This window comes from Panthera tigris, chromosome A1, assembly GCF_018350195.1.
Source record: "Panthera tigris isolate Pti1 chromosome A1, P.tigris_Pti1_mat1.1, whole genome shotgun sequence".
Lineage (NCBI taxonomy): Eukaryota > Metazoa > Chordata > Mammalia > Carnivora > Felidae > Panthera > Panthera tigris.
The window spans coordinates 50,053,291-50,125,379 of NC_056660.1; positions in this window are offsets into that span (position 1 = coordinate 50,053,291).

The window sequence follows — 72,089 nt, forward strand, 5'->3', positions numbered from 1 at the left end:
TTGAACTTAGTTTTGTAAAAATCACAATATTATAAAAGAATCTTACTACAGTTAATAAAGAGGTTTCTCTTTTGTTATTTACAAGTCAAAACTTTAGCCTTCTTTTTTTTTTCTGTACATAACCATGGAAATTTTATGTTAAAAAATGCATTGCATTAATCTGGCTTCTGGAAATCTGTATCTCTCACACAAGTGATCCTTTTCATGTATTGTTTAAAGAAATTTAATCTCCTCCCTGGTTTTAGTGAATTGACTGCGTGGTATCTGCTTGTGCACCCAGATGCCCATAAGCTTCTCACTGCCAGCAGCATCATGTTCAGCTTCTTGCTGCATCTTCCATAATGATATTTCATGATTAATAAGAAAACTAAGTAAAAGTAACAGGAAATTGGCATTGCAAATGGGCTAAGATACAGAGAAGAAATCATGTGATATTTTCTTGCTTGGAAATTCCTAGACAGGTTTTAGGAACAGTAAACAACAACAGAATTAAGAAACTTGTCACATTTGAGGACCATGGTAAAGGTGGCCCAAATTTTGTTCCCACAATTTTTTTTTGATTAAATGATTTAGAGGCACTTAGTAAAATGAATAAGGCAATGTCTTAAATACCAAAAGAAGATGAGAGAAGGATACTCAGAGCCCCTGGATGTTGGCCAGCATACCAGGCCAAACCATGGTGTCAGGCTGGCTCTTTTGCTCTGTGTTCCTTCCACAAAATGTAACTCCTACATAATAGATGCTGGGAACTAATTAAGAAATCAAGGGTAAACATGTGGGAGTTGATGCTTACCAACATGAGCATCAAAAAAACATAACCCTCTGCTTAAGTTTTTTGGGGAAAATTAATATAGAAAAAATGTATTTTGAAAAATATCCATAGCAAAAAGAGAACTGTGAAATGACTCTCTGAATAAATGTCCATTTATTAATATCTTAGTAGGCTTCCTATTGAAATACTCTACAGATTCATTTTAGCTGTAGTTTACTACTTCTTCATAAAAGAAAAAGAAAAAGAAGCAGAGCAGTCTTAATATGTGTATCAAGTAAGTAAAATGATTAAGCTTATTTGTACCAGAAAAGTTCTTATCCAGGGGGTGTCTGGTGTTTAGGAAGAATTTTGAGGAGAATCCTTTGTATTAAAAATATAGTTGGAAACAACTTTACTGACTAAAAAGTCTGTTCTTAAAGGAGAGTCTCATATTTCTGATCATATTTTCTTTCTAATGAGGGATTTATATGCTTTTTTTGGCAAGAGGTACTTATATGTCTTTCTTCTACAAAGATTCAATGTATTTTCTCTGTAGATAAAAAATTACGTAAGATACTTTTTAAAATAAGAGTGATGTTTATATGTCTGTGTACATTTATTTTTGTGTTAGCTATTAAAAATATTTGTGAAACATTGTCCTTTATATCACCTGGATCTCTCTCCATAATTTCCAGTGAGAGAGATCTAGCTTTTTGAGTTTAAAGAAATATTTGTATTCACTGTTATTTTATAAGGTTTGAGTAACTTTTTATATTTCTATACTTTTTATGTCTCCTGAAAACTCAAAGCTAAATTTTATGGTCAAATATGATAGCTGGTTTTTTTCCTTCTATTTGTCATCGTAGCTTTTATTTCTTTTCCAAACCTGATATTTCCCTTGTTCTCCTTCCCTCCTCCCCCGCTTCATTTTTTTAACTTAATTTTATTTTCCTGATTTTATAAGATGTTTTAAATCTTTTTTCCCTGTTAAAAAAAGTTGATGAGTACTGGACCCAGACAAGCATCAATCAAATACCCTATGTATGCTATTTAAAAAAAAATTACTGTTTTCCATTCTGTGACACCCTTCCCCTTATGAGCCAAATGAATTCCTGCTCATCCTTCAAGGCTGGGCTTAAGTGTCTCTCCTACTGTGTCTCCTGATCTCATCCAAAAAGCAGAGTGGATCCATTTGCAGCAACAGTTTATCTGCCTTTGTGGCCTCACTCATCACACAACACCCTTCTGTTTGCATCTGTCTCTATTCACAGACTGTTAGGCTTTTTAGAGCAGCAGTTGCACTTTTCATGTTTCTATACCTAATACCTAGTCTCCATGCCTGGCTTGCAGCCCAATACCAGGCAAAGAGTTGATATTAACCATTGTGTGTAGATGAGACAAATGAATTAATGAATTTGAAAATTATGAAAAAATACAGTATTTTGAAAGTGTTTATGAAGATAGTCAATGTATTGATTGCCAAGCTCCCATTGTGTTCCCTCTAAGTAACTAATACCAAGCTATGCACTATTAGGGGGTAGGGGGAGACCTATGAGGGAGATAAAACTCCAATATGTTATACCTTTAGGGAATTAACTCCAATATGTTATACCTTCAGGGGTTTGAGAAGTGGATAAAATTTAAGACTTGAAATGGTCTTAATGTTTAGTTAATTCTTTCAATCTGGGTAGTGTGTCAGAACAATGAACATGGCTTATTCAGGAAGGCCTGTATGAAGGACTTGAAGGGTAGGGGATAAAGATTAATAGACAATATGCTTACATAAGTAGTTGTGTGGGAGGATGGAGAGTAGGAGTCAGATTCTATGACAGTCTTAGAATTCTCAAAAAGCCATTGATATTTGATATGAATAAAAGCTGTAGTTCACTTTAGAACAAGAGGATGACAATGAAAAGTATTTGCAACAGTATAAATAATAAATTAGAGCAGTGTAAACCAGAGGCAGGATGATTATATAGGTGGCAGAAGTCCAGGCATGGGAAGGGGAGGACCGAGATGTTTGTAATATTAATAGAAGCAAAAGTTTCTATAGGAAAATGTTTCAAGGCAGGAATCAGGAGCCTTATTACATGATACTGGGTGAGTGAAAAATGAGCCACAGGTTTTTAATTAGAATTAAAAATCTTACCACACAAATATTCAAAATGAACAAATTTTATATATGCTGTACTAGTGTTGCACTTTAAAATTATGAATCACTAGAAAGGATGTAATTCTCATGTAATGGAATCTATGATGATATTAGACATTCATCTTGGATAGGTAGTTCACCATGGATAATTCACATGCATTCTAATTTTAATGTTGATTATTTGTAAAGCTGTAGTTTATAAACTTTGCAAGTGACTGTAACAGAATTATTAATCTGTGCATGACATTGCCACCCAGGAAAGCATTTGTATTAGCTTGGTAGGACTGACATAAGAAAATAACACAGACTGAGTGGCTTAAACAGAAATTTATTTTCTCACAGTTCTGGAGGCTAGAAAGCCAAGATTCGGGTGTTGGCAGATTTAATTTCTCCTGAGACCTCTCTCTTTGGCTTGCAGATGGCCTCCTTCTCACCCCTCACCCCTGGTGTCTCTTTCTTGTAAAGACACCCATCCTGTCGTGTTAGGGCCCCACTTTAATGGCCTCATTTTAACTTATTCACCTCTTTAAAGATCTTATCTACAAATGTGGTTAAATTCTAAAGTACTGAGTGTTGGGACTTCAACATGAATTTGGGGGGAACACAATTCATCTGTAATAGGATTTTTGGCAGACATTTTCAACACAATAGTCTATGTTTCATTTCTTCTTTGATGGCTCTAATACTTATTAAATGCTTCTTCATATGACATAAAATTGTTTTCAGAAACCCAAAAAACCTCAAAAATATGCTTATGTTACTTATCAGGAAAAAGAATTTTGCTCTTTTTCCTCCACTATGGGAACTAAATTCAGTTTGTTGAATTTACAAATTTTGACCTCTAAATTGATACATACTTATCCTCTCCTTTATAGTAACTAAAAAAAATAAGTAGTTTCATATTAATTAATGTTTTAGATTTTAATCATTTTCCCTCAAACTTTTTTTAACTTTATAAAATCATTAAAAAATTTTTTTCAATGTTTATTTATTTTTGAGAGAGAGACAGAGCACAAGCTGGGGAGGGGCAGAGAGAGAGGAAAACACAGAATCCGAAGCAGGCTCCAGGCACTGAGCTGTCAGCACAGACCCCGATGTTGGGCTTGAATCCATGAACTGTGAGATCATGACCTGAGCCGAAGTCGGACACTTAACCAACTGAGCCACCCAGGAGCCCCTATAAAATCATTTTTGATTTTAAAAAAAGACTTCACAAAAGTCAGACTGGCCTCTCTGGATGTGTACATTTGGGCATCCTACTTAGTTTCTCTGTACCTCAGTTTTGTACTCTGTGAGATAGAGTAAAAATATTTACCTCTTAGGATTGTTGTGAAGCTAAGATATAGTGTGTGAATGTATATGCACAGGGTTTAACTCCTTTCTCATGTCATGTCCCAACCCACTCTTATTAAACCTAAGAACAAGAAACAAGACCTTTTCTCAAAAAATCAAAGTCTCAAGATCCCTGCTGAGAGCACTGATTATTTTACTGTATTATAATAGTGATTCCTCATGCCTTTTGAGGTTTGTAGGGCTGTTTGTAGGACTGTTTGTTGCATAGAAATGTCCCAGGTTTCTATGCAATGTTTTCAATTTTATATTTGTTTTTAATTTTTCTCGTATTGCTTCCTGCACATCAGTTTACCAGCTGTCACTTTTTATCAAAATCAATGCAACTTCTTCTATCAGCCTCCCACGATTTAATTCGCTGTTTCAGATAACTTGTGAGGTGGAAAATCAGATGATCAAGCCTATTGGAATTGGGGGACATGTAGGAGAGTAGTAATTATCGAATCCCAACTCTGGACTCAGTTTTATGGTGGGTAATTGCTTGGTGCTGGCCTCAGCCTTTTGATAGTAATCCTATTGGCTAGAAATGCCTGGGGCACTCACCTGGGCCTTGGTGAGCTTGCCACAGACAACTCCCCTTTCCAATCCAGTATTATGACTGCACTGACCTTTGTGTATCTTACTATGATTGTAAGGCACCCTTCAGCAACATTATCAAAATCTTTGATAAAATAAAGTTTTATTACTTCCAAGACCTGGAAATTACACAGCACACAATGGGAATGTGGGTACAGAGGTAGAGACAAAGAGAGAGTGCGCATGTGTTGCAGGGTTTTTACCTCAGTATCCAGGGTTCTTCGTTTCACGGCTTCAAAGAATGAAGAGGTGGACACAAAATGAGCAGCAGACGAAAGTTTATTAGAGTATAAGATTAGAAAGTAAGAATAGTAGGAAAGCTCTCTTTACAGAGAGGGGACATTCGAAAGTGAGTGCCCAAGAACTATAGACAAGGGTCCTTGTTTTAAAAGGTTCCAGTCACCTCTCCTTCTCCCTCCCCCTCCTTCCTTCTCAGGTCCTACCCTCATTGACTTGATAGATCTAGGTGCTGGGTTGACCATTCCTGATTGGTTTGTTTCCATTGTATGAGGGGTGATCTATGACCATATCATTCTAGTGAGTTATACATTTTATGGTCTAGTACTTATTTTTAGTTAGTCTTTTGTCAAATTTCTGAGGGAAACCTGAGGAGGAATGGGGGGGGGTCTGTTACATTCTTAAGAAGAACCTTACACCTGAGGGGGTTTGTCTTGGTCAAACACTCCCAACATTGTTCCAAAATTTGTCTTTCCTCACCCAGGGACCTCAGGTCCTAATCCTTCCCTCTCTGCCTATTTTATCCTATCTTTTCCTATCTTACATAGGGCCTGGAGTTCTCCTTTTACTGGGTCAAGGGTCAGGGCTTAGTGTTTGGGAGCTCACTCTTTATTGTTGAATTTAAAGCATAAGGGGGGGGGCAGTGGGTGCCTCGGTCCCTTGGGAATAGGACTTCAGCTGGGCCATGATCTCACGGTTTGTAGGTTTGGGCGCTGCATTGGGCTCTGTGCTGACAGCTCAGAGCCTGGAACCTTCTTCGGATTCCATGTTTACCTATGTCTTTGCCCTTCCCCACCCACCTCATGTTCTGTCTCTCTCTCCTTCAGAAATAAACATTAAAAAATTTTAAAAAAATTAACAATTTTTTTATTTTTGAGAGACAGAGGGAAACAGAGCATGAGTGGGGTGGGGCAGAGAGAGAGAAGGAGACACAGAATCTGAAGCAGGCTGCAGGCTCTGAGCAAGCTATCAGCACAGAGCCTGATGCAGGGCTCGAACCCACAAACTGTGAGATCATGACCTGAGCCAAAGTCGGATGCTCAACCGACTGAGCCACCCAGGAGCCCCCCAAAAATTTTAAACAAATAAAAAATTAAAACATAAGAGCAGAGGAGTGTCAGTTGAGCATCTGATTATTTCTGCTCAGGTCATGATCCCAGGGTTGTGGGATGGAGTCTTGCATCTGGCTCCACACTGAGCATGGAGCCTGCTTAACATTCTTTCTCTTTCTCACTGCCCCTCTTCCCATCCTCTCTCTCTCTAAGATCAAAAAATAAAAAATTAAAAAAATTAAAAAAAAAATAAGAGCGGGAATTTAAAGTAAGGGAAGAGAAAAGACAAGTGGCCCAAATGGTCAGTTATGAAAATCAACCAAGACCTCTAAAACAAAGGAGCTTCAGTAGGGGGATGGCCTGGCTCTTTCTCTAGTCCCATGGCCTGCAGTATGTTTATTGAGGTAGCTGTCTTTGAAGCGGATCCCCGTTTGAAATGGATGCCACAGCAATCAAAACTTTAGCCAGGGGTGCCTGGGTGGCTCAGTGGGTTAAGTGTCTGACTTGGGCTCAGGTCATGATTTTTGTGGTTCGTGAGTTCGAACCCCATGTGGGGCTCTGTGCTGACAGCTCAGAGCCTGGACCCTGCTTCGGGTTCTGTGTCTCCTTCTCTCTGCCCCTCGCCAGCTGACACTCTGTCTCTCTTTCAAAAGTAAATATACATTATAAACAACAACAACTTCAGTTAGGCGCTTGCATTACAAAAAAGAAAAGAAAAAACAAGTCAGGGCTTCCACTACCATGATTTGCTAAATTGTAATATTTAATCCTTAGAATAACCCAGGAGGGAGGGGAAGTACTATTATTACTTTTCTTTTGTAGATGAGGAAACAAGACTGCAGGAAGTAATTTGTTCAAGGACAAATGTGTAGGAAGGAGTAGAGTCAACACCTGAAATCAGATCTTCCAACTCCAGCTTCAGTACATTCACATCTCATGCCCGCAAGTGAGATAATTCTATAAGGGATTACTAAGGGCCCAGATCTTGTTGCACTGTATTGATTTAGTTATGATTCTGTTTTATAGCACTTTTCGCAGTGGTCATAGGGACTTTTATGATATTTAATTAAACCCCATAGCACTTTAGCTCTACGCCAGTTTACATATGATAAAATTTAATCATGAGGTAAATCTTGGAAAATGAAGTCTTACTCAAGGAAATCTCTTATTCAACAATAATAACAATAAAGCAGCTAATGTTTATTGAGTGACTCCTACATGTGCATCTTCACGCTACGTTTTTTGTATGTACTTTACCTGGATTATCACATTTAACTTTCAAAAATACTCTGTGAGGTGAATACTATTATTATACCTATTTTGTAGGTGTGACACTGGTTTCAAGGATTTAAGTAATTGGCGACCCAGCCAGTAACCATTAGAGCTAGGATTCAAATTCAGGCAGCTGAGACCAGTAAGAGAACCAAAACCAGAGATGGTGCTTTAGCACAGTGCTGAAGAAACAGAAGAGGGTTCCAATAGCGTTACTAAATATTCGTTGATGTGGTTCAGATTCACTGAGCAGAAACATCTTACCTTGATGAAGTTCAGTCTTAGAAAACCAGGAGTAACCATTTAGGCTATGGGTAGAACTAGAAGACTGGCAAATGGAACTTACCTATTTTGTCGGTTTCATTAGGAAGTAACCCGGATGTACAGCTTCCTATGCTAACCTCCAAGTTGTGTGTTGGCCCTAAATTTCTTTTCCCATGCTTTCCCTATCGAAGGGGTCTGGGGCTCATTGTATTTTGTGCACTCTGGATACTTCATCACTAATTTACTTTTTGTTTTGGTAAGTGGCTTTCCAACCATCTCCATAGCTACTCCCTTTCTTACTTTTGCCTTTTGCTTTCAAGGTATCACATCTTTGGCACCTTGGTCCCAGTCATCTTCTTTTTCCCACTTTCCGTCTACATCCTTCAGGACTCAACTTCTCAACTGAAGTTTTTAGCCATCCTCCACTAAACCTTGAGTTATATACAACTTTCTTAATTCCAAATCTGCAACCATAGTTCATTACCTTTCCCACTTTGTTATTACCTAATCCCCACTATATTGGATATCTGGAGTACATCTAAATTTTCTGCTTATTCTTTTTCTTTTAACCCCAAGGCCTATTTTAAACTAATGGCCAAACCCTTGAGTCCAGAGATCTCATTTGCATTAGAAGTAAATAAAACAGTAAAATTGCCATCAAGAAATGGGTCCTAAATGTGTAGAACATTAAACAGATAAATCGACCCAATAATTTTGCTTCCAATTATATGTGTAAAAAACTTAATGCATCCTTTAAATGGTATGCTTTTCTAAATTAAAGTCTAAAAGTCATCAACATATCTTTTCATGTTTTGTTTTTGATCATAAAATGCATCTATAAAGTAGATACATAAAATTCTACTATATTATAAAATATCAGAGGGATGAAAGGATAATAGTAAAAGAAATTGGTTATGTATTACTGTCAATAAACTCACTGTTAGGCATATAATTTTTACTGAAATAAATGTACTAACAGCAATAGGGAATATACATAGTATGAAAAAGAATTCCCTGTAAAATATTTAAGAGTTTAAAATTTGTTGTATTAAACTCACTGTAACCTTGTAACCAGAAAAAGAAGTTGGCGTTTTCTTTCACAGCCATGGGAATGGTGATTCTCAGAAAAAAATCCATAATGGAGAACTTCAAGTAATTAATCATTAAAAAAACTATGAAGACAATTCTTTTGTAAAAAATTTTTAATGTTTTTATTTATTTATGAGACAGAGAGAGACAGAACATGAGCAGAGGAGGGGCAGAGAGAGAGAGGGAGACACAGAATGTGAGGCAGGTTCCAGGCTCTGAGCTGTCAGCACAGAGCCCGATGTGGGGCTCAAACTCATGGACTGTGAGATCATGACCTGAGCTGAAGTCGGATGCTTCACCGACTGAGTCATCCAGGTGCCCCTGAAGACAATTCTTTCCGAAGTAAAACACCTGAAAAAAGATAAGTTTTAGTCTTTGGCAACCACAAAGAGCAGTAATTCCTGGTTTAAGAACAAAACAGAAACAGGAGGGAATTATTGTTTGGTTTCTTTCATGTGAAACTGAACATAAAGTATAATCGCTATGAGCATCACCAAAAGGAAGAGGAACAGATACTAAGTGGCAAAAGCATTATTTCCACATCAATAAAGCAGGGAATTTGGAGTGATAAAATAAGAGAAGTATGTGGATATGTATGTGGGATATGCAGGACAGCAAAGGACGATGGTGCTTCCTTTGATAAGAATACTCCAGAATCATATAATAGGCAACTTTCTAGCCTTGAGGTCCCAAAAGACCTCCATACTGAGAAGCAACAAGCAGGGTATTGCCCTGTATATGTAGTAGAAGGAAAACTATGGCGTGGCCCATGAGAAAATCGCAAGTCAGCTCAGTTTCCTGTCACTTGCAAAACAGTTACCTCCATCTATTTGCTTTCCACCCCAAATCCCAAATGGATTCTCCATTTCACTAGGAAATCTGAAAATTACTTGTATTGAGGAGGGAATGGAAAGTTCAGGGAGAATTAGCTACTAAACTTAGAGAATGTTTTGAAGCATAGACAAGAGGATCTCCTCATGGGACAGGGAGTCTAGAAATTCAGACTAGATCCATTGAGGACTACCCCATCCCCTTGCCAGATGCACCTATGGTACCAGGGAGGAGGTAATGGAGCACACACAGTTGTGTGAATGAGTGGAGAGGCAGGGAGACAATGTGCCAGTATGGTAAAGTATGCCCTGGCCATTTCATCAAATCACATTTGCAAATGCCATAACCTCTCCTCTCTTGAATCTGTTGGAAGAAAAAGAAATACTATACCCCCTTCCCCCCAAATGAAATTGAGAGAATGATTGATAATGTGTTTTTCATGCTTGCAACTCAATTCTGAGAAAGTTTCCATATAAATAGAATTTATGATTATTATAATACTGGTTGCCCAGGTTTCTTAATAAAGTTCGGAAGTTCTGCTAGGAGCAAAACTGGGGTAAGGCAGTTATGAAAAGCATTGTGAATACTTCAGACTACCCATGGAGCAGGCTTTGGGAAATATTTTTATTTCCTCCTGTACTTTATTCATTTCCTTGACACTAAAATGAACTTTAAAAATGACAGCATTTGTTGTCCGCCCATGAAAAGACCAGACCTCAGATAATCTGTGAGACTTTTTGCTAAAATGAGATTTTGTTTGAAAACGTCTTCCTAAATGTAAAAAAAAAAAAATCCCCTGGAAAGGTAAAAACCATAGTGAGGGACATCCTGGTGGCTAAAATTAGACCTGTTCCTATTAGCAAAGGCCAGGGCTCACAATGGGGAAATGTGGAGGCACCTTTGTTGAGAACATCTGAACCTTTTCATCATTGCTGGATTCCTAGGGAGCGACAGGCATTATATATCCTGCTTTCAATTATACTTTCTCATCTTCTGTGCTATCTTAATTTGATAGTTGGTAAGGCCATGAGAAAAAAACACTAACTGAGGTTTCTCTTTTAAGTATATCCTTCTAATGGGATTTTGAGATGAAAAATATAAATCCTGGTAATATTTTCTGTTAGTGTTTTTGTTTTTTTTTTTTTCTCTATCACAGCTAGAAATAAAAGTTTGGTGGTTTCCCTCAGCCATTCTCTCTCACAAAACTGAAAATCTGAGGAAAAGAATTTCTATGCTTTCTCATCTTCTCAAGGTTCAGGAAGCTGCAAAATCAGGAAAACAGAGATTTTAGAATTAAACCACTTACGTATAAAAAAAAGAATCACTTTTAAAAAAAAGTAATCCTTTTTTTTAGTAGAGTATCCAGACAGGGCTGAATAAAACCAATTTCTAACTTTCCCTCGATTTTTCCATGTCTTCAAAATAGAGAAAAATAAATAAAAATAACAGAAATGGCGTCACATGAAAACAAAGTTGGTAAAATGAACACAGTGGCCTTTAATGAAAGGCTTCCAGCTTTCTCCTTAAAGATGTGGAAGTCTTTTTTCCCCAGCTTTATGAAGGTATGATCGATAAATACAAATTGTATGTATTTAAGGTGTACAATGTGATGATTTGGTATACATATACATTGTGAAGTGATTACCACACTCAAGCTAATTAACATATCCATCACCTCATGTAGTTACCAGTTTTTGACATCCGTTTGTGGTGAGAACACTTGAGATCTACTCTCTTACCAAGTTTCAAGTGTCTGCAGTCACCATGCTATACATCAGGCCTTGAGAAATTACACATAATTGAAAGTTTACCCCTTGATCAATATCCCCCCATTTTCCCCAGGTGTGGTAGTGTTTCATGGGAAATAATTTTTGTCATACTGTAGTAAGAAGAGAAAAAATAAGCATACCTGTAGCATATTTCTAAAAGCAGAAAATATCTCCAGGGAAGCAATCAATCTGCAGCCCTGCTATGGGAGGAAAGCCAATGGTATTTATTTCATCAAGGCATCTTTATGAAGATGGAGAAATTCGGTTTGTGAATCATGGCAGCCTTTCCCAAATAATGAGAGTATTCTGTGAGGCTCTGAGTTACCCAGAGAGGGTTGCTAATCAAACATCTATTCCATTTGCAAATTCTAAATTGGAAATTTTAATAAGATTCAGCCACCTGAATTGCTTTTCTTGGCAGTGTTTTCTTTTTTTGGAACCTAGGAATTGTGATTGCTACCATAGCCTCTTTACAGTACTAAAATCAGCCTTGGTTTGATTAACCCTGTGATAATCATATTAAATACTTTAATTTTAGTTTTATTTCAGTTATTTTATAGATGTTGACTTGGAAAATGTTTAGCAAAAGAGGGTATTTTGTTTTTTTAAGTGGCAGACCCCTGTCCCTTTCTGCTTCTGTTCTCTAACAAAAGGAACAGGAAACAGAAGCCAAACTAATAAATTGGAGATATTGGTAACCAGAACTACGTTATATGTAGAAAGACTGTCAAATGCAGTGAAGGTCAGATAGAGATGAGGGAAGATGCTGAGAAAGCATGCCTAAAGCTAGAATTTCAAGCAATGGGGCAGAACATAGTTCTGCAAAGTAGGTTTTATGAATTTAACCAAGTGAGCAGAGTTAATCCTAACAATAATGGCAAAAATGGACATCGTGGGCCTCTTGAGAAAAGCACACCACTATTCCTGCTCTCCCTTCCAAAAATTGCAGCCTGAAATTAATCATGAGGAAATAACCATACAGTGTAGACTGAGAGTATTATGGGCATCCAACAGAAATAACATGGACACCCACCCAGAATTTGGTACCCATACTGAGATTGATAATCTCTCTTTCTCTCTCTCTCTCTCTCTCTCTCTCTCTCTCTCTCTCTCTCACACACACACACACACACACACACACACACACACACCGATGGTATGGAAAGGTTTATTACTTACATAATGAACTTTCTGGGTAAAGTGGGTGGCTCCCAAGCACATCAAAAAATAGAAAGGAACAAGAGACTGGCTTGGGGTTTTTATTGTGATTAGGAGTGTGGCAGAGGCAGGGTTCCTGCATAAGGGTAGGAATTTACATTGTGTAAACCTCCAAATGCACCCAAAAATGGACTATCTGGGTTTTCTTATCAGCTGCCTACATGTGGGACAGAAGGGGGAGAAGAGAGACTTAAAAGTTGTTAACAAAAATTAAAAAAAAAATTGTAAGACTCTGTTGCAAAGTGATGCTTTGCAAAAGAATTGGCTTAAGCTCTTATAAAATGTCAATATAAAGTGTAAAAGCATACAGAACTGTTCCACATTAAAGAACATTAAAAAGACATGACAACTAAATTCAATGTGTGATCTTGGATTGGAACCTGAATTAGAAAATAATGCTGTAAAATGCATTATTGTGGCAATTGGTGAATTTTGAATATAAATGATATATTGTAGTTACGTGGTAGCAAAGTCAAATTTCTTCAATTATACTGTGATTTTCTGAAAGTATGTTTTTGTTTTAGGATATACATAAAGTATTTATGGGTAAAGAATCATGAAGTCTGCAACTGATTCAGTAAATTATATTTATATACATACATTACAGGTATGTGTATACTTATACAGATAGAGAAAGCAAATGTATCAAATGTCATCAAATAATGAACCTAGTTAAGAAGTGTATATATACAAGTTTACCTTCTTGCAAATTTTCTGTAGTTTCAAATTTTTCCAAAATAAAAAAGATGAAATAAAGGTAGGGTGAAATCTTTTCACAGGAAATACAAAATGGGATTCACAGACTGACAGAAGGAAGTTTGTTGAGCCTTTTGAGTCACTAAGGAGAATATGAAGGGATCAGATGAATAAGGACACACACAGAGACTACTTTTGAAAGGTGAGAAGAGAGAATACTTTCAGAGCTACTACTTTTTGTTCAATGTAGACAAGAAAAAAAAACTCATACGCTCACACACACCCTGGATCATATCAAAGAACTTCACTTCATACCAGGAAGAAAATCTACTAACCCAGATAATTTTCTTGCCCAATTTGAACATAATCTCGTGCCAACAGTAAGTTCACTTCCTGTGATCAACATAGAGAAACTGACACTTTTTAGCCATGCAAATACACAATAACCAGTGTTTTTGAAGAGTCTCAGAGCTGTGGACGCAAATCTGAGCCTTCAGTCACTGTCTTCTTCAATCACTGCCTTCAGCTTTGCTGTGTCAAATTCCCTTTCCGGTTCCTTAAGGACACCTTGGGGAGATTCCATAAATTTTCAGTTATATTTAGCTATTAACACTTTAATCCCTTCTTACTATTTCAACCAGACATTCAAATTAAAATTCTCCTGCTTGTCAACACTTGTTCCTTCTTGTCTTCTTGATTTTAGCCATTCTGACAGGTGTTAAGGTTATAACTCATTGTGGTTTTGATTTGCATTTCCCTGACAGTTAGTAATGTGCAGCATCTTTTCATGTGTCTATTGGCCACCTAAATGTCTTCTTTGGAGAAATGTCTATTCAGGTCTTCTACCCTTTGTTTAATTGGATTGTTTGTTTGTTGGTGTTGAACTGTTTAAAATATTTATACGTTTTGGATATGAACTCCTTATTGCATATACTATCTGCAAATATCTTCTCCCATTCAGTAGGCTGCAGTTTATTTCATTGATGGTTTCCTTTGCTGTGTAGACACTTTTTATTTTGATGTAGTTCCAACCATTTATTTTTGCTTTTGTTTCCCTTGCCTCAGGAGACATATCTAGAAAAATGTCACTACAGCCAATGTCAGAGAAATTACTGCCTATGTTCTCTCCTCGATTTTTATGGTTTCAAATCTCACATTTAAGTATTTAATTCACTTTGAGTTTGTTTTTGTGTATGGTATAAGAAAGTCTTCCAGTTTCATTCCTTTGCATGTAGTTATTAAACTTTCCTGGGGCACCTGGGTGGCTCAGTCGGTTAGGCATCTGACTTGAGCTTAGGTCATGATCTCGTAGTTTGTGAGTTCAAGCCCTGCATTGGGCTCTGTGCTGACAGCTCAGAACCTGGAGTCTGCTTCAGATTCTGTGTCTCCTCCTCTCTCTACCCCTCCCATGCTCATGCTCTCTCTCTCTCTGTCTCTCAATAATAAATAAATGCTAAAAAAAAATTAAAAAAAAAACTTCCTTGGAACCATTTACTGAAGAGATTATCTTTTCTTCATTGTAAATTCTTGCTTCCTTTGTCATAAATTAATTAACCATATAAGCACAGATTTATTTCTGAGCTCTCTGTTCCGTTTGGTGTGTCTATTTTTGTGCCAGTACCATACTATTTTGATTACTGTAGCTTTGTAGTATATCTGGGAATCTGGGAGTTGCAATAACCCAGCTTTGTTTTTTTCAAGACTGCTTTGGCTATTCAGGGACTTTTGTGGTTCCATACAAATTTTAGGATTATTCTAGTTCTGTGAAAATTACTATTGGTATTTTGATAGGAATTGCATCAAATCTATGGATGCTTTTAGTATGGACATTTTAACAATATTAAGTTTTCTAATCCATGTGCATGGAATGTCTTTCCATTTATTTGTATCATCTTCCATGTTTTTCAGCAATGTTTCAGTTTTCAGAGCACAGATCTTTCACCTCTTTGGTTAAGTTTATTCCTAGGTATTGTATTCTTTTGGTGCAATTGTAAATGGAATTATTTTCTTAATTTCTCTTTCCACTACTTCATTATTAGTGTATAGAAATGCTACCAATTTCTGGGTGTTAATGTTGCATCTTTCAACATTACTGAATTCATTTATTACTTCTAATAAGTTTTTTGTAGAGTCTTTAGGGTTTTCTATGTTATGTATCATGTCATCTGCAAATAGTGATAGTTTAACTTCTTTACCAATGTGGATGCCTCTTATTTCTTTTTCTTGTCTGATTGCTGTGGCTAGGATTTATAGTACCATGTTGAATAAGGGTGACAAGAGTAGACATCCATGTGTTGTTCCTAATCTTAGAGGGAAAGCTCTCAGGTCTTCACTATTGACTATGATGTTAGCTGTGGGTTTTTCACATATGGTCTTTATGATGTTAGGCATTTTCACGTAAACCCACTTTGTTGAGAGTTTTTATCATGAGTGGATGTTGAATTTTGTCAAATGTTTTTTCTCCATCTATTGAGATGATCATATGATTTTTGTGTGTCATTTTGTTCGTGTGAATTGGTACAGCCATTGTGGAAAACTGTATGGAGGCTCCTCAAAAGTTAAAAATTCCACTACTGGGTATTTCCCCAAAGAAAATGAAAACATTAATTCAAAAAGATATATGCACCTCTATGTGTACTGCAGTGTTATTTACAATAGCCAAGATATGGAAGCAACCTAAATGCCATCAATAGACTAATGGATGAGAAACATGTGGTATATACACACAGTGAAATATTATACAGCCATAAAATGGATGACATCTCATCATTTACAACAACATGGATGGACCTAGAGAGTAAAAGGCAGACTAAGAAAGACAAACACCATATGATTGCACTCATATGTGGAATCTAAAACCAAAGTAAATGAGTAAACAAAAAGCAGAATCAGGCCTATAAATACAGGGAACAAGCTGATGGTTGCCAAAAAGAAGGTAAGTGCGGGATGGGCAAAATGGGTCAAGAGAAGTGGGGGATAAAGGTTCCCAGTTATGTAATGAATAATTCAGGAGAATAAAAGACACAGCATAGGGAATATAGTCAATGATACTGTAATTGTTTTGTATGGTGACTGATAGTAGCTACACTTGTGGTGAGCATAGCATAACGTGTAGAGAAGTTGAATCACTATGTTGTACACATGAAACTAATGTAACATGGTGTGTCAACTACACTCAAATTAAAAAAAATAAAAATAAAAGTAAAATAAAGTATTATCTAATAAAGCATCAAAAAATACAACAAAACAAACTAAAAAAAAAAAAAAAAAAGAAAGAAACAAAGCTCTCCTTCCCTTCTATCCAAAGTAGACCAGACTTCAAATGGAGGAACCTGAAGTGAGGAAGGTAAGGAAAAAAGACACTCTTCCACTTCTCCTTCTCTCTCTTTTCTAGATCTAACTAATCCAGCACTAAGGGTAGAAAGAAGGGAAAGGGGGAAAAAGCACTTGCCATTTATTTATTGGGAGACAGAGGTAATCCTCACTATGTGTGTGCATGTGTGTGTGTGTGTGTGTGTGTGTGTGTGTGTGTGTGTGGTGAGTCATTTCTGGCTAATACTGAGTGGTTATAGGTATCTTTGGTGTCTCAGGAGTCTGTATGCTAGCTCATACATAAGCTCAAATCTGACTTTGGTTCAACTTCTACCACATCCTCTCGATAACATGGTATACTGAGCAGCTGTTGCTATTGGGTCCCCCTCAACCCGAAGACAGATATCTTAGAGGGGTGATACTAGGCAAACACTGAAACCCAGCTACCTTCCAAGTACCCTGAACACACTGGACATCTTGCCTTCTTGTCACATCTAGTAGACCAGCCTACTCTCCCATGAATCCCTCTTTCTACTCCACCGTCTTCCTCTGCTGCCTAAGCAAGTGGCCAACTAGGAAAGACAATGTCAATCTTCCCTATCATGTGATTCTCTGCTAGCATTGCTTAAAACGTGGCTTTAAATTGGGTTAGGAAATAGCTTCCCACCACCAGTATAAGCTGGTGACTCTGTGGTGATTTTTTTTTCCTTCTCTCTGGTCAGATAGAAAATGGCATGAACTGTGTATAACAAAAATCGAGAAAGAAAGAGGAAAATAATGTAGATGACAGTGTAAGTATTGTGTCTTTCATGTAAAGAACCAGGGAATAAAAGAAAAGATTTCAAGTTATTAATCAAGAATAGAGATGTTGGGGCACGTAGGTGGCCTGTTAGACATCTGACTCCTGATATAGGCTTAGATTGTGATCTCTCAGTCATGAGATCAAGTTCTGCTTCAGGGCTGAGCATGGAGCCTCCTCGGGGTTCTGTCTCCCTCTCTCTCTGCCCCTCTCCCACTCATGCTGCGCCCCTATATATGTATATGTATATATCTTTCTCAAAATAAATAAACATGAAAGAAGAATACAGATGCAAGTATATATAAAGATAAAAATGATAAATATCAAGAAAATGACAAAAATGTAATATGAATAAAATATTAACTAGTGGAAGGAGGACGGAGAACACAATAAAAATCATTTTGTCAATGTTCATAGTGGCTTTAGAAATAGAAGTTTAAATACATAAAATTATAGCTATAAAGTAATAAAGTACAATAAAAATAGAAACATCCTGAATTAAAAACAGAAACATAACAGGTTAAGAAACTATATCATGTAATAAAACATGAAAAATAAAAGAAGCATTAAAAAATTTAACATAATATATGAAGACTATGTAAATGGGCTAAAACTCTTCCTTTTGAATAATAAAAGCCAAACCAAATATTTCCAAATATAGAATATTACTAGCTCCTAAATCAGAAGGAGTCCAGAAAAGTTGAAAATGAAAAGATGAGCAAAAACAGACAAACAAAACAGGCAAATATAAACACAAATAAGAACTGAGATCTTAATGCCGGATGAAATTGACAAAGAAAGTAATTTTATAATGATAAAGGGTACAGTTTATGGTAAAAGTCAGATAATTATATCACTGTCTTTTCCAAATAAAATGAACATAAAAATGAAATCAGCTACAGTTATAGAAATACAATGTGAAAATACTAATGATAGTAAAATCTAATTCACCTTTCTTGATTTATAAAAGTTTAAATGATGAGAGACTTAAATAACAAATATTTTCTGATAATTATGTAACTCTATACTCTAAAAACAAAAAAACATCTTTTCAAGTATCCATGGAACATTTATAAAAATTGATTATGTATATAACAACAGTGCAAACAAACATCATTAAATTTTAATACTCAGTGATCACAAAGCAGGAGAAAGAACCCTCACAAAATTGAACGTAAAAATAAAGTATAAGTTAGGGTGCCTCGGTGGCTCAGTCGGTTAAGCATCCAACTCCTGATTTTAGCTCAGGTCATGATCTCATGGTCATAAGATCAATCCCCATGTCAGGCTCCATGCTCAGCATGGAGCCTGCTTAAGATTCTCTCTCTCCCTCTCCCACTGACTCTTGTCTGGTCTCACTCTGTCTTCCTGTAAAAAATAAATAAATAAAAATAAATAAAGTATAAGTAAAAATAACTATAATAAAAAATCTCCCTATCAAAATATTTGAGAACAATTAAAAGCACTGGTCAAAAAAAACATAGAAAAATCCACACATCAATTCATAGAATGAAAATCCATTAATTGTTGAACTAAAGAAATTAAGAAAATAACATAGCAAAGTATAAAAAAGCCTACAAAGAGGAGGAAAAGTAACAGGGATAACTAGCAGAAGTTTATCAACTATCATACAGAAAGATGGCAAAACCACTGAATAAATCAGATGTGGATAGTAGGAGAAAATATAATAAAAAAATAAAGAATTACCAAACTTTCTCAGGAAAAGGGTGAGAGGGCATGCATAATAAATAAGAAATAAGAATGAGGAAATAACCTCATGTGGCTAGAACATTAAAATATTCCTACAAGATCATGTTGTTCAACTCTGCACAAATGCATTTGAAAATATACGTGAAATGGATAATTTTCCAGGAAATTATAACTTTCCAAGCTTGCACAAGATGATAAAGAAAATCTAAAAGAACAACACTGTATGAGATGGAGAGATGCCGCGGTCTTCTCATAGTGATGGGCTTACTATTTTAACTCTTCTGGAGTGTATAAGAAGAAAGCTTTCTAATTATTATTTAATGAAATGATCATGAAAGTAATATTAAAACCCGAGAGAGATAGCCCCCAAAGAAAACTGTAGACAACTCTTAATAATAAACAAAGAATTTAGCAACAAATATCAATTAATTGAAAGACATCAATTAATGAAAGAAGTTGCACCATGACCAGATGTGGTTTAGGAAATAAAATGCAAGGTTATTTGAACACTAGGAAATTTTTTTATCTAATTCACTATGTTTACAATGTAAAAGAGAAAAATAATTTCTTAATATGCTGCTAAGACATTTAGGAACATCCAACATTCAATCTTAAAAACAAGCTGACCAAAAAGCCTCAGTAAAATAGGACTGGCTTGGTACATCCTAAACATGGTGTGTGTGTGTGTGTGTGTGTGTGTGTGTGTGTGTGTGTGTGTGTCCTTTTGTCTCTCTCTCTCTCTCTTTCTAATTATTCCCACAGGGAAACACTGAAAGCTTCTAGAGGGGTTTATAGGTGTGGCCCAAGAAGGGAATGTGGAGGCAGAAAGAAACGAATGGTGGAAAAATGATTTGTGTATGTATGTAACTTCAACACAAATAATACAAGATAGATCAGGTTTATCATGTCATGTACTAGTTGACTATGAATTCCATTATGGAAAATAAGCTAAAATTTATTCCTATTTTGGTATTGAAGTGGTGGGGTTTGTATAAGGAGAGACTTAATTAGATGAGGTGCTTGATGGGAGCACCTACATCATTTAGAAGAAAATGATGAGATAAATACAAAAGGTTACTAATTACTGGCAGAGCTCTCTCTCCTATAATGCAGATTCAAAGAAATGATACAGCATGAAATTGCTTTACACATCTGTCAAAAGCAAGCTAAAATGATTATATCCTATTTCATGCTGTTTTGAACATTGAGGTTATTTTTTAAATTCTAGAATCGTAATCTGATTGCCATGACAGCATGATACCAAGTTCCACTTTAATGTAATGGGGAAAATAAAGAATAATATAAATGAGTTATCAAAAAAGAGAATTTTGTTCAGGTAATAAGATGAATTGGACAGGGATGAAAAGAACTAAATAATAAAAATACAAGTGATGCCCTCATTCTGGTATCATATATTCACATACTGTCAGTATATGAGAATTCTTAGCATTGTGTGTCTGCTAGAAAGATGTCTCCTAAGTACTATATAAAGCACGTTAACATCATGGTCACAGCTTAACAGTTTCATATGACTGAATACACCTTAGAAATAGTTAATATAACTATATACATGTTAAAAATAGTAAATATATATGAAATATTGTTTCTCCTTTAAAATTTCTATAGCACTAAATAATACTCTCCTAGGAAAAGCTCTGCTCCTAACTTATTTTCATCTAGAATTGGTGAACATAGAACTCTGGGAAATTACTACGGAATGGAAATAAATGAATTTGCTGAATTGTAAGAGATGCAGATTTGGTGCCATATACAGAGTGCTGAAGTGGGAAAGGGAGCCCCCAGAGTATAGAATGGTAGATCTGTATCTCCAAAGAGGGGTCAGTCCTTTTTCAGTGATGGTCAGCAATGCATCAGTCAGAGGGAAACAGAGGGCATTCCAGGCAAAGTGAACAGAAGCATGGAGGGGTGAAATGGGGCTGGCTTCTTGTCATGGGTGCTGCAAGCAGTTCTGTATGACTGCAGTAAAGAGTCCAAGAAATTATATAAAGATAAGACTGAGGAGTAGATATGAATATCAGGGCTTTTGGTGCAATACCAAGAATTATGAACTTTCTCCAGACTAAAATGTGCAATAAAATTTTCAAACAGAAGAAGATGTTGAAGGTCATTTGGTGATGGTATGGAGAGTAGATGGGGACTATGAGAGTAGAGGGAAAATAACTTAGCAGGAAATCATTCTAAGAGATGATGAACCCTTGAACTAAGGCAATAGAAATAAAGATGCTGGGAAGACACAGGTTATTTGTGATGCTGTGGATGTAGAGTCTATAGAACTTGGTAATTGAGGGGCAATTATGAGAGTATCTAAGATATAGATGAATAATCTAGATTTCTGTCTTTGATGATTGGGTGAATGTTGGTCTTTTCACTGAAATAAGGAATGCAAGTAGGTTCTAGGGAAACATGCGTTTGTTTTTTTTTTTTTTTAGAAGTAAGAAGAGAATGTGGGCATCCAGCAAAGCATTTGGAGCTCAATAAGAGATCAGGCTGAGAGAGAGAGATTCATGGGGTTGTTTTGTTTTGTTTTCCAGCATGTGGTTGGGAGTTAACACAGAATTTATTAATAAGTCTTTTAATGATAGATGCTGGTGAACAGCATTATTACTCTGGACTCACAGAGTACCAAGATCATACTGGTCTAAATGCAAACTCTTTACTGTATCTAGGATACCCTGATTAATATGCCCCATCTGTGTCTCTAACTTCATTTCTCCCAATTTTTCGTTTCTCACTCTGCTCCAGCAACAATAATATTTCTCCAGGTTTTCAAACAATGTTTTTGGTAACAAAAATTTGTCCATTCTTTCTGCCTGAAATTTCCTGTCTTCCTACCCTCCTATCACCAACAAACAAACAAACTTAACCCTTTCTCATCCTCTCAGATATTTTATTTGATATCACAATCTAATATAGTTTCCTCCACACTATTATTTCAGTCCCTTATTTTTTCATAATTTTATTACTTTATAAATACCTTTAAAATCTTTTTCCCACCTACCCAACCAGACAATAAACTGATGTCTTGTGTACTGTTTTATCTTGAAGTCCTCTAGCAGTGCTGGGCACATAAAAGGAATTCAATACATATTGTAGACTAGAAAAATGAAAAAACAGTCATGAATCTAATCATTATTGAGGGAAAAATAGTCCTCACAGATTATGAAATTATCTTGGCAAGATTTAGGTGTCTCTTTAGCAAGTATCTAAACTCCTCATTGATACACCTCTGTGCATACAGGCTGAACATGCAGCCATCGGCAAGACTGGGAAAAAGCCACACTCTTTCCTAGGTTCAGATACTGGAATTGAGATTATGTAACCTTGAACTAACTGCTTAACTTCTATAAGCCACAACCTCCTCATAATCACATATGGAAAATAATATCTATCCCATGGTTCTGTGCTACAGATTAAATGATAAAAGAATCCAATCCCTGTTGCAGAGATTTCCTCAGAGTACGCACTCAGGCAAAAGGACAGTTATCATACTGCTCACACTCTTGAAGCCAAAACACCTGTCAAAACAGGTGACGGGGACTTTTATTTTTAACTACAAAAAAATTTCCAATTTAGGCAAAATCAGAGAAAATATGTGATAAATCACATGTACCTATCAAGACTTCAACAAATATATCCGCTCATGATCAAGGTTATTTCATCTATAACTCACCTCCTTTACCTCTTTTACATTATTTGAAGTACCTCTCAAATATCAGATTATTTTATCCATGTTTCTATATATATGTTTAAAAATGTTTCATACTGGGGCACCTGGGTGGCTCAGTGGGTTGAGCGGCCGACTTCGGCTCAGGTCATGATCTCGCGGTCCGTGGGTTCGAGCCCTGCGTCGGGCTCTGTGCTGACGGCTCAGAGCCTGGAGCCTGTTTTGGATTCTGTGTCTCCCTCTCTCTGACCCTTCCCCGTTCATGCTCTGTCTTTCTCTGTCTCAAAAATAAATAAACGTTAAAAAAATTAACAAAAAAATATTTCATACTTTTGGGGCACCTAGGTGGCTCAGTTGGTTAAGTGTCCGACATCGGCTCAGGTCATGATCTCATGATTTGTGGGTTCAAGCCCAGCATCAGGCTCTGTGCTGACAGCTTGGAGCCTGGAGCCTATCTCAGATTCTGTGTCTCCCTCTCTGCCCTCCCCCACTTGTGCACTCTCTCTCTCTCACAAAAATATTTTTAAACAAATTTTTAAAAAATAATAATAACTTTTTAAGGTCTTAAATGTTTTACTTATTTATTTTTGTGAGGGAGACAGCATGAGCAGGGGTGGGAGGGCAGAGAGAGAGGGGGACAGAGGATCTGAAGTGGGCTCAGCACTGACAGCAGAGAGCCCATGTGGTGCTCAAACTCAGGAGCCATGAGATCCTGATCTGAGCTGAAGTCAGACGCTCAGCCAACTGAGCCACCCAGGTGCCCCAACAATAATTTTTAACATTATCAAGTATTCAGTCAATATGGTCACTATTCAAATGTTCCCAGTGATGATACACATGCACTGCTAGTTGCTTCTGGGTGGAGAGCAAGCTTTCTTGAGAGGAGCAGTGGCCTTCAACTGAAGCACAAGTCCCCCTGATACAACCTTACAAGGAAGGAACCTGGGCTTTATGTAAATAATAGGGTAACCGTCCAACGACCCTCTGATCTCCTGTGACAATTCCTCATTGGCTGAACCCAACTGGAGGCCAGAGGGCATGGAGACCTTGTTAATATAGTCAATGCAGGTCAACCACTCAAAGCTGAAAGGGGTGAAAAGTAGATCTGGAATGGTAAACAACAATTGCAGTATGTCAGTGATCCATGCGATCTTTCCAGAATTTACACCACACACACACACACACGCACGCACACACACACACACAATTATTTTACTAAATAATTTTTACTAAAGTATTTACTAAAGTATTACTGTTTCATAACAACACTGTTCTGAATCTGTACATTGACATAATGAAGGACTCAAGAGCACATGGATTAAAGCGGGTCAGAGGAAAAATTGGGAAGAAAGACCATGAGAGAGAGTTTGAAAAGTTAGAAAATAAACCATTTGCAATTCAGCTTCATCACCTCATTAACATGTGATTCCTTGCTACAGGCGACTAGATGACTGCTTTTGTTCTCTTTTTCCTTTCTCTGCGGTGAAGTCTGGAAACTGCAAATACTTGCTCATCCAGCTTCTCTTCCAGCTAGGCATGGCCACGTGACACAATTGTAGTCAGTGGGATGGAAGTAGCCGTCACTGGGAAAGAACTTTGGGAAACTTTTTAAACGGAGCAGACAACTCTGGCAGCATATTCTCTGACTTTCCCCCTTTCCTCCTCTATTCCCACTGGCAGCGGGCACAATGCCTGAAGGGATGGCAAACACATCGAAAGCATTAGGGTGAAAACCACCCAGGGATGCTGATAGAGCAGGAAGAACAGAGGAGCCTGTGCTGTGAATGACATCGTGGCAGCTTCACCACACCGAGGCTGCCACAGCTTCTTCCGAGGGAATAAGAGCCCTTATCTACTTAAACTGGTGGTAGATCTGCATTCTGGCATTTGAAATGCAAATCCTTCCCGGATTAGGTGCTTGCCGATTTTCTTACTTTTAACAAGAACTGTCCATCAGAAAGTTAGGCTGTTGGTGGGTAGCCAGAGGACACTGGGATGCCTCCTAGAGTTTTTTTTATTCCTCTGAGATTCTGTTGGTTGTTCATTCTAGCTACCAGAGTTTACTACGATAAGCAGTGTGAGGTAATATGGTTTATTCACTCTGGATTCGTTCACTGAGAGAAAGTTTGGGCTCAGAACCAGATGGTTCTGCCTCTAACAACAAATATAACTATAGTTATAATGATTAAAACAGGTATCTGAGTTTCTTCCCAAAGTCTAGAGAGCTAGGTCATCAAAGAGAACACATCAGTACAATTCTATGCCACTTAGGGAAGTAGAGTTTCATATATGGAAGCAAAAAAAAAAAATCACCTTTTAAGACGAGCTTTCAGATGTCTCTTTTGCCATCCACTTTATGCTCTCCTGATTTTGCTCAGTAATGTTAAAGGTACGCTTCAGCAATCCAAGGCACTCCATGGGCCCAATGAAGAGCAATTACAGATTTTTCTAATTTAGTGCCTCATGCCAAGAGTCATCCTCCATCTGATTAAAGATGGTTCTTAAAGAAGTCGGATGCATTTTATGCTTAATACGTTTTAAAAAAAAAATTAAAATGTTTTAAAGTTGCTCATTTCTTTTTTTTAAATGTTTTTTTTTGTTTTTTTGTTTTTTTGGTTTTTTTTTACTTTTTGAGACAGAGAGAAACAGAGCATGAGCAGGGGAGGGGCACAGAGAGGGGGAGACACAGAATCTGAAGCAGGCTCCAGGCTCTGAGCTGTCAGCCCTGAGCCTGATGCGGGGCTTGAACTCATGGAGTGTGAGATCATGACCTGAGCTGAAGTCGGACACTTAACCGACTGAGCCACCCAGGCGCCCCTAAAGTTGCTCAATTCTTAAGGCTGAAAATTTCATATCATTTTGACACTTTTTTTTGCATTATTTACATTACCATTTTCATCAATTTTCACGTATCTATAACTCCTTTTTCATACCACTGTTTTCTTAAAAATAAAATGGCACAAGAGAAAATCAGTAAATACTTGATTATAGACCCAGCTCTTCAGTGATCACCTTGGCCAAAGTGTAGCTGGCCTTGGCAGGGGATCTTTAGGTATGTTGCTTGTGAGAAGCATAGAAGCAGCAGTCTGGCTGGGAAGCGGAGATGGAAAATTTACTGGCACAATCTCCTCAGTACCTTATGGTGTAGTTATTTTGGAGACTGGAGGAAGTGCTAAAGCCCTCCTCGTCTCCCTTTGCCCACCACTGACCCTCCGCATCTTTATTTCCTCATTTGTAAATTGCAGAGGCTGGCGTAAATATAAGCATTTTAAAATTCCAGTTCTACCTTGGGCTCTCTATTATTTCCTAATTTTCATCACATTCCTACCACTTACATACTTTTGATTCCAACTTTTACTTTCCTCTGGCAAAGTCACTATCAGTCTTTCCCTGACACATATAATCTGTACTATGTCATTACTGTGCCAAAGTCATATGTTCCTCAAAGCTTTTTTTATCTCCTGAGATTACTCTAGGCCAATTATACATATTTTATTTTTCATGATGTTTGATGAGTTCCAGAGAAGCTTGTCACAGAAGTATACTGTGCAATGGCTCTGACATATGAAGGTGGCCTGATTTTCAGAAATGAAAATCTCATTGAAACTTGTAGATCACTAAGTAACAAAAATGAGCATTTTTTAAGCTTTTTTTTAATGGACCAGAGACTGTTCCCAGGTGGTTTTACATATATTATCTAGTTTAATGTTTTCATTACAAGTATTATACTCGGTAGATATTATTCCCTTTTTCACAGGTGAGAAATCGGGGGCTTATTGGTTGCATATCTCATCTCAGTTGATATGCATAGTGAACAGAATCATCCTGATTCAAGCCCAGACCTCCTGGACTCCAATAGCCATCTCTTCCAGTCACAGGATTGCATTGCCTGCTAGGCTCTACCACTTTTTAAATTCATGTAACCATGCCAAATTATGGAAAGAGCCTAAATGTCCATCAACTGATGAATGGATAAAAAAAAATTGTGGTTTATATACACAATAGAGTACTACATGGCAATGAGAAAGAATGAAATCTGGCCCTTTGTAGCAACATGGATGGAACTGGAGAGTGTTATGCTAAGTGAAATAAGCCATACAGAGAAAGACAGATACCATATGGTTTCACTCTTATGTGGATCCTGAGAAACTTAACAGAAACCCATGGGGGAGGCGAAGGAAAAAAAAAAAAAGAGGTTAGAGTGGAAGAGAGCCAAAGCATAAGAGACTCTTAAAAACTGAGAACAAACTGAGGGTTGATGGGGGGTGGGAGGGAGGGGAGGGTGGGTGATGGGTATTGAGGAGGGCACCTTTTGGGATGGGCACTGGGTGTTGTATGGAAACCAATTTGACAATAAACTTCATATATTGAAAAAAAAATAAATTCATGTAACCAGTCTGCTCACTTTTCTCCTTACCAGATCAAAACTCTAAACAGACACAGCATTAACCATCTACTCCTATACTTTATGACTAGCCTACCAGAGAGTATACCATTTTTGAGATCAAGTCTTCACTCCATAGACAAAGTGTTTCCAAAAAAATCAAGGTGATAGTGTCCAAGTTCTCACTCTAACTTTGTGCTGTGATAAAGACCTCATGGCCCAGGGGCAGTGTGGATTGTAGCAGTGCTCACAGAGGCCTTAACAGGGAAAACAGTTTTATTATTGGATAGCTGATACAGAACAACAGACTATATACTCAGCATACTTCCTAGAAGTGATTTAGGGTGACTTCACATGAAAATGAACAGATACAATAAATTGCAAAGAAGAACACAGAGCTAATTCTTAAAATAAGTATAAGAGGTTCCATATACCATAAGGGAAATGGGAACATGGAGAGAAAGTTGTGAGAGAAAAGATTTAGAGAGAAATTGCTGTAAGAGAGAGTAAAGCTTAATCCAAACATCTCTGAAAGCCCAGCTGGACAAGAAAACCTGATGTGATACAGCGACACTTCTCAAACTCGAATGTGCATGTGAATCGTCTGGAGATCTTGTTCAAATGCAGAATCTGATCCAGTAGAACTAGGGTGGGGCCAGAAACTGTGTTTAACAAGTTCCTGGATAATGCAGACTATAAATAGAAAAGAGCTACATTCATAGTCCAATAACCAAAAACCTAACCTAACAAAACAAAAACAAAAACAGAATTTTATTGTTTATCTGAATGGTATGGGTTGAATTATATTATTCCCCTCCCCCACCACATTCATGGTTAAAGTCCTAACCCCAAGTACCTCAGAATGTTACCAAAGGGGCGCCTGGGTGGCTCAGTTGGTTGAGCATCTGAATTCGGCTCAGGTCTTGATCTCGCAGTTAGTGAGTTCGAGCCCCACATGGGGCTCTGTGCTGACAGCTCAGAGCCTGGAGCCTGCTTCAGATTCTGTGTCTCCCTCTGTCTCTCTCTGCCCCTCCCCCACTCGTGTTCTGCCTCTCTCCCTCTCTCTCAAAAAAATAAACATTAAAAATATTTTTAAAAAAAGATTGTTAGCATATTTGAAAATAAGGTCATTGCAGATGTAATTAGTTAAGTTTAGGCTATTAGGGTGGGGAAATTTGGACACAAAGATACACACACAGAGCAAACACCATAGGAAGATGAAGGCAAAGATTGAAGTGATGCCTCGACAAGCTGAGGAATACCAAAAGTATCTAGTAAACCACCAAAAGCTAAGAAAGAGTATGGAATAGATTCCTAGGAGGTGCCAACTCTGCTGACATCTTTTTGTTAACATTTTTTAAAATTTTGATTTCACTATAGTTCACACAAAAGGTTATGTTAGTTTCAGGCATACAACATAGTGATTCTATAGTTTGTATGTTAGGCTCTGCTCACAAGTATAGCTGCTGTCTGTCACCGTACAATGCTATTTCAGTCTCCACTATTACAATATCATTGACTACATTCCCCATTTTGTGCCTTTTCTTCCTGTGACTTATTCATTCCTTAACTGAAAACCTGTATCTCCATTCCTCTTCACCCATTTTGCCCATCCCCCCCAAACCCCTCTCTTCTGGCAACTGTCAGTTTGTTCTCTGTATTTATAGGTCTGGTTCTGCTTTTTGTTTGAAAAAATCCTAGAAGAGATAACACGGACAGTAATTTCTCCGACGTCAGCCATAGCAGCATTTTTCTAGATATGTCTCCCAAGGCGAGTGACATCTTGATCTTCATCTTAGACTTCTAACACCTACAATTGTGTGATAATAAATTTCTGTTGTTTAACCACCCAGTTTGTTGTATTTGTTACAGAAGCCCTAGCAAACTAATACAGAAAGAAAATATATCTTTGTAGAAGGAATATTGCACTACATGTTATCCTTGACTGACTTAATGAGAACATCCTAAAGTGTCCCTGAGCTCTGAATATTTTGTCCTCTCCTCCTCAGGCATAACTTTCTTTTACAATCATTAGCATGCTTTTACTTTTCTGAGCTAGTTTCTGGGATATTCAGTCATCTGGCACCAAGAATGATCAATGAATGGTATTCTGTTCTTTCCTGCCTGAATAGACTACTGTTGTGGTTTTCTGGGACCCAAGAAGAAAATGAGGCTGAAAAAAAAACTTGTCTCCCCACAATTACTTCCCCCAATGATTTCAAACATAAAGAGCTCACCAATTTTGTGTTCTTCAAGATATGTGTATGGATATCTACTTAACAAAGTCTTAGAGCTTGATTTTATACTCTACCCTTTTTTCTTCTCCTATCATCAGAGAAGCAGACTGTAGAACTCATGTGTCCTTACCTGTCACTGCCATTTTCATGGTCCTGTAGTTTCTTTGCCACTCCTATCCAGTTACTTAGTATGATGTCTGACTATGACCGATGGAGCTGATATCCTGTCCATCATCAGATCTACTGTACCATATAGCTAGTATATATTGCTCTAATATGTGATTAGCATACTTGTTTCTCTTTTAGATAGATCACACATATGATTTACTGCCCTTTTAGAAAGAAACACCAATATTAACAGAAGACCTATCCTAATCTGGATTCTTATTTGAAAATAGATGAAATATGGGGCACCTGGGTGGCTGTTGGTTAAGCATCCAACTTCATCTCAGGTCATGATCTTGTGGTTCCGGAGTTTGAGCCCTGCGTTGGACTCTGTGAGGATGGCTCAGAGCCTGGAGCGTACTTCGGATTTGGTCTCTCTCTCTCTCTCTCTCTCTCTCTCTCTCTCTCTCTCAAAAAGAAATACACATTAAAAAAAAGGAAAAAAAGAAAATAGGTGAAATATAATAGAATACCACATGAGTGAATGTTTCTATAAAGTGCCCAGGACCTTGTATCAAAGCAAAAATTGTATTACACAATGTGAACAGTTGAGGAAGATTTTATTCAAGCCTATTGCAATAGAAGAGAAAGAACAGAACTTAGTCTGACCTCAACTCCACAGAAACAAAGAGCTGGAGAATTTTCAAGAACTGCTATGGAGGGATCATAGGATACCTATGTTTAGTAATTGTCCTTTGCAAAGGAAACCTGAACTTTCTCATATCTTCAGAACAAGAGTTAGTTTTACAACTTAGAGCAAGGAACCCTCAGAAATTAGGCTCCTCCCCTCCCACAGAGAATGGGAAAAGGGTACACTATGGTCCTTGATGGTTAATTACAAAGGGATGACTCCCATGTCCGTGAGAAAGACAGTTCAGGGTTGTAAAATTGGCAAAAAGCTTTTTTAAAGATTTACATTTCAAATAGAAAAATAATTTACAATTACATGTTTTCTACCACAAATGCTCTAAGGAAAGGGAGGTCAAGACCTGAAGACAAGAAAAGGCCTCGTCTAAAGTTTGGGCAGGCTGAGGGAAATGTTAACGCTGTCTCGGTCACCTGATACGCATGTGGGTAAGTGAAACATCTAGGAATATCTTGTAACTGCCTTTGCCCTGATGCAATTAACCATGTAATTGAAAGCTCTCCTGTGTGGATCAGTAATTCCCAAAGGAGGTTGATCATCAAAACTATGTGAGGATTTTTCAAAGTACATATTCTCATATCCTGCTCCTGGATATTCTGATTTCATAAACTTGAGGGGGCTCCAAAGAACTTGAGTTGCTATGTAACATCCCAAGTTATGAACAATCCAATATGGTTGGGAACCAATGGTTGAAGTTAACATTGTGGTGACAACATGTCTCATGAGGCAATTGTGAGATCTGATGCAGAATTTGTTCCTATCCATTCCAGTTTCCAGAATGATTTTTTCAAGATTAGTTGAATAAATTGATTTAACTAATTCAGACATGAGATAAAAACAAAAATAGTTTATAGAAAAAAATGTATTGTCTACTATTTACAATTACTCTTACTGGCTTTTGGTTTCACATACTAATATTTCCAAAATAAAATTTATGAAATAAACAAGAAAATTGACCTTTTGAATTTGTTATAAATTTACTAGTATCTTTTTAAGCAGAGAGAATGAGTGACTTTGACCTGTCTGTCCAAACCACCCAGCCTGAGCCCTTTAGTTTGGTGAACAAACCAGAGTGGCCCCTTCAGGGAAGGGCAGTGTTCCCAACTCTTCCCCAGAGCCTGAATACCATTAGTGTGAGACCTAAAACACATCTGTTTTTCCTTATGAAATTCAAACAATTGCCTAACCTCTTGACTCTTAAGTAAAATGTTCAAGGGCTCGCGTGACAATACTTTGTCATATATAACAAATCTGTTGTGTATAATGAATCCGTTGTAATAATATAATCTGTTGTATATAAGGAAACTTAAACTGTTTTGCTAAAGAGGGGAAGAGGGGTATAAATAAATGCCTATAAAACATCTGGTTAGGATCTGCAGAAGGTTGCATTTTTTCCATGTCTCCAAAAGGTTTGTTCTGTCTGTCACCCATTGCTTTGTTTGAGTTCCTACAGGCAACAAAATCATGTAGAAATACAGTGTCTGGAGTCTGCTATGGCTTCCTGTTTGGCTGGAACTGTCATTGGTCCATGGACAGGCAGAAAGCAGCTGTGCAAAAATCTGTATTTAGAATAGTGTCGCTTGATAGAAACCAGTGCAACTCTCAGGTCTCTACAACACATCTCTGCTGCAATACTGTACAGTGTGCAAATCTGGTTTTCCAAGATTCAATTCTAGAAGTTTAGTAGGGTTGTGTAAACAACAGAGGGAAAAGGTAAGGTGAAAAGATTCAGGGAAAAAAATACCAGTGCTTTATCGTTTGCTCAGATGTAACTAATTACGTGCCAGAATGATTTATCTCGCTTGAATTTGATGCATGTGAGTGTGTATGTGTGTGAAGAATTTAAAGGATGGAAACACTTCACCCACTCAAAACTGAAAAACCTACATATTTGGAGCGTGACACATTTTGAATTAATTACATGAAAATAAATTTCAGTTAGTTTCATCTCACAGATACTTTCTATACGTTTATCAGCACATGAAAGTGAATACTAACATATAGGGGAAAATACATAGTCAAGATGGCTTAAAATGATCAATTTTAAGCAAGACCTTAGAGAAGATACTTGAAGAATAATAGTAGTAATAGCTTCATTTCAAAGGTCATAAAAGTTTAGGAATTTAAGTTTTATAAGCCTGTATTTTCTTAACTAATATACATTGAACATTTACTATAAGTCAGGGTGCTTTGTGAGGATCAACTAATTTAAATTTCCCTGCATTGCATTATAATGGGATTATTCTACCCATTTTGTGGGTGAGGAAATCAAGGCTCAGAATGATTAATACCTTGAACAAAGTCAGCTTGTAAGTAACAGAGGATTCACCCTCCAGGCTTTTAACCTCTCTCTGTCCCTAAATTAATTCCAGTGTCTGAATTATGTAAATTCACTTCATTTTAAGTGTTTAAACCCCACCAGGCCACCTGAAAGGCAAAAATATGCTTGTACTTCATGCTCAGCACAAACCAGTACCGCTTTGACCTGTGTTCTCTCTACCCTGTGTCTATTAATATTGGTAGAAAATGAGTGGTGATTTTTAAAAAATCACATATTTTTGTATAACAAAATTTTTCTATGAAAAATTGTCAGGGAATGGATTTAACTATTTACTGAATGATTCAAATGGGAGCTATCTAAGTCATTGCATTCTAAATTAACATGCAAAGTGACGTTGATGCTTAGCGTGCCTAAAATTCAAAAAGAGGAAGGAAAAAATTCTTGATTAGATAGACGTTTCAGGCAGTTATTCGAGTTGGCTGGATTTTTTTCATGAAATTGCTTTGTTGATTTATTATTTGTATTGGTGTGATGTAAACAGAGTATGTAATAATAGCTAAAATTTAATACAGCTTTAAATGTGTTAAACCACAGCAATATAAAGATGGAAGGGTTCTTATCAATCAGTGAACCTCACGCAACACAGGGGCCCCTGTACAATGATTTATAGTCTAATCATTAAATACATGAGGAACCCGAGCCTGAGCTCATTTAAGTGATTCAGGGTCAGAAAAGGGTTAGGCCCCCGTCTTCCCAACTCTCAGTCCACTGTTCTTAATGTAATTGTGTTTCCTCACAGTGGCCTCTGCTTTACTGGATTAATGTCGTATACAGTCAGCTACCAAATGGCACCAAAATATGAAAGGCAAAAATATCTGTATATGAAGTGAGATACAAGGTAGACTCTAAAGGGCATTCCATTTGGTATTCAAAAGTACTTAGTTTGAATCCCGTGTTCTCTATGACTTTACAACAGTATCCTTCTCCTGCCAAGCAGTGTGACACCTCCACATGTGTACAAACATGCAAATCACAAAACTAACCTCCCATCCTGCATTCACCCTGTTTGTAGCTCCCAATCCCCTGATGTAATCCCCATTGCTTTTTCTACAAGCACAGTGGTGGCATTTCCAGGATCTTTAAAACTTTATTTTTGGGGCACCTGGGTGGCTCCGTCAGTTAAACACCAGACTTTGGCTCAGGTCATGATCTCAAGGTTCATGGGTTTGAACCCCACGTGGGGCTCTGTGCTGACAGCTCAGAGCCTGGAGTCTCATGCTTCAGTTTCTGTGTCTCCCTCTCTCTGCCCCTCCCCCCTCCAATAAATAAACATTAAAAAAATGTTTAAACTTTATTTTCATCTCCAGGAAAGAAAGCAATCCTGGTCATAAGGAATAAATAGGTGCTATCAGGGTCAAGACAGTAAGCAGCAGATTCCACAAGACCCATGATCAGAAATAATGGGGTTGACCAGATGCACAGGCAACATAAGCCATGTTCCTAAAGCTGTGCAAATAGCAGGGATGGGCTCCAATACACAATTCAGAACTTCTCACAAATTCTGAGTCCCTCAATACTTACTTCCAAATTCCATCCAGTTGAAGCTGTTACAATTTACTAAAACTCTATTCAATTCTTAAGTAATAAAAGCGATTTAATAAAGAAATATCAGCTCTTACACCCAAGTCCCTATCATTATTAGATTCTCATTCAAGTTAATGGCTTTGATTATTTGTGATGCAAAACAACCCATGTGGGAGTGAAGCTTAAATTGAGCTTGGTGTCATGTAGTTGTTCTTTGCAGTTGGAGATGCTGCTGATACTGGCATTGTTTCCTATGCTAAGCTTCTTACCATTAGCTGTATTTCTCCATGACCTGTTTTTTTAGCTGTAGGTGGATGTATCTTTCAGCACTGTTTGCATTAACTTGTTACATTGGAGATTAATGACAACTTGAGTAAATGTTAGTCTGTAGCCAGAGGCATTTTAAGGTAATCATAGCTTCTTTTTTTTTTTTTTTAATTTTTGTTTTTAACGTTTTATTTATTTTTGAGACAGGGAGAGACAGAGCATGAACAGGGGAGGGTCAGAGAGAGGGAGACACAGAATCCGAAACAGGCTCCAGGCTCTGAGCTGTCAGCGCAGATCCCGACGCGGGGCTGAACTCACGGACCTCGAGATCATGACCTGAGCCGAAGTCAGCCGCTTAACCGGCTGAGCCACCCAGGCGCCCCAGGTAATCATAGCTTCTAAAGCTGTATTTTCCCTAGGGTCTATGTCACAGTGAGGGTGTCATTAAGGGCATCATTCATATTAGCAGTGTTAAGGCTTTAAAGATATTATTGGCTGCCTTCTTGTTCCCTGAGTTCCCTTCTTGTTCCCTTCTGGTTCCCTTCTTGTTCCCAAGGGTCTTCCTTGGGAACCAAGTCCACCATAAAGGGCGTGAGGCTATTAATTTTACTCTTTCCTCAGCTACCGTGAAAGCAAAGTACTGTCTGTTCTAAGGTATTATTTCTATCCTGCATGTGTTCACTTTCTTTAAGGTCATCTTTTAGATGTCAGTATTTTTTTAAGCAGTTTTACACAGGATACTAGAGACAATTTAGTGGTTTCCTACTTCTGATAATTTCTGAAAATCTATGGTTGTAAATTGTTCATCAGGGGGCTCGTTTAGAGTGTTTCAGATGGATTTCCCATACTTCCTTGTGCATCCTACAACTGACATAACTGGGAAATGTGCCAGAGTGGATGGAAGAGGCCTGGGTCTGGAAGCCAGCCAGGATTGCCCAAGCTCTGCAGTGCTGCTCACTAGACCTGTGGCCCTAAGAATTCTATGTACCCATTTGAGCTAAACTCCTCCACCTATTCAACCCATGTATCAAACACCAACTTCATAGGATGGTTGTGGGACTAGAATTGAACAACACAGGTGAAAGTGCCTAGCACAAAGAAAGCATTTAATAATTGTGGCTAAACAAATAATGATATTTAAAATACTTTAATTTGCAGCCCACATTTATAGAGTCATTATATTGGTCCTTCTGCATCATTTGAGGCAGGTGGTTAGCATTATGATTTCAACATTAGCCTGGGGAAAGCAAGTCTAAAAGGAGTTAAAGGATATTAAATTCTTTATTAAATATGAAAGCATAAATATGCTTATGAAATTCATAAGCACTCAAAACCAAGCCTTCTGACTTTCACCTTTACATTTGTTTGAGGTGTGACTCAAGTAAGCAACTAATCAGTGTTGACTGAATAGCCATATCTTTTTAAAAACTCTTTATTATAGAAAAATTCAAACGAACACAAGAGTAGATAGAATAATATAATGAATCTCCAAATACCTTTCACCTAACTTCAACAATTTTCAATATTTTTCCACTTGTTGCTGTGTGTTGCCCTGCTTATTTTTATTTTGGCTCTTTTAAAGAAATTTTCAGACATAATTTCATTTCACTCATAAATACCTTAGTATGCACAATAACTTTTAAGGAATTTTTTATTGTATCCACCATTCCTGGATCTTATCCGATAATTTTTTTTAAAAGCCTTGCTGTTGTTCAAATTTTGCTCATTTATCTCAATGAATTTTCTTTCATTCGGGTGATTTGTTTGAACTGAAATTAAAACAAAATCTACACATTGCATTTATTTTTGTAACTGTTAAAGAGCTTTTATTCTGTGAAAGTTATCTTTCATTTTGATTTCATGTCATTGGTTTATTAGAGATACTTGTTTTTTTTTTATTCCAAGTCATAGAGAATTGTGCACATTCTGAATTTAGCTGATTGCTTCCTAATGGTGCCATTTAACTTGCTCTTCTGTCAACCCAGTGTTCCCACTAACCACTGTTTAGATGCAGATTCTTGATTAGATTCTGATTCAGAGTTTTAGGTGTCAGGGATGATTAACACCTCCTTGTTCTTAAGCTTGGTTTCTAGCCCCTCACTCCCCATATGCATTTCTTGTTGATTTCCGTTGATTCATTTCTTATTTTATCCTGACTTCATCTATTGGTGGCTTTACTCCTTCTCAGAATATGACATTTCTACTTTAGTTCTCTAGTAGTGGCTCTCATGTTGCCAGTCCCTACTGCAGTTTTGCCTTTCTCTGGCTCTAGTTTGTAGCATATGCCATCCCCTTTTCTTCACAAAGCATCTTGGAGGGTCTTCCTAGTATTTTCACCTAGGACCTTAATTATAATGGAACATACACAGGTGTCTGAATATTTAGAATATATTTAGAATCTATCCCTCAGGGGACGTGTTTTATTCTGTTTGTCTCCCACATCTTACCCTCTACAGACTCCAGAAATTTCTCTATATAGTCCTCTCCTATCAACACCTTACCCTGAAAATTCTACCTGCCATGGTCTCCTTTGACACCCACCTCTATCTCCCCCATTCAGTGTGTTCATTGAACTCTGCCTGGATTTCCTCTCCCTGAACCATGGCCTGGAAACTCTCCAGGCAATAAGCTGATAGAATTGTAGAGCTCACTGAAATTGTTTCCCATCTCTAAGGAATTCTTATCCTTCCTTGTCAGTTATATTTAGTGTCTTAACAAGCATTGCATCATTCATTTTGTCCGTATCTTAGTTATCTGGTCTGTGTTACTCCAGATTTAAAGCAGAAGTCTCTAGTCTGTTATTGGAAGACTTTGGGATCAAGCTTTGTCATAATAAGGGGATATTTCACTGGTGATCTAAATCACTGAAGGAAATTCTGTTTTGCTTTATTTTAAACCATGAGAACAAGATGAGAAATGGCAAGGATAAATTGTAAAGCTGGGTAGAGTACTAGAATTTTCTGTTCCTATTTTGATAAGGTTGTGGTTGTTTTTCTTGTGTGCTATATGACTCAGGCTAATGGTAGAATTTAAGTACAGTGTGAGGGACTTGACAGATGTGATAAAACTAACTGACTATTTGGAAACAGACTACACCAATGAGGACCAGGCAGAGACTGGACTGAGGTTCCTAACCTCAAGCCACAGCACACAGGTTCTGGGAGCCCTTATGGGGCGGGGGCGGCTCCGTGCCTCATCTCCAAATGAATGCTGAAATGACATTTAAAATCATAACTGTGTTCTCCTCTGTAGTCCCAACATTTGCTATTTTTCTCCATAGGAAAAAATATGTACATATTAAAAATTCATAGTTATATGAATTGTGAAACATAGCAATGATTTTATTTGTTTTGTAGCAGTGCAAAATAGACAAATACTTATAAAGATAGAAATAAAATCACAAAAACAAACAAAAATGATGAACAATAACACAACTACCAATGATGCTTTAATTGCACCATCACATCCACATAAACCTGTTTATTCATTTCCATACCATACATCTTAGACATACTTTGCTTTTGCATTCCTCTTTTCTTTAATATTTAGACATTTTATCTAGCTTGTTTGTAAATGTGATATACTTTCTAAACAGCTATAATTATTTGGAAACAAACAAAATCAGAAGCTTCTAATAAAAAAGTTCCTAGAAAATTAGGATACATGAATAAGTAATATATATTTGAAACTATTGCTTTTGGAGTCAAAACGAACTTTGTGATGGAACTGTTAGAGATAAATGATATTGCAGGTGCACCTGGGTGGCTCAGTGGGTTAAAGATCCTACTCTTGATTTTGGCTTAGGTCATGATCTCACGGTTCATGGGATCAAGCCCCACCCCAGGCTCTGCACTGACCGCACGGAGCCTGCTTGGGGATTCTCTCTCTCCCCGTCTCTGTCTGTCCCTTCCCCACTTGCTCTCAATCTCTCTCTCTGTCTCTGTCTCTGTCTCTCTCTCTCTCTCTCTCTCTGTCTCTGTCTGTCTGTCTCTCTCTCTCAAAATAAATAAACATTTTTTTTTTTTTAATGATCTTATTTCAGGGTTGCCTGGGTGGCTTAGTCAGTTAAGCATCCAACTTCAGCTCAGGTCATGATCTCACAGTTCGTGAGTTCGAGCCCCATGTCAGGCTCTGTGCTCACAGCTCAGAGCCTGGAGCCTGCTTCAGATTCTGTGTCTCCCTCCCTCTCTGCCCCTCCCCCGCTTGCACTCTGTCTCTCTGTCTCTCTCAAAATTAAATAAAACATTAAAAAAATGATTTAATTGCAAAAAAACATATTGAAGGAGTTGGAAGAAGCCTAAAATTCAGACTTGAAAAATATTTGTTGGGAAATAGTGTTTACTGTTAAAAGAGTATGATGAGTCTATTTCATTTGTAAACAAAAGCATTTTTTTTCATTTGTTGGAAATGAGGGGTAAGAAAAAAATATTTTTATTTACAAGCTCACAGGTTGATTTGAACAATTTTCTAGGCCGAAAAATAATAATATCCAAATAATACAGAATGTGTGAATCATTATTTCCCTTACCTCAGTAGTAGAGTTCATGCAACAAACGATGGGGCAACAGTGGAATGGCTGTCAATTAGTATCAGAGGTTCTCATAAAGCATCGAAGATTATCTTAATCAAAGAGAGCATTTCAATTTTAGTTTTATTGGAAAGATGACTGAGAGCAATCTCAACATAGATACAAAATTTTATCTGCAGTAAATCATAGTTGATTTTAACATAACTGAGCGGGCAGAAATGTAATAGTACTGATAACACGAGTGGAACATTTAATAGTTTCCCCAAAGTTTACGAAGAGAGATAGAAGACCTTTATATATGCATTGCCATGATCATCATTTAATTTGGATGAGATTCTATCACCGAGTAGAACTCCAAAATTCTGTGAATATTGATAATTCTTTCAACAACAGTATTCAGATATCTGCAAAGAGGTTGGCAATATTTCAATACATTATAAGCCAGGCAAACATAATATATTGAAGAACCTATGCAGCTTATAAAAATAGGTTGAACGGCATGTTAACAGACACTGCAGCCCTGTCTCAAAAATTTCAATATATATTGAAATATTGGAAGTGGCATCAATGAATATTTCAGATACACAGGTGGCTGGTGAATTAAATTGTTTGCTGAATTTGCTTTCCAAATGAGAAATTGTTAGATCTCTAAAGAAATTAGCACATGTTAAGTACAAGGGACTTCAAAAATAAAACTATTTTTATTTAAAACTGAAATAATTCTGTACTATTTATCATCTTAGAAAAATGGTGAATATTTCAAAACAATGTGTGACAGCAGATAAGAAACTATACTTTCTGACTTCCTTTGTATTTATTTATTTATTTTTAATATGGAATTTATTGTCATGTTGGTTTCCATACAACACCCCAGTGCTCATCCCAACAGGTGCCTGCCTCAATGCCCATCACCCACCCACACCTCCCTCCCACCCCCAATCAACCCTCAGTTTGTTCTCAGTTTTTAACAGTCTCTTATGGTATGGCTCCCTCCCTCTCTAACTTTTTTCTTTTTTTTTCCTTCCCCTCCCCCATGGTCTTCTGTTAAGTTTCTCAGGATCCACATAAGAGTTAAAACAGATGGTATCTGTCTTTCTCTGTATGATTTATTTCACTTAGCATAACACTCTCCAGTTCCATCCACATTGCAACAAAAGGCCATATTTCATTCTTTCTCATTGCCAAGTAGTATTCCTTTGTGTATATAAACCACAATTTCTTTATCCATTCATCAGTTGATGGACATTTAGGCTCTTTCCATAATTTGGCTATTGTTGAAAGTGCAGCTATAAACATTGGGGTACAAGTGCCCCTATGCATCAGTACTCCTGTATCCCTTGGGTAAATTCTTAGCAGTGTTATTGCTGGGTCATAGGGTAGATCTATTTTTACTTTTTTGAGGAACCTCCACACTGTTTTCCAGAGTGGCTGCACCAGTTTGCATTCCCACCAACAGTGCAAGAGGGTTCCCGTTTCTCCACATCCTCTCCAGCATCTATAGTCTCCTGATTTGTTCATTTTAGCCACTCTGACTGGTGTGAGGTGGTATCTCAGTGTGGTTTTGATTTGTATTTTCCTGATGAGGAGTGACATTGAGCATCTTTTCATGTGCCTGTTGGCCATTTGGATGTCTTCTTGAAAGAAGTGTCTATTCATGTTTTCTGCCCATTTCTTCACTTGATTATTATTATTTTTTTTTTTGCATATGGAGTTTGGTGAATTCTTTATAGATTTTGGATGCTAGCCCTTTGTCCAATATGTCATTTGCAAATATCTTTTCCCATTCTGTCAGTTGTCTTTTAGTTTTGTTGATTGTTTCCTTTGCAGTACAGAAGCTTTGTATCTTCATGAGGTCCCAAAAGTTCATCTGACTTCCTTTTTAAAGTCTTGTTTGAGATTTGAAAAAAAACTTCAAAAGGAATAACATTTCTAAAATATTTCACAATATTTTTCTTACTTCATCAGAATATTATACAATACATATTCATATTTCTGAATGCTCTACATGGGATGAAAATGTAGTTTGAATAATAATCACATGTGTATAAAAACTGTATAGACTTCATGTCTTTTATAGACTTAAAAAAACTTATGTAAGTTTTGGCTTTTTCATGGGACATGATCAATGATGCTCTTTGTTTTTGAGAGCTGTTGCATGTTGTGTTGTCTTGATGAATCTCGACATCTGCACAAAATGTTCATTTTCTACTTTGTGTTGCAGAAAAATACTATTCCCCACTACAAAGACAGAAGAGAGGGTCAGTGGTCTGGAACTGAGGATTCTCGAGTAGAAATTGGCAACCAATTTATCTAGCTTGAATGGCTCTCTCTTCCTGGAGGAAAAAAATTGCAAGATCAGTTTGGACAGGGATAATACAGTATTTTCCAAAACTTAATCATAAACATTTTACACCACATTTACTTCATATACTATCCTATTTAAATTTCCAACTTTTAATGATAAGTTTGAAATCTTCTGCTCCATTTTTGGTTTTATGCAATGTTGGCTTTTTTCAAGACAATGTGCTGGAATTAACATGTTATTTCATGAAAATAATACATTATTATTCAAGATAATCAATTTGAAAAATTTCAACATAAAACTGCTCACAAAGCTACTTGCTTATTAGTGGTTATTCATGGAGAAATTTTTCTCTACCTGTCTGTATAATCTGCAATCTCAATTACCATTTCAATAATGCTATACTTTGGGTCTAATAATTAAAACTTTGGCAGCCCAAGCATTTTCAACTTCTGTATGCCATTTGTTCTGTTATGGACTAATTTGTGTCCCCTAAAAATTCATACGTTGAAGCCCTAATCCCCAATGGGACTATATTGGAGGTAGGGCCTTTAAAGAAGTAACTAAGTTTGAATGAGGTAGTAACAGTGGGCCCTAATCCAATATCGCTGGTGTCCTTAAGAGAAAGAGATACCAGGGGTGTGAGTGCACAGAGAAAAGGCCATCTGAGGACACAGTGAGAAGACAGCCAAAGAGAGAGGAGAGAGGAAGCCAAACAGAGAGGCCTCAGGAGAAACCAAACCTGCTAATACCTTGACCTTGGACTTCTAGCCTCTAGAACTATAAAAGAATAAACGTCTGTTGTTTATGCCTCCTAGACTGATGTTTTGTTATAGTAGCTCTAGCAAACTAATCCATGTCCCAACAAGTGCTAACCTCATTTTCTGTTCATTGGACTTCTATTACATGCCTGATTTATATAAGTAAATATTTCTTACCTATTTCTTATAGATATTCCCAACTGTAAAATGGGAATGCATACACCAAATAAGTGGGCTATTCATAAACTTAATAATTAGACATTTTGTCTCAATCTAGATAAATTATAATTGTTTTGAAATTAGTCTTCTTCAATCATTTCTTTTATTGCCTTAACTAGGTGTTACAGAATCAAAATCTATTCACCAAGCGTATATTTTCCCAATATATGGATTGAGTTCACAAGACATCTTGGACATCTCAGGCAAAAAAAAAAAATACTAAAAATGATTCTGAGTCTTGTTTTGTCTTGTATCTCTATCATGGAGTGTATTTGAAGCAATTTCTCTTGGTATTCCAATTTGGGATTCGTTATATCTGAGCTAGCCGGAAGTATCTTCACATTTTTCTCTAATATGCCCATGTAGTTTCATTTCACAACACAAAGATAAAAAATAAGGGAAAGAACTTTATTTGATATACAGTACAGAGAAGGGAAACTACAGAAATACCTTCCTCTCACTCCCATTGATAAACTTCAATTCGTTTTTCCCATATTTGGTCCCAAAGCAGGCTACCCTTATGTCAATGGCACTTCCCCTCCTAAGATGGAAGTTGTCAATAATAGAGTTTTTAAAAATGTTTATTTATTTTGAGAGAGAGAGGGAGGAGTAGAGAGAGGGGTGGGGGGAGAGAATCCCACGCAGGCTCCATGCTGTCAGCACAGAGCCCGAGCAGGGCTCCATCTAATGAACTGTGAGAAGACCTGAGCGAAGATCAACAGTCAGACACTAGGGGAGGAGCCAAGATGGCAGAATAGCATGGAAGTTTTTGTGTGTCTTGCATCCATGAAATACAGCCAGACCAACACTAAACCATCCTGCACACCTAGAAAACTGATCTGAGGATTAACACAACAATCTGCACAACGTGAAACACAGAATTAAGCAGGTACGTGGTGTAGAGAGGTGAACTTGGGGAGAGAGAAGCCATGGATGGCAGGGAGCCACTTTTGTGTGCAGAGTGAGGACGGAGATGGGGAGGGAGGTGGGTGGAGAAAACAGGAAATGCACCCCTCCCCAAAAGGAGCTGGAGAGAAAGTGGAAAATTGGAAACAGCCACAGGGATTGAACTAAAAAGGGAGAAAGGAGAAACGAGACAGTTTAAGTTCCATTAAGACTGTAAACAAGGGGGGCTCAGAGTCTGACACTCTGCAGCTTGATACCTGGAGTTGCTCTGGTGGGAAGGGTGAATCTCCAGGAGCAGAGTGGGGTCGGGGAGGTTCTCAGGCCACACGGGAGAAGCGGTTCCACTGCTGGCAGGACATTAGGTAGAGGCTGTGAGGCCCCTGGTCCCAGCAGACCCCAGAGAATGGCCACATTTGCTGGTGTTGGAACAAGGTTGTTGGGGGTAAAGCCTGGTGCCAGATGTGCATTGTGATTTTCCATAATCCCTGAGGCACTGCTGCTACACTGTCTTGTGAACTTTTTCCGGGGTGGGCTGGCACCTGGCCACAGTCTCTGGGCATCAGCAGCAGCATGGTCCCGCAAGCGCTCATGGGTGCAATCTCAAATGGATGCTGTGGTGGCAATGATGGATGAGCAGAACAGAGAATTAGCTATATAGAGGACAAACTTATGGAGAATAATGAAGCAGAAAAAAAGAGGGACATTAAGGCAAAAGAGCATGATTTAAGAATTAGAGAAATCAGTGACTCATGAAAAAGGAACAACATCAGAATCATAGGGGTCTCAGAAGAAGAGAGAGAAATAGGGGTAGAAGGGTTATGTGAACAAATCATAGCAAAAAACTTTCCTAACCTGGGGAAAGACACAGACATCAAAATCCAGGAAGCACAGAGGACACCCATTAGATTCAACAAAAACTGACCATCAACAAGGCATATCATAGTCAAATTCACAAAATACTCAGGCAAGGAGAGAATCATGAAAGCAGCAAGGGAAAATAAGTCCTTAACCTACAAGGGAAGACAGATCAGGTTTGCGGCAGACCTATCCACAGAAACTTGCAGCCAGAAAGGGGTGGCAGGATATATTCAATGTGCTGAATCAGAAAAATATGCAGCCAAGAATTCTTTATCCATCAAGGCTGTCATTCAAAATAGAAGGAGAGATAAAAAGTTTCCCAGACAAACAAAAATAAAGGAGTTTGTAACGACTAAACCAGCCCTGCAAGAAATTTTAAGGGGGACTCTCTGAGGGGAGAAAATACATATTTATATTTTTCATATATTTATACATTTATATATATATATATATATATATACACACACCAAATATTTATATGTATAAATAAAATACTATGTGTGTGTGTGTGTGTGTGTGTGTGTGTATGTGTATACCAAAAGCAACAAAGATTAGAAAGGACCAGAGAATACCACCAGAAACTCCAACTCTACAAGCAACATAATGGCAATAAATTCATATCTTTCAGTATTCACTCTAAACGTCAATGGACTCAATGCTCCAATCAAAAGACATAGGGTAACAGAATGGATGAGAAAACAAGATCCATCTATATGCTGTTTACAAGAGACACACTTTAGACCTAAAGACACCTTAAGGTTGAAAATAAGGAGATGGAGAACCATCTATCATGCTAATGGCCAACAAAAGAAAGTCAGAATAGCCATGCTTATATCAGACAATCTAGACTCTAAAATAAAGACTCTATCAAGAGACGAAGAAGGGCATTATATCATAATTAAGGGGACTATCCACCAAGAAGACCTAACAATTGTAAACAAATTGTAAATTGTAAATTTATGTGCCAAATGTCAACACACCCAAATATATAAATCAATTAATCACAAACATAAAGAAACTCATCAATAGTAATACCATAATAGTAGAAGACTTCAACACCCTACTCACAGCAATGGACTGATCATCTAATCAAAAAATCAACAAGGAAACAATGGCTTTGAATGACACATTGGACCAAATAGACTTAACATATATTCAGAACATTTCATCCTAAAGCAGCATAATATACATTCTTCTCCAGTGCACATGGAACATTCTCCAGAATAGATCACATACTGGGACACAAATCAGCCCTCAACAAGTAGAAAAAGATCGAGATCATACCATGCATATTTTCAGACCACACCGCTATGAAATTCGAAATCAACCACAAGAAAAAATTTGGAAAGGTAACAAATACTTGGAGACTAAAGACCATCCTACTAAAAAATGAATGGGCCAACCAAGAAGTTAAAGAGGAAATTAAAAAGTGTATGGAAGCCATTGAAAATGATAACACCACAACCCCAAACCTCTTGCATGCAGCAAAGGTGGTCATAAGGGGAACGTAGATAGCAATCCAGGCCTTACTAAAGAAGGAAGAAAGATTTCAGGTACACAACCTAACCTTACGCCTTAAAGAGCTGGAAAAAGAACAGCAAATAAAACCCAAAACCAGCAGAAGACCGGAAATAATAAAGATTAGAGCAGAAATTAATGCTATTGAAACCAAAAAAACAGTAGAACAGATCGATGAAACCAGAAGCTGGCTGTTTGAAAGAATTAACAAAATTGATAAACCACTAGCCAGTTTGATCAAAAAGAAAAAGGAAAGGACCCATATAAATAAAATCAAGAATGAAGAGGAGAAATCACAACCAACACGGCAGAAATAAAAACAGTAAGAGAATATTATGAGCAATTATATGCCAATAATATGGGCAATCTGGAAGCAATGGACAAATTCCTAGAAACATGTACACTATCATAACTGAAACAGGAAGAAATAGAAAATTTGAACAGACCCATAACCAGTAAAGATACCAAATTAGTAATCAAAAATCTCCCAAAAAACAAGAGTCCAGGGCCAGATGGCTTTCCACAGAATTCTACCAAACATTTAAGGAAGAGCTAACACCTATTCTCTTGAAGCTGTTCCAAAAAATAGAAGTGGAAGGAAAACTTCCCAACTCTTTCTATGAGGCCAGCATTACCTTGATTCCAAAACCAGACAGAGACCCAACTAAAAAGGAGAACTATAGACCAATTTCCCTGATGAACATGGATGCAAAAATCATCAACAAGATAATAGCCAACCAGATCCAACAATAATTAAAAAAATTATTCACCACAACCAAGTCCAATTTATACCTGGGATGCAGGGCTGGTTCAATATTTGCAAAACAATTAACATGATTCATCACATCAATAAAAGAAAGGACAAGAACCTTATGATCCTCTCAATAGATGCAGAAACAGCATTTGACAAAATACAGCATCCTTTCTTGATAAAAACCCTCAAGAAAGTAGGGATAGAAGGGGATAGAAGGATCATACTTCAAGATAATAAAAGCCATGTATGAAACACCCAATGCTAGCATCATCCTCAATGGGGAAAAACAGAGCTTTCCCCCTAAGGTCAGGAACAAGATAGGGATATCCACCCTCACCACTGTTATTCAACATAGTATTGGAAGTCTTGGCTTCTGCAATCAGACAACACAAGGAAATAAAAGGCATCCAAATCGGCCAGGAGGAGGTCAAACTTTCACTCTCTGCAGATGACATGATACTCTATATGGGAAACCCAAAAGATTCCACCAAAAAACTGCTAGATTCATGAATTCAGCAAAGTTGCAGGATATAAAATCAATGCAAAGAAATCAGTTGCATTCCTATTCACCAACAATGAAGCAAGAGAAAGAGAAATCAAGGAATCAATCGTATTTCAAATTGCACCAAAACCCATAAAATACCTAGGAATAAATCTAACCAAAGAGGTGAAAAACCTATACACTGATAACTATAGAAAGCTTATTAAAGAAACTGAAGAAGACATACAAAAAAAGGAAAAAGATTCCATGCTCCTGGATAGGAAGAACAAATACTGTTAAAATGTCGATACTACCCAAAGCAATCTACATATTCAATGCAATCCCTATCAAAATAACACCAGCATTCTTTACAGAGCTAGAACAAATAATCCTAAAATTTGTATGGAAGCAGAAAAGACCCTGAAGAGCCAAAGCAATCTTGAAAAAGAAAACCAAAGCAGGGAGGATCACAATCCCAGACTTCAAGCTATACTACAAAACTGTAATCATCAAGACAGTATGGTACTGGCACAAGAACAGACACTCAGATCAATGGAACAGAACAGAGAACCCAAAAATGGACCCACAAATGTATGGCCAACTAATCTTTGACAAAGAAGGAAAGAATATCCAATGAAATAAAGACAGTCTCTTCAGCAAGTCATGCTGGGAAAACTGGACAGTGACATGCAGAAGAATGAACCTGGATCACTTTCTTACACCATACACAAAAATAAACTCAAAATGGATGAAAAACCTCAATGTAAGACAGGAAGCCATCCAAATCCTCGAGGAGAAAGCAGCCAAAAACCCCTCTGATCTTGGCTGCAGCAACTTCCTACTCAACACGTCTCCAGAGGCAAGGGAAACAAAAGCAAAACTGAATTACTGGGACCTCATCAAAATAAAAAGCCTCTGCACAGCGAAGGAAACAATCAGCAAAACTAAAAGCCAACCAACAGAATGGGAGAAGATATTTGCGAACGACATATCAGATGAAGGGTTGGTATCCAAAATCTATAAAGAACTTATCAAACTCAACACCCAAAAAACAAATAATCCAGTGAAGAAATGGGCAAAAGACATGAATAGACACTTCTCCAAAGAAGACATCCAGATGGCCAACTGATACATGAAAAAATGCTCAACATCACTCATCATCAGGGAAATGCAAATCAAAACCACCATGAGATACCGCCTTACACGTGTCAGAATGGCTAACATTAACAACTCAGGCAACAACAGGTGTTGGTGAGGATGCGGAGAAAGAGGATCTCTTTTGCATTGTTGGTGGGAATGCAAGCTGGTGCAGCAACTCTGGAAAACAGTATGGAGGTTCCTCAAAAAACTAAAAATAGAACTACCCTATGACCCAGCAATTGCACTACTAGGTATTTATCCAAGGGATACAGGTGTGCTGTTTCAAAGGGACACGTGCACCCCAATGTTTATAGCAGCACTATCAACAATAGCCAAAGTATGGAAAGAGCCCAAAAGTCCATCGATGGATGAATGGATAAAGAAGATGTGGTGTGTGTGTGTGTATATACATACATATATATACATGTATATACACACACATATATGTATATATACACACACACACACACACACACACACACACACACAATGGAGTATTACTTGGCAATCAAAAAGAATGAAATCTTGCCATTTGCAACTACATGGATGGAACTGGAGGATATTATGCTAAGTGAAATTAGAGAAAGACAAAAATCATATGACTTCACTCATATGAGGACTTTAAGAGACAAAACAGATGAACATAAGAGAAGGGAAACAAAAATAATATAAAAATAGGGAGGAGGACAAAACAGAAGAGACTCATAAATGTGGAAAACAAACAGGGTTACTGGAGGGGTTATGGGAAGGGGGATGGACTAAATGGGTAAGGGGCATTAAGGAATCCACTCCTGCGATCACTGTTGCACTATATGCAAACTAACTTGGATGGAAATTAAAAAAAATAAAATTTAAAAATTAAAAAGGAGTCAGACACTTAATTGACTGAGCCACCTAGGCACCCCTATAATGGACTTTTTACTAATGTTCCTTTTGTGTCATGACTTGACTAAGCCTCATCTTCCAATATGGTTCTGTTCTAGAGCAAAAGTTAACACACTGCCCTGCAGATCATATCTGGCTGCTGCTTGCTTTTGTAAATACAGTTTTATTGGAACATAGAGCCATTCTTTTATGTTTTGCATATGGCTATTTTCCCAGCACAGCGGCAGAGCTTAGTAATTGTGACAGAGACTTGGGCTTGCAAAGCTTAAAATGTATACTGTATGGCTTTTGAAATAGAAGTTTGCAGACCTCTGTTTTATGATGAAGATGGGAACTAGAAAGGAGTTGGAAGAACAGAATTGGTTCTTAGAGCATCATTCAAAAAAATGACTAGACACCACCTGCAAATGACTTCTATAGAACACCACAAGACAGAACATGCAGGATCGCCCTCCCATTGGCCCTTCTACCCCCATATCCCCATATTACTGGTAGAGGCTTATTTCCTGTGAACACCCAGTCTGCCGAAAAAGAGCTCAATTTTTTATTGGTTTAATGACTTTCTCTTATTAGACACTAAGAGATTATTAATAACTTGACTTTAAAACAAGCTGAGCTCTTACTGAAAGTGCTTTTTAACTCAAATCTGAGTCTAAGCACAGACAGTATGAATATCAAAACCTAAATATGATTCTGATTTCTTCCTTTACAAATTAGAGGATTATAACAATACACTTTACAGAATTCACCTTACCTAGACTAATGTTTGTTCCCACTTTCTAACCAAGGGACCAATCTCAAAATTGTAAGAAGCTTCTCAGAAATCTACTGAATAAAATGACTGTACAACAATGGTTAGAATGCAGAGAAGGAAGCCATGACTTCTGGGTGTTAGAGAAATAAAGCCACATTTGAATGAACTTGAGTTGTATGCATTTTTCTTTTCTACCTGCCATTCCAGCGTCCTTTCATGCCTGAAGCATTAATTTTGCATGCCATAAAGTTTTGAAAGAAAATCTTCACAAAGCTAAGGGTGTTGAGCATTAATTCATTAAACATTCTGGAAATCACCTGTCCTTATCAAGTCATAAGCCAAGCAGTTCATAAATCTATTACAGTCCGGCAGAGCTAATCAATGAAATCCAAATTGACAATCCAAATTATTAACTCAGTCTATCAGAAGTCTGGGGTTTGTTTTGTGTTTTTTTTTTTCTTTCTTTCTTTCTTTCTTTCTTTCTTTCTTTCTTTCTTTCTTTCTTTCTTTCTTTCTTTCTCTTTCTTTTTTTGATGTTGTTTTGTACATGCTTGAACTTAAACACTTAACTAAAATTGGCCAAATCTGTGGCAATCTGTAAAGAGGTTGCTGTGGTGGTAGAATTTTAAATCTACATAAATTGTTACTGAAAACAGCCTGTAGAACAGAAATCTGAAAAGCTAGAGTTAGTATCTACAACAAAGTTAGGCAAAATATATCCCCATATTTTGGGAGAAAAGAGACTGGCATAACCCTGGAAATTATAGGGTCATAAATTTATTATCTTATGAACATACAATGAGAGGAATTTTAAAAGTGTCAAGGCTAGGAAAACTTTTCTGGTTCACCTTTCCTCCCAAAATTACCAAAAACAAACAAACAGACAAACAAACAAAAAAGTTATTTCAGCTAAAAATCAGCAAACTCAAATATTGCTGTTGAAACCCATAAAAAAGTTACTTTAGGAAAAACAGAAACTAAGGAGCAGAATAATCATTCTACAGTCAATGAAGGCAATGCAGAAAGAATATCCATTAACAAGTGAAAATAGCAACCTAATATATCACAAAACACTAAAAAAGAAAGTTGAAAAAATAATAATACAAGCAATGATAGAAGAATATAAACTGGAAACAAAACCCAAAAATTAGATAAGGAAAGAAAAGGAAGATTTGAAAAATACAGATTCCAGGGCACCTGGGTGGCTCAGTCAGTTAAGCATCTGTCTCTTGATTTTGGCTCAGGTCATGATCTCCCAATTCATGGGATGGAACCCAGCATCAGGCTCTGTGCTGACAGGGTGGAACCTGCTTGGAATTCTTTCTCTCTCTCTCTCTCTCTGCCCTCCCCTACACGCACTGTCTCCCAAAATAAATATAATTTTAAAAAGGGCAGATTTCTTAGAAACAGAGCCTGTTATTTGGATGGATATGATTTCATTGAGAACGTGTTCTTTAGAAAAAATTAAATCTGTAAGAGAATAAGGGGAGGTGGGTCAGAAGAGGTAGAACTGTCTAAAATTTCCAAAGATATGATTAATATATGGAAACACAAAATAATCAATGGTAACATTACAATAATACAAGATTTTAAAATTAAACAGTATGCTACAAAATCATCTAACAAGAATGAATAACCTTTTAACTACAACAAAACTAATTAGAAGATATAAGGCATCATTTATGAGAACTAATGAAAAATACAAAATAGATAAGAACTATGTTAATCGCTCTTGAAAGAGTCAAAAGTGGAGTTGACTAAAAAGAAAGGGGAAAATAAAGAAACTCACTGGAGTAGCCAACTCATTGTATAGAAAACTCTTTTTTTTAAGTGGTAGCAGTGGTGCTGGCAGTTATTTATTCCTGCCATATCACAGGATACCTCAGTAGTTGATAAGGAATATATTTACCTTTATAGCATTTTCTACTTAAAAAAATGAATGACTCTTGTTCTTCTGTACATGATGACTCATTTTTCTCTGTTTTCAATATTTTCCTTTTGTCTTTGGTGTTAAAAAGACAGACTATAATGAGTGAAAGTGTAGATCTCTTTTGTTTATCTTCTGTGGAATTTGTTGAGCTTTTGGATGTACCTGTCAATATTTTCATCAAATTTGGGAAGTTTTTGGACATTATTTCCACTGTCTCCTATCTGTCTGAGACTTCTATCCATATTCTTCCTCCTTCCTTCCCTCCCTCACCCCTGCCCTTTCTTTCTTTATTTCTACTTGCCTAGACTTAATCTTTAAAATCTGTCTCTTTTCCAGTATTTGGCCACTGATGTCTCTACATTTTTTTTTTTAATTCTTATTTCTACTGTTTTAGCCTGGTTTTCTATGGTCCAACCTTCTGTCTGCATAGCCAACTGGTCAGCTAATGATTTGGGCAGACTTTGCACTTAAATATCTTGTACCTATTTGCCTTGCACTCTCTGTAGATTAATCTGTGTGGAGTCTGGAGAGTATGTTAAAGTTTTAATCCAGTTCTTAAATTTGTCTTAGCTCTGACCTTTCCCTGGGCTGTCTGAGATCTCCCCAGTGTACGTGTACAATTCTCCAGTTTGCCAGGGATGCATGAAGAACTTATCTCAGCATTTCCATGGTTCTCTCATTTTCAGGATCATGTGACCTCTTGAGACCATAACCTCAATTAGCAAAGCTCTAGGTTTTTCCCATTCATTTCCTAACAAATTCACCGCATTTAATTGACAAATCCTGGCCTCCAAATATAGCCCTCCCTTCCTAGGAGCAAATTTGTTGCTTTTTGTGGATAGATCCATGCTTGAAAGCTACAATTCTCAAAGACCAACCACCAGGAAGAGGATAAGAACAACCACAGGCAAGAATGCATACTCCCACTGACTTTATTTAAACCTAGCAGGGTTTTTTTTTTAAGTTTATTTATTTATTTTGAGAGATACTGAGACAGTGAGAGTGGGGGAGGGACAGAGAGAGAGAGGGAGAGAGAGAATGTCAAGCAATCCCACCATGGGGCTCAAGCTCAGGAAACTGCAAGATCATGACCTGAGCCAAAACCAAGAGTTGGATGCTTAACCATCTGAGCCACCCAGGTGCCCCTAAGCCCTAGCAATTTTTAGAGAATGAATGCTTCTCAATTTATTGCCTGCATTTGGTCGATGTCCATAGCTTGAAATAATTGTTTTTGGCAGTTTTGTTCAGTTTTATATTTGTTTGATTGGTTTATTGCAAAGAGGACTTGCCAATTTTTTATGGTGCCATTACCAGAATTCTTTTGTTGTTTTTTTTAACTGACTTTTAGGTGTGATAACAATATTGTGGTTAGGATTTTAAAGAGTTGGTAGCAGTGTGAAATACATACTAAAATACTTATGATGAAATTATAGGATACTAGTATTTCTTTAAAATAATTTGTGCCTGGAAGGGTAGGTGAGATATAGCTGGAACAAGACTGGATGCAAGTTAATAACTTTGGAAGCATAGTAATAGGTACCTGAAGATTCATCACAATTTTCTCTAGTTTTATATATGCTTGAAATTATTCAAGTAAAAACATTAAATTAGAGAAGAATAATTAAATGCTCAGAATCATATTAGTTAGGTGCAGCATCAAAAACAGAATGAGACAAATATAACCTGTTCTAATGCCATATTTTATAGTAGAGTACTACATAGGCAACTTGACTTCTCTTTGCATATTAATTCAAACTCCTTCAAAAGGCAAGCTATTGGCATACAGAGATGCAAAACGGATGATTAACAGCTCTACATTTGCTTTTCCCTTGTATCAAAAACTCTCATAAATATGATAGTTTTATTTATTGAGTGCTTACTTGTACCAGATACTGTTTTTATTTAGCTTTTAGCATATACTGTCAAAGGTCAAAGCTTGGGCTTCAGAGTTTCTGATAAACTTCTGGCTATTTCTTGCTCATCTTCTTTCCTGGAGTTTAGAGAAAACAGCAGAAAATTTAAAACACAATAAGTTCAATTAATAATTGTGAGGGAAGGGTATGAGCACAGCCTGATGCCTGCCCTATGTTCCAGGAAGAACCTTATGCTTTGTACAGGATGTGCTGGCAAGCTCACAAATTGCATTGCACATAGCGAGTCAGACTTCAGCCAGCACACCCCTATTCCCTCTGTATCAAGGCACATGTATGTTTTTCTTGGAACTGCTCGGAACTGCGTACCTCAATGGTCCTCGAGTATGTCTCCAGCCTTCTATGTTTCAGACCCCATGGGGGGAAGGTTGGGGTCCTTGTACTGTGGCACAAAGTGGGGGTCAGGGAGCCACACTGTCCACCTCAGCTATGGAAAGCATCTGTTAGCCATCAGGCACCAGTGCATTGCAAGGGGCTGGATCCTATGTACTCTCTCTCCTCCTCTTGCTGCAAATGAATACTGTACCCCTTCCGTTTGCTGTGCATGTTTTCTGCTCTCAGCAGCCTTTAACTGTACACTCGCTTCTTCCCTGGATGATACTTTACCTACCTTTGGACCCTGACCATATGTGTGTCATATTCTATCCTACAGCATAGTCTGACCACCTAGTGAAACAATAATCTTACATTATATCTGTTGTATCCATTAAGGATATTTTTGGGAACTTTGCACTGTTACAGATTGGGACAGGGAAATAAAGTAGGGAAAATATTCTAATATCACTAGAGTGGAGGCCCAGAGATTGTTCTAACTTCCTAGAAGACCTCTGGATTTGAAGGGTTTTTCCAAAACTGAAAGCAGGGCCACAGAAAAAAAAATGTACACAAAGATATAGGTCCTGAAGGCCTACTTCTGCCTCACTCTATGTATCTGGCTTAATCCTGGGAAACTCTAGGCCTGCGGTATAAGGCATGGTATCCAAGGTATGATATAGACACTGCACGCCAAGAAAACAATTAGCTGTTTGCTGACTTCAGGGCAATACAATGCTTTCAGCACCCATAGCGAGATGACAGGAAGACTGGAAAACAGCTCTCATGATCACTCAGTCATGCACCAGTTGAATTTCTACCTCTTTCAAAAGAATTCTGCTTCATCAAAGTTCTAAATCTCTCACAACTGACTTTGGAAAGAGACATCTTAGAAAATCTTTTTCTCTGCTGACATGGAACATGATTCATCAGACTATATAAGGAGGTGTTGTTGACTTTGTGTGACTATCTTGACTTACAGTTTGACACCTCATGCATTGTGGAGTCATTTTAACATTATTACCTCTGCTCATACAGATCTGGAAATTTGTCCATGAAGTAAGCACTTGGATGAAGATATGCCTTTGAGCATCTGACAAGGTCATTCTAAAGAATGGTACCTAAAAGCATGTGAATGGAAGAGTAACGCAGGGAAAGGACTAGTTGGCCTTATCTGAGCAGGGAAACCAGAATCCAAGCCTTCTCCCTGTACGATAACTGATTACCTTTGTCATACTTCACAGAATGAACAAATACTTTCCAATAGCCTTGATGATCGATAATGTGAATTCTGGACTTCAGATGAGGGAGCACAGAGGAAAGTAAATGGAGGTCAGACCAGCTCAAATTCCTCAATAAATGTATAATCTGCTGCATTTATTTAACCTGGCAACCTGGCACACTGAAATCTTATTATCTTTTTTCTTTTTTTAGTGGGAGAAGAGGATTTATCTTTAACTTCACAGTAATGGGAAGTTAATATCCTTTCTATCAGGGCTTCTGAATTTAAGATTTAACAATCTTTATCTTTTGAAGAGAAGATTATTTTGTTTTTGCTGTATAATCATCCCCAATCACACATTCTTGACTAAGAGCCATCTGAAAATTTTAGGCTAGTTCGTATTTTTTTGATGGTACATGTTGGGCTAGTGGACGCTGTCCAAGAGAAATGAGAAGACATTCTCCACAAGGTGAAACCATTTTCTTTGCATACTGCTGAACAGTCATCATTGCATAAAATATTCAAGAAGAATGAAAATGTTTACTTTACTTCTTAACCTATGATATATTCATAATGGGTAAAAATTGCTATTTGTAATATGAGGATCTACCAGCCTTACGTGTTATCTTTGGAGTTTACTTAGCTCCCTGAAATTAACGCCTCAAACTCTGTTTCTTCAGAGTTCTTTGAATTCTGTGCTGAAACAAAACCTCAATGAGGCTATCTGACAAACTGATCCCCTTACCTGCTCTCATTTTTCTTACAGAATTTGTCACTTTTTAAAAGATACATGGTTTATATAGATTTTAGCTTTATTGTTTATCATTGATTTTCTGCTCCTCTCTTAGAATGTAAATGTCATATGGGCAAGGATATTTGTCTGTTTTGTTCTCTGATATACCCTCTTTCCATAAAATAATATCAGGCACATAGTAGGTGCTCAATAAATAATTTTCAGTTATTGAAAGCATCCATGATGCAAATAGTACACAGGTGATTTTCTATTGTTCCACAGAGTTGGTTGGCTTTACATAGTAAATATACAAAAGCCACAAAATTTCGAAGTCCAGCTAACCTGACACCTTTAGATTTCCTTGCTATTTCTTATTCATACTAACTTATTCATACTAAGTTTTGAGAGAGAGAAAGAGAGCAGAGGAGAGGCACTGAGAGAGGGAGAGAGAATCCCAAGCAGGCTCCATGCTGTCGGCACAGAGCTGGATGCAGGGCTCGAACCCAAGAACCATGAGATCATGACCTGAGCCAAAATCAAGATTCAGATGCTTAACCGACTGAGCCATACATGCACCCCTTTGCTAACAAGACTTTAGACTCTAATTTCAAAAGTATCTCAGTAATGTTTGGATATCCACAGGGTTCTTGGACACATGTGCTTAAGAACAAATACACCCCTGTTCTCTCACTCTGACCCACTAGTTAAGATGCCTTATCACTGCTCTATGTGTCTTCCTGAGGAAGCTTGAGAAGCTTGTTACCGTGGCCAACACTGCATCCCTAAACTGTGCCATACTATGTGAGAAGGAAGGGGGTGGATTGCCCTCCTAAACACAAGGCGGAATGTTGCTATCTGTGCTCCAGAGAGGTATACCATTTGAGACATAATCTCTAGAAACTTATATAAGCACAGCTGTTTAAAACCAACCTAGCATGTCAGATTGGGAATGTGGAATAGCAATATGTCTCACTGAGTCATCTCCATCTTTCTTATCTTTTGTACTCTCATGTATCCCAGATTGCTGAATAATACATTTTTCAGGAAAGAAACAAAAGACCCCATGTTTACCTTTTGCATCACCATTTTGTAGTAGTTGCAAAAATTCCCATTGACCTTGAACTTCATTAAGGCACACTGTAGTTGGACACCCCTGCCTTCCCTATAGCCACCTGGTGTGAAGTATGAGTTTAGTTTGGACGTCGAGAACAATTTACAGAGGATGGAGGGATGTATTAGCTCAGGTTCCTATAACAGAATAACATAGTCTGTGTGGCTTACACAACATTTCTCACAGTTCTAGAGACTAGGAAGTCCAAGATCAAGGTGGCTGCAGATCTAGTGTCTGGTAAGAGCTCTCTTCCTGGCTTGGGGATGGCATCTCCTCATAGTATCCTCACCTGATGGAGAATAGACAGAGTTAATCCAAGCAGTTTTCTGTCTTTAAAAGGGTACTACTCTCACTCCTGAGAACTCCCCTCTTCTGATCTGATTACCTCTGAAAGGCCCCACCTCCTAATACCCTCATACCTGGGGTTAGGATTCCAACATGAATGGGGGGTGGGGGCATAAATATTGTCCACAGCAAGAGGTGTCAACCTACCTATCATAAGAGATGCGGAGCCAAAATACCATTTTTTAAACCATCTTTTCTTTCTTCATTTCTTTAATTTTCAATAGACATTACAAGTTGTGAATGTCATGCCAAACCATGACACCTTTTAGCAAAAATTACTGAGTTAGTCATGGGTATGCAACTATAGGAATGCGAGGCAATGCTAACAGGAACTTGACATACCAAAAACCTAAGACTAAATCATGGAACTCATTTATTTTTTTTTTAATTTTTTTTCAACGTTTTTTATTTATTTTTGGGACAGAGAGAGACAGAGCATGAACGGGGGAGGAGCAGAGAGAGAGGGAGACACAGAATCGGAAACAGGCTCCAGGCTCCGAGCCATCAGCCCAGAGCCTGACGCGGGGCTCGAACTCACGGACCGCGAGATCGTGACCTGGCTGAAGTCAGACGCTTAACCGACTGCGTCACCCAGGCGCCCCTGGAACTCATTTATTGAATGCACACTCACTGAGTGCTTAATATGTGGTGAGGTACCAGACAATTTATGAGACAGTTTGTCCTTGCCCTCACAGATATCTTTACGGAAGCAACTATGTGTTAGGCAGATAGTAGCTTGTATACATAATACATACGGCAACAATCCTGAACGGCAAGAAATAATTCTTTGACCAGTTGTTACTTGGCAGACCCTGTACTAACCCTTTGGAAAAAAAAAAAAGAATTAGCAATGGTCACTGTCCATGAAGTATAAATTATATTACACCATCTTCAGTAGTTACTAATAAGGCTGAATGGGTATCAGATTTCTTGACCAAACCCAAAAGTAGTGAATAGGCCTTTTAAAACAAAATTAAAATAAAGTGGCAAGAAAAGAATATGGTTCTACAGGGGCGGCTGGGTGGCTCAGTAGGTTAAGTGACTTCAGTTCAGGTCATGATCTCATGGTTCATGGGTTTGAGCCCTGCATCTGGCTCTGTGCTGACAGCTCAGCCCTTGGAGCCTGTTCCAGGTTCTGTGTCTTCCTCTCTCTGCTCCTCCCCCACTCAGGCTCTGTTTCTCTCTCTCTCTCTCTCTCTCTCTCTCTCTCTCTCTCTCTCTCTCTCAAAAATAAATAAACATACATACATACATACATACATAGATACATACCTAAGAAGTATGGTTCTATAAACTTAAAAACTTTGTCATTTTTTTTTCCCCTGTGAATGTTTTTGAAGCAAAAACAGAAGCTGCAAAGTAAGGCAGGTTGGTATGTGAGAGTCTGAAAAAGCCCTCAATGTTTCCTTTACAATCAGTCATTGAAACCATGAAAGAGCAGAAGTCCATCTTTTAAAGGCATAATAATTTAACTGGAATTGATCACTTAAGGAAGACAAAGTATCACTGAGCCCAAATGTGGCTCTCCACACTAGCTGAACTATCTCCAAAAAAATCCACAAAGGCAAAGGATGAAACTGAATGGATATATATATATAGAACCCACAGTCACATGAATCTTCTCTAGAGACAAAGAACAATTACACAGTCCTGTAAATTATTTAATCACCAGCCTGGAAAGGAAGTGAAGTACTAACCATGCTTCATAACTGAAAACAGAATTATTTAAGGAATCAATTTTTAAAGGGGAGTTGTGTAATTAATATTAGCCACAAACACTCAGTTGAAATGTTGTTGCAAGCTTAGGAATGAAAGTGATATGAGGGGCACCTGGGTGGCTCAGTTGGTTGAACATCTATCTGGCTCTTGATTTCGGCTCAGGTGATGATCCCAGGGTTGTGGGATCGATCGCCCCACGCTGGGCTCTGTACTGGAGCCTGCTTAAGATTCTCTGTCTCCCTCTGTCCCTCTCCCTTACTTGTGCTCTTTGAAATAAAAAAGAAAAAGAAAGAAAGAAAGAAAGAAAGAAAGAAAGAAAGAAAGAAAGAAAGAAAGAAGAAAGAAAGGGGAAGGAAGAGAAAGAAAGAAAGAAAGAAAGAAGAAAGGGGAAGGAAGAGAAAGAAAGAAAGAAAGAAAAGAAAGAAAGAAAAAGAAAGAAAGAAGAAGGAAGAAAGAAGAGAAAGAAAGAAAGAAAGAAAGAGGAAGGAAGAAAGAAGAGAAAGAAAGAAAGAAAGAAAGAAAGAAAGAAAGAAAGGAAGAAAAAGAAAGAAAGAGAAAGAAAGAAAGAGAAAGAATAATGTTGAAAGGACATGAATTTAATATAAAGAAAGTTTGTGAAAGAGGCGTTATTCTCATTATGATTGCTATTGTTTATTTTGTCAGAAACACAGCTAATTCAAAAATGCCTTGAAAATGTGTTAGCTAAGACAATTTTTAAGAATAGAAATGTGCGATATAATTTTTAAAAATATATAAATTATAAATATAAATTATCTTTCAAACCACAGAGAATAGTCAGTATTTATAGGCTAATGAAGTCATTCTTAGTGAAGTCAGTGAAAACAGACACCCAGTCACTTTGGATAAATGCTCCTCCAGGCACTAGCATGACTGATGTTTCTGCAGAATTCTCAGATATGTCACAAAAAGAAGCTCAATGGGCAGTGTGAGCTTTAAGCCAAGAACTAAAATAAATATGCTCAAGATTCTATGCTATTACTGATGTTTCCAAATCAAATATTTCTACGAAAACTGTATAGGTTGTTGAACTGTTGGGACTCAAACATAAAAAGCCAGCACAAGGTGCGCAAGTAAGAATCACTTAAGCAAAACGGGGATGCCTGGTTCATACCACTTTAATCTACCTTCCGTATCTGGTACTTGTAATTCCAAAGCAAAGTTCGGTTTTAGATTCTTTTGTCAAAATGGCAGAGCCGCTTTCACAGTGCATTGGGGACTAATTATAGAGCTGTGCACAGAAGTATGAAAGGTTCCATCTGGTCCTTTGAAAGGCCCTCTTGTCCTTGGGTCCGGCCCCCACCGTGAAGCAATGATTTGGTCAAGATTGGTCAAGGCTGGTAGAAAGTTCCCTGTGGGTCCCATTTGTAAGAAGCAGCAGCAGCAGCAGCAGCCATACTCACCAACCTGAAGAAGTACATACAGCAGAGTAGATAATGTATAAAAATAATGTATACGTCCTCTATCATCAAACCACGAGATGAAACTAAATCTTCCATGCAAACGTTAAACAAGTGTCTGTTACTCCTGTGAACAAACTATGTGCTAGCCACTTCATACAAAGTATCTGGTTTAAATTAATAAGCCTTACTTTAAATAAAATTAATAAGTCTCTACTTTAAATAATCCCAGTTCTTTTAAGATCCACCATGGCAACTATCTGATTCGTGGTCAGATAGTATACTGCTCAGTGTTCTCGAAAAGGACTAAGAGGATCTTATGACCTACCTAGGATGGATTAGATAACTTCCAACTATCTCTTCGGACAGCTAATGGGGTTTTAATATTGTACAAAAAGCAAGCTGTACCCTTTTAACAAAAGGGAACATTAAAAAATAAATATCAAAATCCTAGAACAGCCTCATTGACAGAGAAAGCTCTCAGAATCACGATGACATCTCCCTCAGCTGTCAGAATATCACCAAGTGTTAGGAGAGTCTTTTCTCCTTTTAAAAAGAATGCATCATCACAAAGGATTTAATGAAATTACTCTTTCTAAAATTTTATATCATGAAAGAGCCAGAATTTCTTTCATCTCTCTAAAAGAAAAAAAAATCAGTATTCTTTAAAGCTTTCTTTGCTTTACTGGAATCTGTAGAGGAAATCTATCTATCTATCTATCTATCTATCATCTATCTTAGTAATTAAGATAATTTCAGAGAATGATTAAATATGGTATAAAGAAAATAAAAAAGAGCCCTGTTCAAGAGAGCCACAGAGGTAGGGAGACAGGGAGAAGGCTTGTGGATTTAGCTACAGGAATCGTGGAAAGTCTATCTAAAGAGGTAACATTTGGGCTGAGACTGCAGTGACATGGAGGAAACAGCCACAGAGAAATTAACTTGGATATTAAATGGACACCACTTGCCCTAGGAACTTGCTTATGCTGCATAGACCTCTTTTTTCTAAGCCAGTGTCCCATGTCTCCCTGCCCTCTTAGATCACAGGAGAAAATAACACCTCAGGAGAACAATAGTGAGAGGAAGCCAGCGAAAGGAGAAGCCATTATTTTCACATATGCAAGGGTCCATAGAAAAGTTAAATCCTTATGGGAGAGCACAGACTTGAAAAAGGAATACAAAAAGAGCTAGAAGCATTTTTAATAAGTCCTATGTAGAGAAGTAAAGGAACTAGAAATGTTAACCTTCTAAAGGTTTCAGAAGGCTGAAATACACTGTCAAGCAGGTGTAATACCAGCCAGAGTAGGATGGCCAGGTGTTCTCTTTATTTCAAAGGTACTTGTGTTTGCAGTGGTGCATGAGGGACAGACATGAGGACAAGTAACCTAGGTAGAGTCTGCCTAGACTTTTACAAATAAAAATACTTGTGTTTCTTTTTAAAACTTTTACCAGAATCCTCTCCCAACTAAAAACTTTTAGCCATCTCTTTTAACATGTATTTTTATCCCAGGAGTTTGTGTCAAAAGTCATGAAGTTCTCTCTGACCTTTCTGAGGCCAGGCACAGAGGCTTCCTGTGAGAACACCATGGTGAAATGGTGCTTTTAGATTCATTTTTAAAAGATGTACACAGAATTCAGGAATGGGCTAAACAGAGCCAGCTTCAAATGTAGGTTACATCAATTTCTATCTTGGTAACTTTGGGCAAGTTGCTTAACCTCTCTGGGCTTCATTTTGTCATCTGAAAATGTGACTAGTACTAATACTTATTTTAAAAGCATTTTCTGAAGTAAAGAGAAAATAATGCATATAAAAGCCCCTGCTCGTGGGGTATGCTATCATCCACGAGGAAATAAATTAATCCAGGAGAGACAAGACCATGAGAGAGGCTATCACATTTTAATCTGTTCAAATGCTTTTATTAAAAAAGGCAACTAGGGGTGCCTGAGTGGCTCAGTCAGTTGAGCTTCTGACTTCGGCTCAGGTCGTGATCTCACAGCTCGTGAGTTCGATCCCCATATTGGGTTGTGTGCTAACAGCTCAGAGACTGGAGCCTGCTTCAGATTCAGTCTCCATCTCTCTCTCTGCCCCTCCCCTGCCCACGCACTGTCTCTCTCTTTCTCTCAAATATACGTAAACATAAAAATTTTTTTTAAAAATAGAGCAACTAGGATAGCAAAGGAAAATACCTATGGACATTTTCACCAAAATTAGATGAAAAATTTTCCCTAACCCCAGAGGACAAATTTGTGAGGACAGTTTACTTGCCTGGTTTAGCATCCACCAGGAGGAGGAAAAACAGGTTGCTCAAGAGCTCTGGAATCCAGAAATGGCCAGCAAGTACCCTAAAAAATGAGGAATCACCATGGGTTGAATGAATTCTTAGCAAGTAGATCAAAGAACAAACTGAGAAACAGAGGGAAACATAAAGCTTTGAAAAAATAATATTAATAAAAAAACAAAAAGCTTGGAAATGAGATTATTAAACAATAAGGCGGGGAGGGTGTTCCCTGGGTGGCTCAGTCAGTTAAGTGTCGACTTCGGTTCAGGTCATGTTCTCATGGTTCATGGGTTCGAGTCCGGCTTCGGGCTCTGTGCTGACAGCTCAGAGCCTGGAGCCTGCTTCAAATTCTGTGTCTCCTTTCTCTGCCCACCCTCTCTCCCTCAAAAATAAACATTAAAAAATAATTTAAAATAATAAGAGAATCATAAGGAGAGTTGACAAAACTTAGGAAAACCTTAAGAAGAGCAAACAAAAGGAGAGGAATTGCATTCAGCAGTGAGTATAGAATTGCAAAAACAGACAAAAACACACCTTAGAAATATTCAAAGATTTATTTCCTTCCAGTGGGAAATCTGGACATAGGCTTGTACAGCACTGCCATTGTATCCTTAGAAATCTAACTTCTTTCTGGTCCACTAGCTTTAGCAAAGGATTGTCATTCAAATTCAAGGTCATTTAAGTCATCTGGACTCTGAGACTCCAGTCCCTGTCTTTATTTCAGGCTGAAAGTAGGGGAAGTGACAACTAGGTCCATAGTAACTGAATCTTCCCCATTTTAAAATTTTTCCCAGTGGGTGTTGTATGGAAACCAATTTGACAATAAATTATATTAAATTTTTTTTTCCCAGAAGGTCGAGCCAACTTTTTTATTCATGTCTCACTGACCAGATCTTGGTTATTTAACCACCCTATCTGCAAAGGAGTCTAGGAACGTCATTTTTTTTTTTTTTTTTTTTTTTTTTTTTTTTTTTTTTTATTGAGCACATTGCTGTCCTCCCCCAACAAACCAGAGTAAAGAAGTGGCAAAGTGACAAGAAACTAGCAGTGCTCAATTCTCAGCAAATGTCAACTCCTTTCTCAGGCAAGAACTACAGATCAATGCCTGACAGAGTAGTGGGTAGCTAATCCAGAAACCTATTTATTTTTTGGACTTGTGCTGGAAACCACAAGTATATCACAGACTTCCCAACCTGGTGAAGTAGCACTTGGGCAGAGTAGCAAAATGAATGTGCAGTTGACTTAGACTTAGATGCTGAACTGGGTCAGGTTTGTTCTGCAGTCCCTGCCTGTGTGCATTTTCTCTCATCCTTAGCTTCCTCGGGCAGTCAATCCTTAGTATTCAAAGATTCCATATTTGAGAATTTGCCTCAATTTTAACATTTATTTGCAACCCCAAAATTAATCCTCATGGGGCTTCCGTTAAGTTCATTCGCAGACATGTGCAGAGCAAAGTTCTAGTTACCTGACTTGCATGTTCACACCTGACTTTAAAAAGGTTGTCCTATAAACATTGGGGTACAAGTGCCCCTATGCATCAGTACTCCTGTATCCCTTGGGTAAATTCCTAGCAGTGCTATTGCTGGGTCATAGGGTAGGTCTATTTTTAATTTTCTGAGGAACCTCCACCCAGCACTCTCAACAATAGCCAAATTATGGAAAGAGCCTAAATGTCCATCAACTGATGAATGGATAAAGAAATTGTGGTTTATATACACAATGGAGTACTACATGGCAATGAGAAAGAAGGAAATATGGCCCTTTGTAGCAACGTGGATGGAACTGGAGAGTGTGATGCTAAGTGAAATAAGCCATACGGAGAAAGACAGATACCATATGTTTTCACTCTTATGTGGATTCTGAGAAACTTAACAGAAACCCATGGGGGAGGGGAAGGAAAAAAAAAAAGAGGTTAGAGTGGGAGAGAGCCAAAGCATAAGAGACTCTTAAAAACTGAGAACAAAATGAGGGTTGATGGGGGTGGGAGGGAGGGGAGGGTGGGTGATGGGTATTGAGGAGGGCACCTTTTGGGATGAGCACTGGGTGTTGTATGGAAACCAATTTGACAATAAATTTCATATATTGAAAAAATAAATAAATAAATAAAAAGGTTGTCCTCTGCCATCTCATTTCAGCTTTCTCATAATATAAACATGTATCTACTTTTCGGTCTTTACTGCCACTTCTTTCTCATTTTTGTTGGTGTTTTGTTGTTTAAATGACTCCAACTATGCTGCTGAAGTGCTGTCTTGTGTTCCTAAGTGGAAAAGGGCTGCTATGTGCCTTATGGAGAAAATACCTCTGGCAGATAAGCTTCATTCAGGCATAACTTATAGAGTCATTGGCCATAGGTTCAATGTTAATGAATCAACAATATATGTTAAATGTGTCCTTATAAACAGAAACACATAGAACAAGGTTACGGGTTGCCTAGTTGATAAAAATGTTATTACCAGAGGCTAGAAACTTAATCCTGTATGTCCCAGAGATGGCTCAGTATTCACGAATTCAGTGTTTGTGGCAACTTTATAGGACATCAACTACCAAGAATAATGAGAATTGGCTGTATGTCTCTACTTCTTTACACTGTAACTTTGTGGAGAGAAGCTCAAAGGAACATTCTCAAGCCAGTCAGCAGACTCCACAGTAACATGTTACACTAAAGACTATTCAATATCCTATACAAATGCAAGGAACTTTGGAGACACAAGATGACCAAAACCCATCACTGGCCCTTTAGAAGCTTACAGTTGTTGAAAGAGGCAAATACATACAGTTAAGTGAAAAGTAGGCTGTGATAAAAGCTATGCTTTGAATGAAATAAACCTTTGCTTATTTAACAAATTGGCAAAAGTGGGGCTCGTACATCCCCTTTCATTTCTCCTTTAAAAATAAAAATGTTAAAGCCTTATTACATAACTTTAACAAAAATTAGTTCTTCTACAAGGTTCATACTGTCATCATTTATCTCTACAAGTAACAATGGGGCTCATTGTTTAGGAAATATAATTCAAGTGATATATTTCAATTTTTGGAATAATTCTGCCAGTGTATTTCAACAAAAATAAGATCTTCATTTAGTTAAATTTTGGTTCTGATATTGTCTTTGATTTATTCAAAATCTTCCCTCTATTATAACTTTACAGCATTTGTAACTCCTGAATATTTTCCTTTTTATCAGTAATTTAAGTCTTACTTATGACTTCCATTTGTTCCTACTTCCTTCTTATTCTTCCCTGGTCCATCTTCTCTAATACCAGAAGCTTATATCACCTCATGATATGAATCTAGTTATTCTAGTTATCCTCCAATCATTTCAGATGAAGTTGCCCTTGGCAACTTAATCTTTTACGTAACTGGCAAAATGTCATAAGACGTCCTTGACTATGTGTCATAGTGAAGCACCTTAAATAGGACTCTGCATATAATGTTTGGAATGAATTTCAATTTTCAGCTCTTCAGTTTTTAGCTGAACCACTGAATTAAAATGTTTTTCTACATTTCTTCCATGATATTTTGAATTTAAATGAATCATTCTACTTTTTATTATATTATAATTGAAAGACAATCTTCAAGCAAAGGATTAGCCACTCTTGCTGTGTTTCAAAGATAAATTGCACTGGGATAAAAATTGCCCCCTAAAGAGTAAGTTTTGTTTTCTGAGATATGTTCTTGTTAATGTCTTCTAACCACATGAATGTCTAACTAAAGAGGGCATTGATCCACCATTAATAGTGTTTTCTATTTTACCTAGAGTGCGGTCACCACTAAATAGGAATGACATCAGTGTAGTAAGGATGTAAATTGTGACCAAATTAAATGCCTTATTTTGCCTTCATTGTTGGAGACATGAACCAGATGGCCTCCATTCACATGTCTAGATTGATCAAATAGAAGACTGCAGTTTCCTTCAGACTGAGTCTTATTGACACTTAGATGTATAAAAGAGTTCTCAGAGCTTACAACAGAAACACAAAGACAAAGGATTCTAACACTGAGCTCTCCCTTAGCTAACAAGCACTGGTTTTGAAGCAGGAGCGTGAACTAAACTTCCTTCCAAATGAATCATAACAACTGGGTCTCTATTTTTGAAAGAGTACAATAATGCCTCCGTTGTTAAGCGTTATAGGAACCACATATTTCTTCCATGTCTTTCTCTTCTTCAGTGTGCAACTTTCTAGCCACTGTTGCTTCTTCTATGGGCTAGTCATGATTGAATTCTCTAAATGATGTATTTCAATGTTATTGCTTAAAATTATACTGCACTTTCTGCTATGTTTGAAACACTATGTTTTGAAGCAGAACATGGGAAATAAGCTTGGACCTCTATGAATGTGATGATTATGTGACACTGAAAGGCAAAGTTACCCTCAGCCTTCAACACACTAATAACACATTTCGTATCTCTGCTCCTCCTCTGCAGAGCTGAGACTGAGAGACAATGTGCAGAGGAATTGGAGGCCCATAGATCTCACAGAAGATGTGTCTCGCTATGGAACATTGACTCTATTCATTAGCCCAACTGTTTGAAAAGCACTTTTCCAGGGCCTCATATATGACAAGTCAAGGGCAAGGAGGGCAAGTTACAAAGAAGCAAAAGACATGATTCCTGTTCTTAGAAAAACTAAATATACATTAGGAGAATCAAAGATGCTAAAAAGTTAGGAATAAAAGGAAATGTTAAAATAAGGTTTGAATCTAGAATTGTGGGAGAAGACACTGGTTTTAAATGCAATCCCAGTGGCCCTCAAGGGAGAAAGGCAGGGAAAGATGGAAGAGACCTCAATGAAGCAGAAAGTCATCTGTGTGTTTCCTTTATGTCTGTTTCGTTTTCAGTTGCCAAGTTTCTAGCCAGTGGCGCCTGTTCTACTGCCTCCTCTTCTGTTTTCCCATTTTTTCCCCTTTTCTTTTATTTTCCACCCAGCTAATTAGTATCCTTTGATGAATTTCTTTTTCCTTGGCCTACACAATGAAAATCCAAATTTGTCAGAGTTCTTGAAGGCCAACAGAAGAGCTCCTTCCTTCCCATAATATAGCAACAGGCATAAACTTGAGCATATTGAGTTGTTTCATACCCAGAGTTTTGTTTCCCCACATCAAACAGAAAATGTCTAGTTTTATCACTCTTTGAGTTTTTGACTTTGCAGAGAGCTGTCTTACAGATAACTGTATTACTGTTGGCTTTCTGTTTTAAAAAAGAAAAAAAGAAAGGAAAGGAGGTTTTTTTTCAAACTTAACGGTAAAGGTAGTTGTACTTTAACTTGCAAGAAAAGTTAGTTCACAGTCAAATCTTGGCACTATTTTACTCATAAAAAAGATTTACTTTTCCCCAAAGATTAAAGTTTTATATGTCTTTTTCAAATATTTTAAAAACCATGTAGTGAAGAAAATATTCACTCATGATGCCATTATTAAAAATCAAACATATTTTTATTTTAGTCATTGTGTGTGTGTGTGTGTATGTGTGTGTAATGTCCTGTGATTAGCTAGCTATGCATTGCATTTTTATATAGTTGAAATTAAACAACCATCATTGTGTATTTTGCCCTTTTAAACAGCTTTATTTAGGAATCTTAAACTTATAATAAACTACACATTAAAGGCGTACAATTGAAATATCTTGACAAATAGATATATTGGTAAACCCTCACCACAATCAAGATAATGAACGTATATATACATCACCTCCCCAAATTCCTCAGACCCTTTTATTATCCCTCCTACCTGAACTTCTAGGCTTCTACCATTATAAGACAACAGCTGATCTGCTTTCTGTCACTATACAACTTGCATTTTCTAAAGGCTGGTATAAATAGGATCATGCACTCTGTATTCTTTTGGTGGGTGGTGGGTCTGGCTTCTTTTGCCCAGGCATTTTAGTAAGTACGTGGTATTATCTTATTATGGCTCTCATTTAATTTTCCCTAATGGCTAAATGTATCAAGCATATGCTTTTATTATCATTGATCTCTCTGGGTGAAGTGTCTAAGCAAACGGTCCATTTTGCAAATGGGTTGTTTTCTTATTATTGAGTTTTGAAGGTGATGTGGGACCACCAAGCAAATGGTCAAGAAAGAATTCTTGAAATGTTTTTGGTGCAAAAAGGTGCTTTTATTATAGCATGGGGACAAGACCGGTGGGCAGACAGAGCTGTACTGTGATTATGAGGTGTGCCTTATTATATATTTTTAGGGTGAGGGGACTAGAGATAAGGGAAGTCTCTAAAGGGATTTCCATATGTTAAAGAAGACTTACAATGTCCTGGAGGTCTGGCTGTTGTCAGGCTAAGGTTGTTTTTAGTCTCTAGCAAAACACCAAGAGTAATAAGGCAGCTATGAATTCTTTGAGGAATATGGAACTCTGCATGGTCTCAAGTATTTATCAATGGGCTGCAAGTTGTAAGGAAATTTAATTTTATCTACATTTCTCTTGCCTTTGTCCTCCTCCTCAGAAAGTTCTTTTTATATTTTGAATACAAGTCTTTTTACAGACATTTGATTTGCAAATATCTTCTCCATTTGATTTGCAAATATCTTCTCCAAGTTTGTAGTTTACCTTTTCATTCTCTGAGCAGTGTCTTAAAAAGAAGAGGAATTTTTAATTTTGATGAACTCCAATTTAGCAGTTTTGGGTTGTTGTTTTTTTCATTTATAGATAGTGTTTTGGATGTTGTATTTAAGAAATCTTTGCCTAAGCCAAGGTCAAAATTTCTCTCCGATGTTTTCTTCTAAAAGTTTTATAGTTTTAGGTTTTCAGTATATGATCCATTTGGTGTTAATTTTAGTATATGGTACAAGATGTGGATTGAATTTCTTCTTGTGTTTTTGCACAGGCATGTACATTTGCTGAAAGATTACTCTTTCCCTCACTAAATTCCTTTGGCACCTTTGCTCAAAACAGTTGTCCATGAGTGTGATCTAGTTCTCAATTTTCTATTCTATTTGATTGATCTATTTCTCTGTTTTAACACCATTACTACTTAATATTTATACATGAGATTGTTGATATTATTGTTTTAAAATTTACGGTCTTACTATTTGTCCTTAAAAAAAAAAAGAAAGAAATCCCATATGTTTTTGTTTCGTGCCGGACTCAAATGTTATCTCTAGAAATGCCTGGGGGTACTCACCTGGGCCTCTGTGAGCTTCCCACAGACCTATACTCTTTCCAAACCATTGCAATTGCTTCAACCCTTGTGGTTTATATTACGATTGCAAGACAAGATGACCATTAGGAAACTTTGAAGCTTTTTATTACTTACAACTTTGAAGCTTTTTATTACTTACAAGCCCTGGAGAATACAAAGGCTGCCAGGGGACACACAGCAAGGTAGCCACTAGAGAGAGAGTTCCCATTAGCTCTGGGGTTCTGCTTTTATTGGGGTTCAGAGAGGGTGCCTGGTAAATTTAAAACATAAAAGCACATAATTGAAGCACGGGAAAAGAAAAAACAAGTGGCACAAATGGTCAGTGATTGAAATCGACTGGGATCTTGAAAACAAAGAAGCCTCAGTGGGGAAAGGCTGCCTGGCTCTTTATCTAGTCAGGACTGGCAACTTATTAATTCCAGGTAGGCTTTGTTGAAGCAGATGTCTCTTTGAAGTGGATGCTTCCACAAGCAAAGCTTAGGTCAGGCACTTGCGTTACATAAAGAAGGCAACAGTCAGGTTTTAGGCTATAGTTCCTATTTTGCTTTTCCTCATTTTTCTTTTGCCTTTTTTGGTATGAATTGAGTATATTTTATGATTCCATTTTATTATATTTGTTGGCTCACCCAGCTATAAATCTTTCGATGTTATTTTAGTTAGTGGTTAATTATTTTTTTGTTTGTAGCATATCTGTTAGCACTGGCTGCCCTCCAGTTCATTATACTGCTGCACAGGTAGTATAAGAACCTTACAAAAATATACTTCCATTTCGTGTCTTCAAGCCTATGTGATATAATTATCAGACATTTTATTCCTATGTGTTATAAACATCATAATACATTATCACCTTTTAACAATTAAAATTTTTAAAGATTTGGGGTGCCTGGTAGCTCAGTCAGTTAAGTATCCGACTCTTCATTTCGGTTCAGGTCATGATCTCCAGGTTCTTGAGATTGAGCCCCACGCTGGGCTCCACACTGACAGCACAGAGCCGGCTTGGGATTCTCTCTCTCTCTCTCTCTCTCTCTCTCTCTCTCTCACTCTCACTCTGCCTCTCCTCAACTCACACATGTGCTCTTTCTCTCTCAAAATAAATAAATTTAAAATTTTTTAAGGTTTAAATAAGAAAAAAAATTTCAATTTTAATTTTAATTACGGCTGTAGTAGTTACACTTTTGCTGCTCTGTCCTTCTTTGTACAGATCTATATTTCAATCTGGTATAATTTGTCTTCCGTGTGAATGACCTCCTTTAGCATTCTTCGTAACACGTTTCTGTTGTTGATGAATTCTTTAAAGGTTTTGCATGTTTGCATATAGCTTTCTGAATTAGCATCTTCATTTTCTTTGGGTAAATACCCAGTAGTTCAATTACTGGATCCTATGGTGATTCTGTTTTTAATTTTTTGAGGAACCTCCATAGTGTTATCCACAGTGGGTGCACCAGTTTGCATTCCCACCAACAGTGCACAAAGGTTCCCTTTTCTTCACCTCCTCACCAACACTTGTTGTTTCTTGTGTGTTTGATTTTAGCCATTTTGACAGGTGTGAGGTGATATCTTGTGGTTTTGATTTGTATTTGCCTGATGATGAGTGATTTTGAGCATCTTATCATGTGTCTGTTGGTTATCTGCATGCCTTCTTTGGAGAAATGTCGTCATGTCCTCTGCTCGTGTCTTAATTGGATTATTATTATTATTATTATTATTTGGTTTTCAGTTGTATACGATCTTTATGTATTTTGGAACTAACCCTGTTTTCGGATACGTCACCTGCAAATATCTTCTTCTGTTCAGTAGCTTGTCTTTTAGTTGTTTTTTTTTATTGTTTTCCTTCACTGTGTAGAGCTTTTTATTTTGATGTAGTCTCAATAGCTTATTTTTGCTTTTGTTTCCTTTGCCTCAGGAGACAAATGTCGCTACAGCTGATGTCAGAGAAATTACTGCCTGTGCTCTCTTCTAGAATTTTTATGGTTTCAGTTTTCCCATTGAGGTCTTTAATCTATTTGAGTCTATTTTTGTGTGTGGTGTAAAAAAGTGGTCCAGTTTCATTGTTTTACATGTAGCTATATAATGTTCCCAACACTATTTGTTAAAGAGGTTGTCTTTTTCCTATTGCATACTTTTGCCTCCCTCTTCAAGATTAATTGACCATATAATCACGGGGTTATTTCTGAGCTCTGTGTTCTGTTCCATTGATCTATGTGTCTGTTTTTGTGTCTGTACCACACTGTTTTGATTACCACAGCTGTGTACTATATCTTGAAACATGGGATTGTGATGCTTTCAGCTTTGCTTTTCTTTTTCAAGATTGCTTTGGCTATTCTGGTCCTTTGTGATTCCATACAAATTTTAGGATTATTTCTCCTAGCTCTGTGAAAAATGTTGGTATTTTGATCAGGATTGCATTAAATCTACAGACTGCTTTGGATAGTATGGACATTTTAATAATATTTGTTCCTCCGAACTATGAACCTGGAATATCCTTCTTTGTTTCTGTCATCTTCGATTA